A 69115-nucleotide genomic window follows, 5' to 3' on the forward strand; every position below is an offset into this window, starting at 1 on the left:
TTTCTCATTTGATTATCTCTTGACTTTCTTTCTTCCTCTAGGTTTTGATTTATATTTTTTTTCTTCTATAAAATTAGTTTTTTCCGCAATTGACATCCTTTTCTATTTATGTTTTCATTTATTATGTCATTTGTTATGGAGGTTAACTTTGTGATTTGTGTATATAAAATATTAAAAATATATTTTATGGGAAATATGTGTATATAAAAATATATTTAAATATTTATTTATATATCTACTAAACTATATTTATTAAAATTTAAACCAAATAATTAATAATATAAAAAAAATTACTTATATAAATTATAAAAAGTGAATGCAATACCTGTGCATGAGATATTTTACTTTCTTTTGGTGTCTTCTTCACTAGCATCCCTCGGTGGAAATTTGGATGGTAAAAATTGCTTGCTTCTAGGTTCCAAAAGTTCAGCCAATGGTTTCACAGAACAATCAGCAGTCAATACAACCGAATATTCAGCCTGCTCCATTATTGCCTGGCCTTAGGGGTGCACGAGATCAAGCAGGAGTATCTCAAACCCAGCTTCCTCCGAGGAAACACCAGAACCAACCTTCAGTGCCATGAATTCTGATGAGGGAGCAATTAGGCCCTATGGCACCTGCATTATTGGTTTCTACAAGGCCTTCTTCTTACCATTATGAATTTATGATTCCTTGTTTCATTGGCTAGTTATTCCTAACTTGTCTGCATTAAAGCTAAGCCTTTTGTTTTAAATATTGGCCTTTCCCCTAAGTTATTAGTCATTAAGCTATCTGCTAGTAGTAATGGCACTGTTGCCGGCGATGTTGGCTTACAAAGTAGCCTTTACAACAACAAAAATTATATTTGTTTTAGGGTATATTTAGGAGTTGGGTTATAGTTATATTTGAACTCTTTCATTTTTTATTTTTTTAAATTGTCATCCCTTTCTTTTCTCTTCAAAATTCAACTTCTAAACATACCCTTTAAAGAATATATTTGACACATTCGAATTATGGAAAGCTGATTAATAATACTAATGGTGGAACAGGGAAAAAGTTTGTTTTCTATCCTAGTTTTCTCAGATAATTAAAAAATAAACAACTATTTTTACATTTGGAGTTAGGAGTTTTCCCCACACTTGAAACCTGATCTTTTGGACATCATTTCTTTTTCATGCCTTATGTGAATCTTCTCTGTACATAACTGACAAATTTATCATTGCTCCATTTCAATTTCGCAATTGAGGTACTTAATCAGCTTGGTTAATTGTCAACCATGCCTAAATGCTAGTTGATTTTGGTGATTTAACTAAAAGAAAGTAAGTCTAAATAGCAGGACTTGAAGAGCAGTATCCATTGTGATAACTTGTGCCTAATATTTGTGCTTTGTAGTAATTGGTTATTCACGTGCTAAGTGTTGCTTGTTAGGTTGGGAATATGCCTTTAGGGCCTGAATTTGGCAATCAAGCTGGAAATGCTACACAAGTAGACAGAGGGTCTTCTTTGATGCCCAGTCCCTCAGATAACCTAGCTCATCTTTCTGGTCCTCCTGGATACGTAGTTTCTGCTCAGATGGGTGCTGCTAATCAGCCTCTTCGGCCTCCTGTGGTAATTATTTTGAATTATCATTTAGTTTGTATGAATAGTTCTGCAGTCTATTGATATTCTTTTCTTGGGTACATGCAGTTGACACCAGATATGGAGAAGGCACTGCTTCAACAGGTCACGAGCCTCACCCTGGGGCAGATAAATCTCCTATCACCAGAACAAAGAAATCAAGTGCTGCAGCTACAACAACTGTTGCATCAATGATGCAATACACACACACCATAAAGTTAGGCAATCTTTAATCCTTCCAGTTTGGCAGAGATTGTTGTGTCATATATATATATATATATATATATATATATATATATATTATGTCCAAACTATTGGCTGCCAAGTTTTGTAGAATTAATTCAAATTCATGTAACAAATTGTAGACAATAGCATTATTTTCTTCTGGAATTTGGCTCTTTAAATATCAGCCTTTAGTTGGTGGAGCTATTTGCAAAACTTCTCCCCATATTCCATATTTTATTATTAATCGGTTATCCATATCTATGTATCTGTATATACTATGACATGATGGAAGGATTCTTATTTTTCCTGGTGGTCCGTGCTTAAGTAAAAAATAGTAGGCAAGCATGAATCATTTTTCACCAACGAAACCTATTAAAATGGAACTAGCTTAATTTGATTACAAGACTTAGGAAAGTTAGTTTTTGACCATTTCTATTGTTCTTGAGAGAGTTTGATTTCTCTCAAAAGAGAGTAATTTGATCACGGAACTCCCTTTCTTTTTTATAAGCCAATAACTTCTGTTAATGCAGAACATGTCTAGCACAAGTTGTGCTAATGTGAACAACAAAAGCTCATTCACTACAGCCACTTGTGCTGCCCCACGCTAACAGCTTGCCTACCATTGTCTTGTAGAAACAAAACGTTCTACAATCACAATTGATCCCTCCCCACCTATTTTTACACAAGCCTTGTTAAACATTAGAAGGACAATAAATATAAAACAAAAGAACTCCTTTGACATGGGATTTCCATCAACAAATTGATAGTACTGTTCCCTGCAGACCGTGGACAATGCTTGGTTGCCTTCTTTTCATCCATTTTTCTCTGGTATTCTTCTTCATTCTTCTTTAAAGCAAGTTCAACACCTCTTGACTTATTTAAGCCTTTATCTTTCATCCTTTTGGGCTTCTTCAGCTACCACTTCCCCAGTGAAATGGATAAATGCGAAAGCAACAGATGTTTCTCTCCGCACTCCATAAATATCATTCACCACCTTTTTGTTCCGGAAAGGGAGTGACGCTTTTTCATTCTGGAATGTAGTTTTACGTCCCGGATTACCTTTCCGGAACCAAAGGAAGGTGAGACGTGAAATTCAAGAATTGGAGAAAGAAACACCCCCAAAACAACATGCAGAGTTATTGGGCAACCCATGTACCATAAGAATAAATTAGATCCACACCTACCTATTCTCACAGTACACACATTGAGTATCTGATAAAGTTTTGAGAAGTGAAATACGAATCTGGCATGGTCTTGTATTGTGAATCCTTAAAAAAAGTGTACATTCCCGTGCTGGCACAAAGCTGTTGACCTTGACAGCTCCCATAATATAAAACTCGTTATTAATTATTAATTGAGATTCCTTTGTAAAATTGTATTTTACCAGACTAAACGTATTTTACTTCTCACACGGCAAGGCAGTAAGCTGTTTATTAATGTTGGCCATTTTCTCGTCCAATTTAGTCATGCCTTTTTTATATTTACATGATATGCAAAGCCACATATGCAAGCACTTCCTAGACTAGATTAATCCGTGTACACTGCTGAAGATGGCCATTTAATAATCAATACAATAGTTAAATAGCCAAGAGAAACGCAACTGTTGTGTGCACGTACGTTAGGATTAAAAAAATAGAAACTTTACTAGCAGTGGATTTTGTTTTTTGTAGAATTGTGGCGAGTTCGAGTTAGCACACTAAACACTATTTGCACACCTTCGAGAGCTTGGCCTCCTAACTGTATGCTAAGCTGTGGTCCAGCATCCTCAAATAAGTCCTCCTGCATAACCATCCAGCAGAAGTCAATTAAAAATGAGTTTGTCTAATTTACCTTAAGTAAAAATGGGATCAACCAACCCCATTCAAAATGATTGGTGCAATTCTCTATTGTACTTTAAGATGGTTGGTTGCAGGTATTAATTGATTACGTGCACACTAAAAATATAAAACCATTATGGCAGTTATTTGTTCAGCAAGAAAGAAAATGGGAAAGAGCTTCTGTAACAAGACATAATCTGTTTGGATAAGTTTCTTAAAATGGGAAAGGGCTTCTGTAACAAGACATAATCTGTTTGGATAAGTTTCTTTAGAAGCACTGAAAAAATTAAGAAAAAAAAATAAAATAAATTTTTACATAAGCTAAACCTAATTCTCCATTAGTTAATTTGTGAAAACTTTCTCACATAGAAAAACTCATTTTATTTTTTTTTTCTCCTAAAAGTGCTTCTAGAGAAACTTACCTAAACAGTCATATTTGGTCAATCTCACTGTTACTTTACATTTGCAGCAGCAACATATGATCAACACTTTCTTCTGACAAAACCAGGGTTTACATAAATTGAGAGAAACACACTCAACAAATTAGATATATGTCCAGCGTGTGCTCATTACAAATATCTTTTGGACAAAGCTAGAACATACATATAAGGAGACAAATTATAGCTGGATTAAGAAAGAGAAGGATAGTCCGCTTCCAAAATTAAATAAAGATGTGCAAATATCTCTCATTGAAAGCAATATTGCACAAAATCAACTCTAAAAGGTTAAAAACATCCGACAGAAAATGCAACCATTCAAAATCGACAATGAACAATGAAAACCAAATATTTTGTTCCCAAACAAAGCACATTGCCATAAAACTCACCTCTTAACTCCATCCAAAACACCTTTGCTATTCAATATTATCCCGCTATCATTCTCATTTATGATTTTGATGATATGCAGTGCCACTGTTATGTATGTGACTCAAGTGAGGCACATCATTGTCATGCGATTGATAAAACTGAGTTGTGGAAAATTCAGAGAAAAAATTTCTGGGCAAGAGTTCCTCATTACCAGCTTCAACTAATTTTGGCACTTGACTCAGACCAGGACATCCCCAGCGTAACGAATTCCTAGTGTTATTAACTTGTCTCCAAATTTTGTATTACCGAATCAAGCATCTTCATCCACTGCAAGGTGTACCATCCCTTCACTCAACTCCGTACCTCAAACCCAGGTTCGCGCCATATGCCATTGTTACGTTCATTGGTGGCTGGGGACATCAAAGGGGTGTTAATGGGCCTAGAAATCTGACTCTGCACACTGGAAATTTGGTGAAGAGGCATAGATGAATTGCGTTATCATTGGTTGAGAGGCCTGAGTTTGAGGTATGGAGTTGAGTGAGGGGATGACACACATTGCAGTGGATCTAGACGCTTGATTCGGTAATACAGTATTTGGAAACAATTTAGTAACACCTTTCATGTTGCCTCGCAAATTTATCAATTTAGTGATATATGCATTGATGATACATGCATGCACAAGGTGTGTATATAGTGAGGAAGGATACCGACACACTATGATCAGAAAATGGAAATTTCAGTTTAATGGCAAAAAATCCCATCAGCATTAATTTATATATTGAACATGCATTTTCCTAAAGTGTGTGTAAGACGCTATACAAAATCACTTCATATCTCCCCACACAACTTACACCACTAAAAAGAGAACAATGTGTGCACCCACTTTTTTTTTTAGGGGAGGGGAGTCCCTAAAATCTCAGCAATTAACTTTTTTATTCCTAATTTCCTATTATAGCAGCATTCATCCTTCACTGATGTGACTGAGGAGGAACAAAAACTGTATGAAATATACAAGCTTCAACTCTAGGACAAACTGAAGGTGTTATAAATAGATGTCTACCGTTGGCCTTGAAAGATAGTGAAAAGATACATTTAGAAACTCAATACGCCCTGTTAACCTCTGCAATGTTACCCCTGCAACAAAGTTACACTCAAACTTCAATATAGTAAAATTAAAACAAAGGCAAAAAAGTCATGCGGGAATTCATCATGAGTTTTTTTTTTTTTTTAAATTATTAACACAGCCTCTTTGCATATGCAAGGGTAAGGCTGCGTACAACATCCCTCTCCCATACCTTCGCATAGCGAAGAGGCTCTGGACAATGGGGTACGAAGTTTTTATTAACAGAGGAGGTAGAGGAATGCCAATAGATGCAGATACTGGAGTTGCATACCATAGGGGCACCTAGCTCTAGCTAATAAGTATTACTATTATCACAAAAATAATAATAAAATTGAGAGCTTCACTTTAAAAAGAAAATTCTAATATTGCGTATCAAATATCATAGAAAGTATCTTAAAGTTTTAAAACAATTATAGTTACTATCAGTGTGAGCAATCCTACTGGGATAAGATTGTTGTTGTATCAGTGTGAGCAACCTTATTCCTTACAAGTAAAAAAGTAAATAATATAAACCTGGTAAGTTTCTCAGCTAGAAATAGAATAGACATTCCTCTAAATACGATGATAGATAAATGTTTTCTAAAATCACCCTGTTGTGCACGATGTGGGTAATATGATAAATAAATGTGTGTTTGTTTTTTTTTTTTTTTTAAAATAAACTAATTGTTAAATATGAATTTTAACCTTTAAAGAAGCTGAGAAAAAGAGTTCTAAGCTTTGTCTGTGACTGGTGAGAGCCAAAAGCCGAAGAAAGGGAAGATGGCGCTATGGATGGAAAAGGGTTCAGAGCCATTAACCGAAACCGAGAAGGCAGACCTTGAAGCCATTGCTGCACTCAAAGAGTCTGCAGCCTTTGAATTCAAGGTATGTTAATGCTCTGTGAATACTACAAAAAAAAAAAAACACCCTTTTTCTCTCTTTGGCTTTTGATGTCACTTCACCCTTCAAATTCAGGAAAAGGGTAATCAATATGTGAAGATGGGCAAGAAGCATTACTCTGATGCCATTGATTACTACACGAGGGCAATTGATCAGAAAGCCTTGAGTGACTCTGAGACCTCTATTCTCTTTGCAAATAGAGCCCATGTGAATTTGCTTCTAGGGAATCTTAGACGTGCTCTAACAGATTCTAATGAGGCCCTCAAGTTGTGCCCTTCAAATATAAAGGTATTTGTGTTTGAGGTTTTTGGTTGTTTATTGTAATTATAATTGCTTGGTTTGATGTCTCAAAGTGATGCAAACTGTGATTAGGCAATTTATAGAGCTGCGAAAGCTTCTCTTTCACTAAACATGTTGGCTGAAGCAAGAGAGTATTGCTTGAAGGGTCTTCAGTTTGACCCCAATAATGAGGACTTGAAGAAGCTTGACCGGCAGATCGGTCTCAAGATATCAGAGAAGGAAAAGCATGAGGCTGAAGCCTCCAAGGCTGTCGCGGAGACAAAGGTATGGAGTTTGTTTGTACTGTTTTGTTATGTGTTTGACATCTGTTTTGGTTGTATGGTGGTTGATGACCTTGTTTATTAAACGAAAACTATGCAGAAACTTGTGTCTGCGATTGAAAATAGAGGCTTGAAGATTGGAAAGGCAATGTATCTAGAACTTACTGGACTACGGAAACCTGTGTTGGATAAAAGTAATATCCTTCATTGGCCTGTTCTTCTTCTGTATGCAGAGGTTATGTCCAGTGACTTCATTGAGGATTTCTGTGAGACTGACATGTTTTCGGTTCACCTTGATATGATATCCTTTTCTGTGAAGTGATTTATGGTATATGGGTTGTTAGTTTTTATGAATATGAATGTGTTATGTACAGCCTTAGCTATCAAACATATTTGCAGAAGATCAGCCGTTGTCATGGGATGTTGAAAACAACTACAAACGTGAATTTATTGAATTATACTATGAGGTAAGCTCTTGTTGAAATTTTGTTGTAGTTTGACTTTGTTCGCTTTCTTCAAATGTAATGTAGCCACATTTTGTCTTTGAAAGATGTGTAAGTTGTAATGTTTGAATTTCACATAGGGCAGGGCCATACCCAGTAGTATACTTCATTTGTAAACAGTTCATCTGTAGTTTCTCTTGAGGATGCCGTCGGCATGCCAAGATTTTTGGTGTCAGCATTTGGGAATTTTTGGCAGACAAAGAAACTATGAGTATTTACATAAATGCTCAAAGTTTGTTTGCTGGATCTAAATCAAATCAAATGTTGCTTCAGTTTGCTTATATTGATCTCAAAATTTATCAACTGGTTTGGTTGGTCATCAATATTGAAAGCAAAAATTGTAAATGAAAGTAAAAATTGGCTTTAGATACTGCTTAAGTAGATAATTGTAGTTACCATAACTCATAAGTTTAATCTTTCAATTCATTTTGGCTCTTTGCTGAGTAGTTATATCCACATTCCAGTTTTTCTTTTATAAACATTTTATGTACTAACTTGGACTGCTTAGATGATATTTACGACATCCATTTTTGTCCACATAGTTCTTGTTGACATATTTTGTTTCAAATGTTTAAATTTTTTTTTTCTCACCCTTGCTTGGTCTTTGTTATAGCAGACTGGTTCTGGACTTTGTCTATCAAAGGAAAAACTTCTTCATTGTCTATTAGAGGGAACTGCAGCTGCTCACAGGGAAGGTGTTGGTGATGAAGAGAAAGACACAGTTGAGGATTATAAGCAACACATGGGTATGATACTTCTGAAGTTCTTTTCCTCCTTTGCAATTGATGTCTGATTTATTTGTATGACTTCATTCCCTTTCTTTAGTGATTTAATATGTTATATTATATTATAACCTGAGAAATCAGGAGGGTATAAACAATGAGGAAAACATGTATTGTTCTAATTTATGGTGAACCATTTTTTATGACGTTTGATAAAACTTTTCTAACTTGTCTAATCCTTACAATTAAACCTCAGGTGTTTGGTTTGGATACTAAAGAAGTATTTCATAATTGTTGTTCAAACTGGTTTTGTAAATTATGTGAATATGATACTTGGCTTGTCTTAAATTTGATTTTGTTTAGTTTAATATCTTTGGTAAATCCCTTTTTAAAATTCAGATAAATTATAGAAAAGAAAAGGCAAAAATGAAGAAACTTTCATTTCAAATAAAAAGTAGTTAGTTTAAGACCAAGGTTTTAAATGGATTGTTTTTTTAAAATTAGTTTCTCTGCAGAAATTGATCAAATAGGAACTTGTTTCAAATCTCAACTGATTATAAAACACATAACTTTTAAAAAACAGCCCCATCATACTTGCAAGGCAAATGTCTCCATAATGTACTTCATAAACTTTTTTTGTTTTGCCAACTTTATGTCTTGTATTTGACTTATCTAGAGTAAGGATTTACTTTCCAGAGTAAAGTGAGGAGTTCTAACTATTGATTGAAAAATCAACTGTTGAAATTATGATTAAATATATGCACATGTATAATGAATTATGTACTTTTTAAAATCTTAACGATTGATTTTTCAATCAATGGCTATAATTCCTCATTTTACTCTCTAAAGTGAATCTCTCACTAGCTAAATCCTTGGGTCTTATAGCCAACCATATAACGTGGGTAGGAGTTGTATTATTGGATTGATTAAATAATTCTTGAATGATATTGTCATGAAACAATCATCCCAAAAGCGTGAAGACGTGTGAATGATTTTATATCACTTCTCTAACACTCCCTCACATAAGAGCCCTTTTGGATTGAAGTGTGGATAATGCACAGACCTGTCTATCTTGTGCTGAAATTCAGCTTTTTGTTAGAAGAAAGAGGATAACAAAGATCAATCAAACTTTAGATTGGTAGTGCTTGGTCATAAAGGCTTACAAACCAACTATTCCAAAATCTTAAGATGTTGGGTGAAGTCGATGGTTTATACGACTTCTCTAATAGATATCTCAAACCATGTTGATTTTAAGTAATTAGTTCTATTTTCCAGTCATAGCAGTTTGTCTGAAAAATGATGCAGTGCTTGTATGAAGTCATTTATGTTGAAATGATGAATCTTAGTGCTTACAGAAAATAATGTCTTACATGTATTCATAATACATATTCATGGTTTTTTGTTTACACACATGTACTCCTTTTACTTGCTATTGGTTTATATGAAAATATGTCAGTGCAGATACATTCCTGATGCATGCTTGTCTCCCTTAATAAGGTGTCATGTGAATTAAACCATGTAGTTTCTCCTTTCTTGTTACGGGATCAAGTAAAAGATAATCAATTCCTTGTCATTCTCATTTTTCTAACAAATAGAACAAGGGAATGATAATGCTTGGATTTGAGTTTGACAATTTAAGTTTAGAGAAAAGCTTTGAACATAATTCTGCTCCCTCCTCAGTATGGATCATATTCATAAAGTTTTATGTTGATCCAAAATTATTTATTATACTGATATACTCCATTGACACATAAGTTTAACAGAATATATAATCAAATTTAAGAAAATATTAACTATCTGATTTTATTGTTTTCGTTGTTTGGTTTTTTCAAAATTTAACATGCAAGATCAACATGATAGATAATTGCAAAGCTGTAATTTAATAGTTGGATTGATAAAATTATAATTTGTAAAAAGTTAATGGATGGTTAGTGGTTACTGTTAAGTATGTGAAGTCTTAAACCAGTTATGTCTGGCTTTTGTATGTACTTTGTCTATGGAATGGAGACTTCTAATATGAAGGTTTCTTCTCTTGTCTATAATCCTTTGATCATGTGTGGGTTGTTCTGTAGCTAGGATGTTCTTACACTGGTAATACACCTTTTGAACTTGCATTTGTTTCGAGGTATTTGACAAGTTCAAGAGATGCTGCTATGTCTTGGTCTCTCTGCCTTACACGAAAATTTATATGATGTGGTTGTCTATGTTCGCAGGTTCCCCTAAATGGATCAAAGTGAATGAAAGGAGAACACTCCACGATGTTCTCAAAGAGCCTAATTTCATCATTCCTGGGATCCCAGGTAAAATGTAGTCCATCAAAATGTAGTGGCCTTTTCATCATTGGTTTGTTTAGAATTTCCTCTGACTATGATGTCTTTGCAGTCTTCTATGTTGTTTCTAAGCGATCCAGCTTTTATGGCAAGTTCAAAGCTGGGAAGTGGGCACCTCCAAGTATATGAAGGAAGCAACATGTAGCTGATGTCCAAACAGACATGTTTTGCACAAACTAGATTCAAGAGTTAATGTCTCAACTCAACTTGGAAGTCTTGAAGATTGCTCATAGTTCTTCCAACTTTTTGGACTTCCTTTTAAACTAGAGTTACCTGCTAATTGCAATTGTGTGTGCCAGTGATAGTGTTAGAATACAAGGAACCTAGTCAACAAAGTATAATTTGATATAGCTTGTGATTTTTTGGTACATGTATAATTTGATAAGTTTTGTTCTAGACTTTTATCAAGTTCTAGGTGCATAATGTTTTTCAATACGTAGAATGTCCTATTTTCTTATTCACTTATACACACCCTGGCTGGCAAGGGATAATTGGTGCATTCTAGTTTCCAAACGTTTTCTTTATAAATATACCTTGTTATAATCATTTGCACGATGGTATTCAGTCTTCCTTATGATTTTTTGTACAGGGAATAAATTAAAAATGAAAAAAAAAAACAATAATAGGGGCTAAATTAGCAGAAGAGATGGATTTTATGTAGGAGTTATTCAGGTCAGAATAATTAATTAAAAATGATAACAAATATAAAGGATTAATTCTTATTCGAATAATTGGAAATAAAAAATATGTAAGGTCTTTTTAAGCAATCGTGTAATTATTAAGTTTTCATTGGTATATTTCGGAAGCAAACTTTTAGAAGTATATTTCTTACATATTGTAAAATTAAACTTCTGGAATTGTATTTGTATATTCTGGAATTAAACTTGCAAAATTTAAATTTTGAATATACAAATAAATTTAGTTCCAAAAATATGGGCAATGGATTGCTGTTGGAAGGACTTAGGTGACCACAATTCTTCCTGGTTGCTTTGCTGCGCTGACTCCACACTTTGGGAGATGTTTTGGTGCTAACACCGCAGGAAGGCGACCCTTAGCTAGGGGCGTGCAAAAAAATCACTTTGAACCCAAATGATTTTGAGCTGAACCTGAGTCGAGTCAGTTACATTAAAACAAACTTAATTTGTTTTCAAAAGAAGTTTGGTTCTAAGCAAATTGTTTTTCTAAATCAATTCGGTTAACAAAACTTTTTTTCTTTCTAAAAAAAGTAGTTTGAAAATCAATTCAGAACTGGTTTGGCTCTTAAACCACTTCGAAACCAGTTCAGAACAAGTTTAGTTCATAACCGGTTCTTTAAAACCATTTTTGTTTCGAATTGGTTTTTCAATACCCTTATCGCCTTGGGCTGCAATTGTATTGTGTGTGGGTTTGTGGTTCGTTGGGTGCTCATTGGATGTAATATGTTGATTGGGATTCAAGAAGTTCAACTATGATGACCTTTGGACTTTGCAGGCTGCACAACTTAACGTGCTCAACTGCTCATGTTATTCAGATTTTAGTGATCATCACAAATCATCGATTCGTTAGTATGGTTTTTGAGGTAATTTTTTAATTATTATAAAAGTAAACAAATTTATTATATATGATAGTTTGTGATTAGATAATGGTATAAAACTACTATAAACTGTCAAATGCATAACATTTTTTCTCTTATTATCTTATTAATCAAAACAGCTGGAGTGGTGTGCAATTAATGGAGAGCATACGGTTATTCAGTATTGAGATCAATCTTTGTCAAAAGGGGCTTTGGGATCAATCTTAGCTACACTAACGTCATGAACAACAGTGTATTGACCAAATGTGAAGGTTCCCATAAAATGATAGAGGGGTTTTCCATTGACAGAGAAGCGACTCTAGTGATTGCTCAGCATGACCCCTACCCCAGTGGCGGCTCGAACTTTGCCACACGGATTGGTTTTGCCTAATATGCAAAACTTGCACTCTTCACACTCAGCCTGGTAACAAGGGATGACATGATCACCGGGCTGAACTGCAGTAACACCTTCTCCAACACTTTCCACAATCCTGCACCAACATAAACTCACATCAACAATCAAGTGTGTCAAAGTAAAAATGCTTTTATCATGTACTTCAAAACTTACTCTATTGACCAATAAGGATTTGGTTTAGCAGAAAGAGTTAGTCTCTCCTAATGTGGCAAACCACTGTCCACATTTAATATTTGGAACAAGTTTAAGATATAAGGTTGGCAGTCTAATGGTTAAAGAAGAATGAAAGAAGAAGAGAAGAAAAAGAGGTTGTGGGTTCGAGTTTACTAAACTGATTTTTTTAACATAACTAACAAATGGCAGGTTCTAAAAAAAAATGACCTTGAAGAAGAATACACATGGAAAACAAAAAAAAAAATAAAAGTATTTTTTTAGTCCATATATCATACCCTGCAGCCTCATGATCAAGTATACATGGAAAAGACCTTCTGGATCCTGCAAAAGCAATTAAAGGTAAATTCAGAAAAACCTCCATGCATGAATCAAACACATCTTGCAGTGCATAAACCAACGTAGATACCCAAAAAAAAAAAGACCATATTTTTATTCTAAATTGCCGACCAAGTATTATACCCAGAAACAGAAAACACCAATCAAAGCAAAAGAAAAAAAAGGCTGAGATGAAATCAAAAGATGGGTACGAATGAATGTGTGTAATGTAAGTATGTAACTTGCCGCTCCAAGTGTAAGCGTCGGTGTGACAGAAAGCAGTGTAGAGAATTTGGATACGGACCTCGCCATTCTGCGGTGGCGCCACCTGAACGTCCTCGATGGACAATGGCTTGTTGGGTTCCCAGGCCACCGCGGCTTCACCATGAAAACGGTTTCAGTGATTCACGTGTAAATGATAATAACAAGATAGAGAGAGAAGAGAAGCTTTGATAGTGAATGGGGAGAAGAGAGAAAGAGAACCTTTAATTTGCATGTAATGACTTGTCCTTGAGTAGTAGCCATCGAGAAGGAATGAAATGGAATAATTGTACGGCAGTGAGACGAGAACACCAACAAATGGAATTCAGATTCAATAAAACAAACAAGATATCGTGACTGATACCAGCTATCAGAATTATAATCCTTTTGACTAATTTAGGCTCCTTAAAAAATTATTTAATTTAATTAATCAAATTAAATCTGTCAACTAAATTATTATGTCATTTTATTTTTCTATTTATTTAATTATTTTTTAATTAATGTTTGAAGGAAAAATAATTAAATAAAATCTTATAAAAACAGACAGATAAATTTTTAATTTTTTTTTATAATTAGATATGAAGAAAGAAATCGATGAACAATAATTTTTTTATAAGTAATTTTAATTAACGAGATATTAACTACTTGAATGTTTTAACTTCCTAAATTTTCTATTATAAAAAAAAAACAACTTAATTATATATCTAATCCTTAAATTTTGAATAATAAAGAGTAAGAGAAAGAGAGCGGATGAAGAATAGCCGCAGTGCAGGGGTGGCATTCTGAGCATCAGGCATGGGGTCGTAGGTTAAAGATAACCGGAGAAAAAGGGGCCCTTAATACGCACCGTTTTGTTCAGATTGTTCTCAGCACAATCGAGTGAGTAGTAGAAAGGAATCAAGGATTGGGGAATTCTAGTTTCAGATTCTTATATGCCAACAATGCGCTCCAGAAAACTCTTCAATTCCTTTTACCGAACCATTTCCTCTTCAAGTTTTCCTCCTCCTCCGGTTGTTTCTTCCCGAAGAGTAGTTGTCACTGGTAACTACTAACTAACTCTCTTTCTCTCACTTCACTTCACTGCACATTTCATTTTGATGATCTTTTAGGGCTAGGCATGGTGACGCCACTTGGTTGTGGAGTGGACACAACGTGGAAGCGCCTCGTTGGTGGGGAATGTGGGGTAAGGGCTTTGTCTTTGGAAGACCTCAAGATGAATGCTTTTGATAGGGAAACCCAGTTGAGTACGTTTGATCAGTTGACATCCAAGGTTGCTGCTGTTGTTCCTACCGGAACCGATCCGGGCGAATTCGACCACCAAATCTGGCTCAATTCTAAGGTTATTTTACTTCTATGATTATTATTGTTGTTGTTTCCTACATTGGCACATGGCATTCACATTTTCTTATCTCTTTTCTTATAGTGATTACTTAATTAAAGGGCTCTCTAGTTAGGTGTGAAAATTGTCTGTTTACGATTTGGATATTCTTGCAATGCAGCAATAGGTGTTATGCTAAACAAGTTAGTGAAATAGAATTATAAATTGTCAAGAGCTCATGAAGGCTGTCATGCATGACTGTCAAAAAATTTCAAGGGCTAATATCAACTATTATATATTCTTGATAACTTGAAGCTACTGTAATGTTTGTGCCTGAAGTTTTAATATAAATTTGTGTGTTGAAAATATGACTGTATACATACACTCAATATTTTGCAGATAATCATGCTTTATATCAGCTGCATCTTAAAACAAATCTACCAGATTATATTCTTCCTGGAACATGAAATTTTTTTTTTCTTAATTTCTAAATGTTCTACCAACAAGAAAAGTCAAATTATTTTTGGATGAAATCGTGGTTGCTTGCTCTCTTTAAATTAGAAGGACAAAACTTGCTAACATGAAAAGTAACCACTAACCTTTAGCTAAGTGTTTTGTAGTTTCTTCTCGTTTTTAATGTTGTCTTCTGGCATTGCTTTGTTTTTACTTGCACATGCTGGATCTGGATTTCTATTATGCTTATTGATGTCATTGTAGTACTGTGACATTTCCCTTAGGACCATCGATCAATAGCAAGGTTTATAGCATATGCATTATGTGCTGCTGATGAAGCTCTCAAGGATTCTAATTGGTTTCCCATTGAGCAACAAGATAAGGAAAGAACGGTATGCTTTTTTTTATTATGGGTAATAACAAATCATTTTTTGACAACTATTCCCTTGTAACTTCTATTTTAACTTCAAAAACTATCAGGGGGTGTCTATTGGTGGGGGAACTGGAAGCGTTAGTGACATCTTGGATTCTGCACAACTGATCTGCGAGAAGGTCAGTTTGTTGAAACTCACTGGTATTGAAGAACTTTGGTGATCTTTCCCTGTTTAAGATTTTTTCCAAGTACTTTTAGTTATGACAGCAAAATGATTTGGTAATTTAAATAAACTATACTGTATTTGATGTTCACTTTTTTCTTCCCTGAATACAGCGCCTTCGTCGGCTTAGTCCATTTTTTATCCCACGGATATTGATCAACATGGCATCAGGTCATGTGAGCATGAAATATGGGTTCCAGGTGAAGATACTATTTTCAACTGACTGATATTCTATACTACAAATATGAATGAGCACCTAGCCTCCTTCAGCTGCTGGAGTGCTGGGCAGGCAACTGCATTTTCATATTATATATATATATATATATATATATATATATATATATGGATTTCAAGATGAAAATTATTTTGTTGGTTGCAGAATGAATTGACCTCCCGTAGAACAGATGTAGGGAATACATCTTGTTGCTTCTATGTTTCTTCATCTTATAATAATTTCTAACGTCATAATCCAATGAGAAATAACAACCTTCTGAAAAAGAGCTTTCCTTCATGTTAATTTGGATGAGTAATTATATGTGAATCAGATTTAAGAGATTGGTTACTCAAAACATAATAATATGATATATCTCCTGGTAGAACAATTATAAGTTTATAACGTTTGTCCATAAAATTATCAGAAAAATAAGATAGTAAAGCTATTGTTGTTGCAGAGCTATTAGAATATTGCTTTATGCTATGATCTTTGTAATCATTAATAATCCTGAGCATGTCAAGAACTTGTTTCCTATTCTGGAATATAGGGACCAAATCATGCTGCAGTCACTGCCTGCGCCACTGGTTCACATTCTATTGGTGATGCAATGAGAATGATTCAATTTGGGGATGCAGATGTTATGGTAGCTGGAGGCACAGAGTCCAGCATTGATGCATTATCAATTGCAGGATTCTGCAGGTAAATTATGACCAATGCCTTGCATCCTTTTTCCCTCTGATATTTTATATCTGATATTGGAGACTTGCAGGTCTCGAGCTTTGACAACAAAATATAATTCAAGCCCACGAGAAGCATCCCGGCCATTTGATAGTGGTCGAGATGGATTTGTGTAAGTATAACAAGTTAACAACATTGTAGACTTGGTTCTCATTATAATAATGTATTTGTTGTCTGACCACAAATTATTGGTTTTCATGGTTTGTTTGTCTTGCTGCTTACATCAAAGTTATACTTTTACTCAGGATAGGTGAAGGTTCTGGAGTCTTGGTCTTGGAGGTTGGTTAAATAATTTATTGTGTATCTATCATCTATCCCTATATTCCTCTTGACCTACTTTATTTATAATATTTGATCTTTGTTATTTATATGTTTCTCCTATCTTTTAGGAATTTGAGCATGCAAAAAATCGAGGAGCCAAAATCTATGCAGAGGTTCGAGGCTATGGGATGTCAGGTAGTTTGTTTTGTTGCAGGATATGCAGGATTTTCTTCTAGCCTTAGTTTTATATTTGGTTGACTTATTTCGTGTGGATTTTGACTAGGTGATGCATATCATATTACTCAACCTCCTAGTGATGGGAGAGGAGCCATTTTGGCCATGACTCGTGCTTTAAGACAGGTGTCATTTATCTTCCTGTAATGATTTGTATATTCATGCATCATTTGAGGTTTTCTGTTGGCCGAGCTGCCAACTTTTGGTTTGTGCATGTCCTGATGGTGTGACCTGCCATTCTTTGTCTATTTTTTTCTCTCTCCAATGTTTTGTTACATATTATTGTCACATAAATGTACAGACATACTCCCTTTTTCACTTCATTGTTACTGTGATTAGGGATGACAATCAGACCAAGACCCAATAGGTACCCATAAAAATTACCTACAATGGGTAGGATATTTACCCATCAATCAAGTTTAGGTCTAGTATGAGTAATTACCCATAAAAAATTGCAGGTATGGGTCTTAAGAACGGTTAATTTTCTTAAATGAAGTTTGGGGATGGATACTATAGTAGTACCCTTACCCAAATCCAAATCCAAATCCAAACTCTACCACTTGCCCTCCCTAAGTGAGATCTATCAAGGTCAGGGAATGGAAGCTTCTGCTATGTCACAGTGATAAGATGGTCAAGCCATTATTGGTATCAGTATTGATTAGATGCTAGCTAAACTTGAAAGTGAAATGAGATTATCCTGTTAAAGAGTAGATACTTCAGTGCTTTTAGCAGAAATGAAGAGTTAATAACTATAAGTTAAACTCTTGTGCCATATTGTATTTTTTGTTTGCTCTGTGCATTAGGCTTTGCCATAGTCTAGACGATCATTTTAAATGATTGCTTTTTCATGATATGCAGTCAGGTTTTCATCCTTCTGAAGTGGATTACATAAATGCTCATGCTACATCTACACCTTTGGGCAAGTCAAGTGGACCTTTCCTGATTCCAGAAATTTAAGCTTGAATATTATTATTTTTGAATATTTCATCTCTGCGAGTTTGTGTTTTTGTCGTAAATTATCTCACCAGAATTCTTTATATAGGCGATGCAATAGAAGCTAATGCTATCAAAACCATGTTCTCTGACCGTGCAAGCTCATCTGCTTTAGCCCTCTCCTCCACAAAGGTAAAGCAAGCTTTATGACGAACAAATTATCTGATTGATCGTATAATCTAAGTGTTGGTTGCTTCTTAGATGTTAGCTCTCACCTATGTGAGATGCCATTTAGTTTTTGTATTATTTGGGTGGGGAGAACAATGAATAACCGAAGCAATTTTTTTAGGGCGCTATTGGTCATCTCCTAGGTGCTGCTGGAGCTGTTGAAGCAATTTTTGCAGTTTTGGCAATACGGCATGTAAGCAGTTTTTATTTATTTACTTTGCCCACTTGCATCAACTTGTGGGGAAGCATTTTTACGCATACTGTAGCTTTTGTGCTTAATCTAGAGCCTGACCCTGTATGCTTAATATAATAGAATGGTTTCTTTGATGCTTGTTTTTATAACAGGGAATTGCTCCACTAACTCTTAATTTAACTAAGCCTGATCCTGTGTTCGGTGATAGTTTCATGCCATTGTCTGCTTCAGAAGAAATGCCAATTAGAGTTGCTATATCAAACTCTTTTGGTTTTGGAGGCACAAATGCGTCCCTACTTTTTGCTCACACAGGTTCGGACTGATTTGACAGTTGCATCTCATTCCATTCGCATTATTTAACGAGCTGATTGTGTCATGGTGAGGAGAGTTTAATTGCCTAAAGCTCTTGGCAGCGTACATGTGCTAGAAGTTTATGCTTTGCCATGTACATTTTGATGCTGCTGTTACTTTTGCTCATTAGTTTTTGAATGCTATTAACTCTTAACTATTTGGAACACAGCGTTGTTAAAAACTTTGAATGCCATTCATAAAACGTTGAATCCAATTACAAATTTATGTTTAAAAACTTTTATCTTGAAAATAAAATTTATAGTAAAACTTCGAATGCAATTTTTAATCCAATATTAGTTGAGTCCCTAGTAATACAGTTGCTTAGATAGTCAAAGGGAGAATTTTGCTGGCTATAGTAATTCTATCCAATTCGAATGTGATTGTCTCTAGTGGAGAAGTGAAGGATGCCTGCAGTGTAGACTAACAAAAAGAAAATCCAAGTTATATTTTTTCACTTAAATGCATTGTTTAAAAAAACATTTAATGAATTTAATTAAAATATTTAAAAGAAGTAATTACTATTTTTTTTTTGTTTTTATTATGATAGACATTTTTATTTTGAGATTCTTGGTGGATCACTATATGTTGTTTTTTATTTTTAGGCTTAAATATATGTTTAGTTCTTATAATTTAATATTTTTTTTTATTTTTCATTCTTATAATTCTATTTATTTATTTTAGTTTAGTGTTGGTGACGATCTTCGCCTTCTTCGGTTTGTACTTCTTAACTATGTTGATATGGTTTTTGCATTGAATGTCTTGTACAGTTAGACGCCTTCGTGTAATCCTTTTTTGGCTAACGATCTACACCACCTTCTTTATTCCAATGTTTCTGCTTCAGATATACCCTGCACAGTTCTAAATACCTCTCTCCCCATCGTTGCACCTTAGCTCCAACAATCATCCATCCCTTCGTTGCAGAGAGAGAGAGAGAGAGAGAGAGAGAGAGAGAAATTAAAATTCACATGATTTAGAAAGTTTTGTTTGATTTCATGGAGGGGAAGGAAAAAAAATATTTAAAATAATAAAACACGCATAAAATAGTTATACCACTCACCTAATATGATATTATAAAATAGAAAAAAAAATGTATGTATTCTTTTTGTACTCTTCATCTCCTTCCAACGAGGAGAATAGAATAATGTGAACCCCCCCGGCCAAAAAAAAAAAGACTCCCTTTCCACTCACAAGTTCATGCCCATAAAAGGGAAGGATGGAGAAATTATCAGTCAAATAAAAGCTGGTGGGAGTTGTTATTCTCACCTTCACTTTTTCTATTTAAATCCCCACGTTTTAACAAAAAAAAAAAAATCCCAAAATACCATTCCTTATACATCAAAAGTAATCATATAGGTTATATTTTTTTTTAATTAAAATCAAATTTCCCGTAAGAGGGGTGAAAAAAAGTAATATATACATTTTTTATTTGTTGTGTAAGGGGTGAAAAAAAATACATTCGTGCACCTATGGATAAAAATTTCGCGTCTCAGTACGAGCTTGAATGAACGAACAGAAAGCCATATGTATACTTCTTTTTACCTTTTCTCACTAAGGTTGATTAGGAGTGACACATCGGTGACACTACACTATTACAGAGGTGCCACTATGGTTTTAATGGTGGGAACACCCTGGATGAATGGTTTTAATTTCGTAATGTTTTTATCCTCTGAATCTTTGTCTTTAATTCCGGAATTGTACGTGAATTTAAGGGAAACTAAGTAATTTCTAAAATGCAACAGAAACTTATTCTCAGTAGTTTGAAGTGTGTTCTGAAAATAAATTTCTAAAAAATAAAAAAATTATTTCCAGAAATTAAATTCTTGAATTTTTTTTTTGTAAAATTCTAATAGTCTGAAATTTAATTTTTAGAATGATAAAATTAAAAACGTATAAAAGATATTATTAGAATATAGAAGTTACCACCAACATGTAGTTGGTCTCACTAGAAAGCGCTCAACAAATTTTAAATGCCAGTTTGATTCTCCCAGGGTATAACTTTTTCAAGATTAAGAAAAATATTGTCATTATTTTATACAAGAACGGTATAATATGTCTCCTTATTTTTTATATAAACAAATAGAACAATTATCCTTTTTTGCTGACTTTTTCTCCATTTAAATAATTTAAATATTCTTTTTTATTTCATTTTCTTCTCTCTCATTCTTCCCCATCATATTTCTTCTTTTTTTCAAATACTACAGTAGAAAAGGGAAGATGTTGTCATAGAAAGGGAGAGTTGGCATTTGTGGTCTATTACTTAGACACATAAAACCAGTGTTGACATATGGTAGGAAAAAAGGGCAACAAATTAACGGTGGTTTATCACCGAACAACTAACGATAAATAAAGAACATTCCCACAAAACAAATTATTTTTACACTAAGCGTCAATTCATTTGAAGGAAGGATATAGATTCATTTGAAGGCTAGTACGTATTCGTAGTATTAATGTCAAATTAAGAGCTTATTTTATGAATAATATAAGAGTTTTATAGAAATATATTAGGTCTTCTCAACTATATATAGATTTCTTTAATGTTTTTTTTTCTTTTTGTGAACTGTGATTCCTTATTTTTGTACTTCTCTTTTAGTTATTTATATATCTGGTTTGTTTGTTTATGACGGTTAGGAATAAAGGTGTCTATATAAGTAAGTGTAATTTTGAAGGAAAATCTCCCTTTTTATCTAAAAAACCAACAATGTTGATAAATGAATGTATACAGGTGCCTATATAATTAAGTTAATTTTGAAGGAAAAATTGTGTTAAAGTCGTGGTTTGATAAAGGTCTTGATCCCAACGTGAACTAAAAGGATTTTTTTTTTTTAAAAAAAATCTTTTGAAAACAGTATTCCTTGACCATTTGGATCCTCATAATGATGGATTTCTATTGAATATGTGTCTACTAGTATGAACTCGTAAAATTTTCTAATTTTACAGGATTCATGTGGAATATAATGAAATTGAGTTGTGAGGATTTTTTTGAGCTATTTCTCTTGGGAATTTTTTTATCCATTCTTTCTCAGTTATCATTATTAGGATAAACTTATGGTTATATATATATATATATATATATATATGCTTGATTTGGGGGCGATGAAGAAGCTTGGGTTCTAGTGATATTAGAGGTGTTTTTTTTTGTTTTTTTGTTTTTATCAAAGTATGATGATATTGTAGAGGGATAAAGTGGTTGACCTTAGTGGAACACGTGTTGAAACTGATGGAGGTATTGGTGTTTAGAGTCTTTTTAGAGCTCATTAGTGTTGTTAGTACCCTACGACTTAGGGGGAGTCATATTAATCTTTCGACATGGTCGTAAACTCATTGAGACATGTAAAGATTTTATTGTAAGAAAATCAAGTAGCCTTTTATATCTCTTAATATTAACAATGTCAAAATCAAAACATAAAAGCAAAGCTTGTCATCTAGTAAAACTAATTCTAAAAACGGATTTTCTGACATCAAATAGTATCTAATTAATTGTTTCAAGGAAGAATTTTTTGAGACTTGCTTTAAGGATGCTAGAATTTTTTTTATTTTAACAAATTTTAAAATGTTTGTATTCAACAAATATTTTTATCATATTTATTATTTATTTACTTTTTAATTAATCAAAGCCTTCCCTAGTTGGCTAGTTCCATTCCCATTACACGTTTCCACCAAGCAAAGGTGCATTAAATGATTTCGTTGAAAAACAATAGTGATGCATAGCGGGCATGATGTGATAGGTAGGTTGTTAAATAAGGGTACCCAACATCCTCAAAATAGTTCAAGGTCTCTCTTATCCTAAAGATTCCTCTATATATTTTTCTCTTTAAAATCTCACATTCATCCAACCAAACAAAAACACAACACGAGCATAGTTTTTCTCACTGTGCTTTTGTTGTGGTCAACTTTGTTCACTATATAGTGATATTTATTCTCTTCTCAACCCCTCCTTCCATGGCTTCAGATTCCAATTCAAATCTTAGAATCACCATTGAAAGCAATCCTCCAGAGTCACGCCTAGCCGAATTGAACATCAAGTATTGGCCAAAGTATGCCCCTTTTCTTTATTTTCATCTCTTTATTGTGCTCTTTTTTTGTTCTATTTATTCATAACATGCACATATATAAAGTTTCATTTCATGCTTTTTATTTGTTTTCTTCTTCTTTTGATGGGGGGGTTGTATTGTTGTTAAAAAAATGGAAGATGGGGTTGTTCTCCAGGGAAGTACCAATTGAAGTTTGATGCTGAAGAGACATGCTATTTGCTGAAAGGGAAGGTAAAGGCATATCCAAAAGGGTCATCAGAGTTTGTGGAGTTTGGTGCTGGAGATCTTGTGACCATACCAAAGGGACTCAATTGCACTTGGGATGTGTCAGTTGCCGTGGACAAGTACTACAAATTCGAGTCACCAAATTCTTCTTAAGAATCAACATCATCCTAGTGTTTTGGATCACTCATCATTCATCATTCATCCTTGGATATTGTTAGTATTAAATTAGTTTTAGAACTTTCATTCATCAAATTATTATTCGTTCTAGTAATTCTTTCACAGTTTCATTGGATATTGTTAGTATTTTGTGGAAGACTGGTGGTGGGGTTGGTTTTTGCTGGGAATTGGTAGTTTTAGTCAAAAAGAGGAACCAATTAGTCAAAGGCTTGTCCCGTTCAAACCAAGCATCTTTATAGAGTTGGATATTTAGATACAAATTTTAATGTTTCTTTGACTCATCAATTTATCCATGAGATTTTTTTAATTATTTATGTTCATGAATCTGAAGGAATTCGGTTTGGAATTTGTTGGGTTTGGAAAATGATTACATTTATAAAATGCACTGGCTTTCTATATTAACTATGCTTACTTCTTCATAATTAATGATTCGTTCATAAAATATTAAATAATTGTTGAAAATTTCTAATAAAAATATAATATTATGAGAAAAAAGATAATGCTTAAGTACAATTTTTTTTACACAATTATTCAATTATAATTCGTTATGCATGAACGGTAAATTAAATTTATTAATTTTTAAAATAATTATCTATAATTTGTGATTAAATGATATTTTTGAGTAAGCATAATTTGAAATTATTATAGACATTAAACTTTAATATTATTTCTTGTTTATTTAGTGACGACAAAAAAACTCATTTATTTAGTGGTTTTTGTTTTTGAGGCATTATTTCATGTGCAGGAACTTAATTTCGTCAGCTTTACTAGTAAACTGTTTGACATGTTATTAGTATAATTTATTTATTGGTGGGTTATTATCTAACAGAAAAATTTTGGTTGAAAGTTCATCATAAAAATTAATAATAATATATTTGATTAATGTATTTTCTAAAACAAATAAATTCACGATTAAAATAAATATAAAATAAAAGTGGACTTAGTTTTTATAAATGGAGTTATTATTGTATAGACATGAACTTCATGTCATCCTTAATGCAAATCCTTTTTCCCCAATTCAAATCCGATGTCACCTAATCAATAAAACATTTGAAATAAAATATTGTATTAAGTTGTTTATGGAAAAAAAAATTCAATAGAAGCAAGCTAGGAAAAAAGGAGTCTTGAGACTTACCTTTGATTATAAATTTTAGGTATCATTAGATTTATTCTAAAAAATGCTTTATGTAAATATTTTCCTCTCAGATTCAAGTAGTGAAAAGGAATCAATAAATTTAGAAACGATTAATCACAGTCAATAAAAAAAACACTTGTACAAAAAAATAATATGTAAAATTAAAGAGAAACAAAATAATTTGTAATAGGAAAATAAGATAAATGATTTTTAATTATTCAAATAAAATCTTCTCTTACAACTTGAGTCTGAGTAGAATCATTATATAGAATCTTTTCTTACTACTAGAGTAGGGTAGAAACTTTGTGTGCGTTGCTTTAAATGATAAATTAAAAGAAATAAGAATAATTTAATAAAAATATATATGTAAAATAAGTTTTAATTACTTGATCGTATAAAAATCTTTACGCATAATAAAAAAACAGAATTTATCCTTACATAGTATAAAGTAAAATTCATTTAAACCATTTTATAAAAGTCACATTAAGACCAAAATATACACACCTATTAATCCATCTCTCCACTACCATGACCAATCAATCACCCTTTTTCATTTCTTCTTTGTCTCTTTGTTTTCAAAGGACTCGAGTCAAAGTTCAAGCATAAAGATTTCGTAGTGACAGTCCAAAACTGTTAATATTAACCCTTACTTTCTTTTTATGCATGTTTTCTTCATTTCAAGTTCGACATACCACATGCCAAAAGTGCACGACTTCTACAGATTTGGTTAGAGAAGTAAAGAACTTGAATATGATCCTTTTACCTTTATAGTGGTGGCTATACTTGTTATTTTCTCGTGATTTCTACCTATTGTTTCAACAAGTTACCATAGACAATAAGAGATTAAAACTCATGCTCGAGAAAATGAAAAGTGATATAACAACCTCCTACTTAAGTGTAAATCACTAAGGCAAACTCTGCACCTACTTAAGAGGTAATCATCAATGATAAGTGGAAGGAAATCCATTGAGATGAAATCAATAAAAAATATTATTTGGATTTTTTTTATAATGAAATTTAAAACAATATAGAAAAGACATGATATCTATCTCATTTCCCTCAAATAAAAAAATAATACAACACTAAATAAGAAGTGTATTGAGAGAATTTGTCCAATGATAAGTGGAATCTAAAGTAAATTTTAAGAGAAATTTTTATCACTTTAAATGAGAGATTTATATATAAGGACTTTTTTTATCAAAATATGTGACATTTTGTCTACATATGTGACATTTTCTTTTTACTTTATAAAAGTTATTTTTTTTTATGAACCTAAAGTTTAAACTTTAAATTTAGTTGCTTTGAATTAATTTTGTGTAATTGATTCTGTTAACTTTTCGTTTTATTAAGGAAAAAGATACACAATATTATGTTATATACATAAATTGATAAAAGTCAACACATTTTTTTATCTATAAAAATCAAACACACATATTAGAGAATTTACAATAAAACATGTAACTTATTGATTAATTTAGTTAAACTTCATAAAAGTTTATGTATAATAAAAAAAAGTCAACATAATATTATATTATTAAACTTAAGGACATGAGTGTAATTTGCTTTTAAGTTACAAATAAGAAATTGATTGTGCTCATGGAACTGTGATTTTGAATGATAATTGTGTTTCATATTTAGATTTTACTCTAGTTGTATAATCACTAAAGGTGACAACACTACCTGTGTATTACTATGGATGATTAATATGTTTTGTATGGTACAAATTCAATTTGAAATGAGATGTGAGTTATTTATGTAGTATAATATCTACGTTCTGGATTATGTTGTATGTTGGGAATTGCTACTCGAGGCATATGACATTCCCTAGTTCAACCATAATGCATATTTAAATGTAGTAATCGTTTATCATGTACATGTAAATGTGGTTGCAATATGTTTATCATGTACACCTAAAAAAAAATTACCAAAAAAATAGTAGATTATTCATAAAAACTTTACCACTAACTTTTAATATTCTCACAAGAAAATAATACACTAGCCAATTGCAATGAAGGTCAAGCAAAACATAAAAATATCACTTTTATGATAATTAACACCCAACAATTTTATTCTATTAAACTTGTACCAAATATATAAAAAAATGTCAAAATTTTAAGACTAATATTAGAAATATAAAAAGTAGAAAAGGGTGAGAAAATTTTGTCAAATAAAAAGTTTATATATCTATTTATTTTTGTACATGGGAATGAAAAAAACAAAGGAATTAACCAGAAAAGAAACAAACAAACGCCTATGCGTGAATCAAATCAAAACCAAGGGATGCCAAAATATTATCAGGTGGCTCATTCCACTCTCTAATTATTTATTTGTCAATGTATTAAAAAGATGTAAAATTCATGTAATTAAATAATATGTTATTTATATAATTTTTCCTTTCAATAAAGTTAGAACGACAATATTTATCTATAATTTACCTTTTTATCTTATTAATATAATAAATAAAACAATTTATTTTTGTCTGCACTGAATATATTTTCTAATTAAAAGCTTGAAACCAATTCTTTTAGAGACGTAAAAAATCTTTGAATTGAGCTTTCGTTCTCTAAGAAAAACATATTTTTTTTGGTGGATAGAAAAACATATTTTTACACACATTGTAAGAAATCAAAACATAAGGAACAGTAGAACACTCTTAAAGTTTTGGCTATCTGCCAACGTCACCAAATTTTATTAGTTTTCTTTTATTATTTTTTTACATATAAAATTCTAAATGAACACTAAAATGTCATAAATTTTTATTGTGTATATCATAAATTTTTATTGTGTAGAGATATATTATGTAAAGGAGTTTTTTCAATACTTCATCAATAGTACTTACAAGTTTTATATCCAAACTTAAACCCTTCTAAATCATCTTCATGGAAAACTCATCAACTCTTTCTTGATATGATCTCTCTCTCATCTTTAGGTTGAGTGATTTTTTCTCATATCAAAATTCTTATTTATAAATTTAATATCTTAATCTTAAAAGAAAAAACAAATCTTATAATATTTTAAGTAAATTTATAATATTTTAAAATTTAAATAATATCCCAAAGATTTTAAACAAATAACAATTTCTTGAAAGATAAATTAAATTATTATTTTCTAGATTAAAGATATCATATATATTCTTAACACTTTTGAATTTTGTGGATAAAAAAATATTATTGTAAAGAAAATTGATTAAATGTGATTAATCAGATTACTATTTGGATTATTAAACACTACACATCAACAAAATCAATCAATACTATTAGATAGTTTACACTACTAGGATAACAAACAAAAATCATAAATGATAAAAATCAAATATAATTAATAGACTTTAAAGTAAACATTTAAAATCTATTCTTTTCGAACCTAATTAATGAGTGTCATAAAGATAATACTAAAAAATTCTGCAATAAATAAAACTCTTTATTAAAAATACAATGAGTGCATTAAAAATAATGGTGGAAGTGCATTAATTAATTACAAATTTTTATAATTTTTATTTTTCATTCATTATCTAGTACATTCAAAACATTTATTAGTTTTTTCATAAAAATATTTAAATATACTGCTTGGTGATTTTTTTTGGTATAATAATGAAAATAAAAGCCATCGTGATATGCACATGTAACATTATACTAGCATTTGAATTCAATTAAAATATATATTTATTATGTAAGTTTTTTTTATATTTTATAAATTAATAATTTTCTATAATAAAAATTATTCATTTTTATAGTAATTAATTAAAAATGACATTTTATGATAGTAGTAATTTCTAATTAAATGCACTATAATTATAATAATACTCTTAATTTTAGCCATGTAATAAAAAATCCTAAAATCCTCCTCAATAATAAATAAATGGCTAATTTCGATCATAATTGATGAAGTTGAAAATCATCTGATTAAAAAAGCATCTTTCATTTGATGAATTTTTTCATAATATCTTTAATTCTTAAAGAATAAAAAAATAAAAAATAAAAATTAAGCCCCACCTTCTTCGGTGGAAGCCGCGTTCACATGGAATCACTTGCCTCCCTCTGGGGAATGATGCGTCAATGGAAGCAAAAACGGTTTCGAATGACGACATGAAACGGCTTCTGGTTTGTCGTTTCGCCAACCCGTTTTCTTTCACGCGCCCGAACATTGCGTTCACTGTCACTCCTCACTTCACTTCCTCCCCAAAACACTATATATTACTCCATCAAAGCTCATTCACTCACTGTTTCAACAATTTCTCTCATCATCCATCTTTTTCGTCTCTCTCTATCTTAGTTCTCTCACTTTCTCTATATTTGCTTTGTTTCTTCTTCTGCTACTGCATATATACATATCGGTGTGGTTTTCTTCTTCTTCTTTTTTCTTTCTCGCAGGTTTATTCTTCTCCGCATTTCCGGGATCTAGAACCTTCTGCGTCACCACCGTTCTCTCTCTCTCTCTCTCTCTCTCCCTAGGGTTTTCAATTCACATGCCGATTCTGATTCTTACTTCCGCGTCCTCACCGTGCTCACCGCAATGCCGCTGCGCAGACGATAACTCCGGGACGTTACCGAGTTTCCGCCAACTCAACGCTGCGTTTTACTACTGACGATGCTATTTTTGCATTTGCGCACATTTGTTCCGGCCTGAGAAATGTCAACTTCTCCTGTCTTCCTTTTCGCTCTCCTTTTCTCTTTCTCAGGTAGTATCATCATATCATATATTCGCTTTCTCTTAATTTCTTCCTTCGTTTTCGCACTGTTCATCTTAATTAGTATTTCGCATGCTGCTGCTATTTTCTCTCATAAATGATTATTATCATCAGCTTGACGAGCCTACATTGTTGTCTGCCACGTGTTTTGTTTAGAGTTTAATGCTTCTTAATTAATTGGTTAATTTGGAGAAAGTTTGGTTTTCAACGAATGATGCCGTGGTCTTTGTATAGTTACGCGAGAAATTGTACCATAGCGGAAGGAAATTTATGAGGATTGTGGAATTTGAAGTTTATACCATACTTAACAATTAGATTAGATATGGTGTAAACAGATAGCACCCATGCTAACATTTAGCAGAAAAAAGAAATAGGTAAATTGTAATTTGAAGTTAATAAGTTCAAGGTTCCTGAACGACTCTAAATGCCCTAGCCTTATTTGGTGCATTTCCACTAGGGCGCAGGCCATTGGGATTCTAGTTATGTGTGGGTTGATGTTGACAGCCGCATATCAATTATAGAAAGTTATGATTATTGATTATGCTCTGAGTTCATAATGTGTTTAATAATTAGTCGTTTTCTTCCAATTCGGGTCTAATTTTTTCTGCTTGATTGTTTGTTTGTTTTAATTACATATAAAAAACAGTTTTCTAATGTTTCTTACTTTGTAGTTATTGTTAGACTGAATGTGTGGCTATACCATTTAGTCATTTATTAATCCTCGATAACACTTGTACTTGCTCCTCACATATGAAACTCAATTCTTTGACACTGTATAATTGAGTCTTGCTTATATTGGTGAATCGTGTGCTTTGGTCTTTATAACGACAATTTTCCCAATGGATAATCGGCTTACATGTATACATTATTGAGTATTTCAATCTTACGACTGCATTCCACTACACTTGAATTTATCAACTTGATCCTACTGCTCATCTTCCATCTGTCATCACTGTGTTTTCTTCTTCATCTATTAATATGAGAATTTATCAAGAAGCGTTTTTATTATGCTTCTCATAAAATGAAACCACTGCTTATATCTGCCTCATCTGAATCTATCTGTTTGTGCGCTTGGGACTACATTGAGATAGCATATTCAGTATCTGTTGTAGGAATAACAGGGCAGAGACTTGGAATTCATTTTTTATTCTTTATTTTGAAATACACATTGTTTTATATAATTAAATATGTCCATTTCCAGAATAGTCTATTTTGGAAAACTTATGTTCTAACTTTTAAATATTAATCATATAATTTTTTTTTCCAAGTTGCTTCATTTCTAGTGGCCAAGTAATATATCAAAATATTTGTAATTGTCAAAATTTTGCTACTAAGTTTCTGTGTATTACGTCTAAATATATCACAGACTTACGTAGTCCTAGTTGGAGAGTCAAGAGAGGGCACAGACTTACGTAGTCCTAGTTGGAGAGTCAAGAGAGGGCTTAAGTAGCAGTAGGATGGATTATATGGAATGTAATTTTAGCAAGTGCATCAATCATAGCTTACGGGTGAAAAATAGAAACCATACCACCACAAGTCACATGGTTTAAGTATCTTGGGTCAATCATACAAAACACGACGAAGAAATAGAAGGGGATGTAAACCATGGGATTCAAGCAGAGTGGAGGAAATAGAGGGGTTTCTTGAATGTTATTTGTGACAAAATTACATTGCTCAAGCTTAAGGGAAAATTTTACCGCAGTTATAAGACCTACAATGTTATATGGAATTGATTGTTGGGCAGTACATATCCAACAAGAGAATAAATTCAATGTAGTAGACATGAGAATGTTACATTGGATGAATGGACATACTAGACGAGATTGGATTAAGAATGAATGAATTAGAGAGAAAATTGGCTTATAGCATCTATTGTTGAAAAAAGCTAGCATTTCACCTTAGGTGGTTTGGGTCATTGGGTGTATGTGGTTAATACTAGCGGAAGCCCAATTAGGAGAGTAGATTAGATGGAGGGTATCCGTAAGTACTTATTGCTAGAGGTAGAAGAAGACTGAGACAATTTATAATTGAAACCATTAAGAAGGTTTTATTGGACAATGTTTTGTCTATGGGCATGATTCACAATGGAACATTACGGTTTTGTTGGATCAATGTGGGCTGACCCCACCTAGTGGGAAAAGGCTTGGTTGTTGTTGTATTAGAAATCCAGTTAAATAAACTCATTTCCAAATTCAATGTTTGCATTTGCAATTCTGGCATTCTCTCTAGAGTATAGGCCTACAAGGTGATATGTATTTGCCATTACTTTCTTCGGTAGGGATTCCATTTGAATTCAAATGGCCTAAAACATCTTGCAATAGTCTTGTGGTTTTTGTTTTAATGGGGCATGGGTTCATTTTTTATTTATTTTTTGTCTCTTTGTTTGGAATTTTTGGGAAAATTGTATTGTATGCACGTGTCTTTTAAGTGTTTAATCTGTGCTAGTGTGTTAGAATCTGTTGTATAGTAGAACATGAGATAGTGTCAGCAACAGTTTTTAAAGAAGCCTAACACATTGTATTTTGGGTCATTTCTCTTTGTCAATATATACTTGCCTCCTTCACCAATGATGTGCATATACTGACCTTTGTCTGTCAAAGAAGTATTAGTTGAACATGGTATGATGACAGAATACACAATGCTTTGTGGAACATCTGCCCTGCAGTATTTTATGCAAAACTAATACATAGCATTGAAATTCTTGAAAATCTGAATGGGAAAGGAAATGTATTGTTTTATTCATGGTATTGAATAACACTATTCCTTGAAAATGTAGAGTCCATTATCAGTTAATCTTTTCAAAATATCTTCATGCTGTTTTAAATGCTTCATTTGTTGGAGTATTTAATGATTGGAGACCTCGCTGTAAACAGATATTTTTCTCAGTGCCATAAAACAGGATATATTAAATTTATTGCATTTGCCTATGAACAGACTTTCTCATATTCTTGTTCTATTTTTATTCTTAAGTTTCTTAAAATCAGTTGGCAATTAAGTTTCATGTTCTGTTAATCAATTTTCTTTGCGAAGGCCTGCTTGACCTTCCAGTTATTTATCCAATTTCCTTGCATAGGTGCATTTTGTGTTCATTTACCATCTTGCTGGGTTGTACCAGACATTTTATACTTGTTTACATTTCCACTAGAATATTGGGAAGGATATTAGAGGATGTGCTATAATGTAATAGGCTCTTGATCATCAAACAATATTGAAAGCTGGAGTAAATTAAATAAGATGGTAGTATAGTACCCTTCCAACGTTTGATAGTTTTTAATAGCAATCAAATTGTTGTCCTACTTAGTTGACTAGGCTACATGAAAAGGATTATGACTTATTCATTTATTTTTAAATAATTTTAGGAGATTTGTTTTTCTCTGCAAATTAGAACTATGCCATTATGTATCTTTTCCTGCAGTGAACTCGGTTTCTATGAATGTGCTATTTGCTTCAGCTGAACGAGCTAAAATGTGGTTGGTTAAACTTTCTTCTGGACCATCTTTTGCTCCTGTGCAATCTCCATCTTATCAAGGTATATTATTAAATTTTTCAATAACTCATTATTATTAAATTTTTCAATAACCAGGAGCACTGGAGCAGGACTATTTATAAAATCTCAATGGCTTTTTTGGTCATGCAATACTGTAGTTACAGTCCTTTTTTTACCAAGGGAATCAAGAATAGCTTCTTTGAAGCTAAATACACCAAACTTTATCATTTATTTATCTTCTTGGTTGGTTCTTTCAATGTACGGTACTATGTTAAACTTGGTAAGGTATTATAAATATGCATAATGTCAAAAATAGGATTATTTGGAAGAATCTTTTGAATCTAATTAGTCTGATGCTTCAGATTAAAAGAGTTTCTTGTGAAAATTAATATATTTACTATATTTGATGCCTGCTTTACTATGATAGGGTAAAAGTGTTTAATAAAAACTTCGTACCCCATTGCCCGGAGGCTCTACGCTATGCGAAGGTATGGGAGAGGGATGTTGTACGCAGCCTTACCCTTGCATATGCAAAGAGGCTGTTTCCGGATTCGAACCCATGACCAACAAGTCACCAAGGCACAACTTTACCGCTTATTTGGACTATATTTGTTTCTCGATGTTATTTCAAGATGCCCTTGAGCTCTTATTTCTTAAATATTTTCTGCATCCTTAAGGTATTTTAGGGCCTAATGGGTTTAGTTAATATTTAATACACTGAGTGGGACTAAATAAATATTCTTTATAATTGAAAATTCAAAGTTTCAGCTGGCATGAGTTCAATCCTTTTCCTGATTAAATTACACGGAATTATGCGAAATAGCATTTCCCCCCGCCTTGTTATCTAATGTAGTTATACTATATTATAATACCATACACTCATTACGTAAAAAATTTCTGGCAGCTTGTAGCCAAATCTGTACAGATCCATTAACTGCAACTCCTTTTGGTTCACCCTGTGGTTGTGTATTTCCCATGAAAATCAGACTAGTACTGGATGTGGCTCCTTTGGCTGTTTTTCCAGTAATTGATGAGTTGGAGATTGAACTTGCATCTGCGACATATTTGAAGCAGAGCCAGGTGAGGATAATGGGTGTCACTTCTGACAGTCAAAGTCAGGGAAGAACCATAGTTGATATTAACTTGGTTCCACTTGGGGAAAAATTTGACAATACCACAGCAGTTCTGTTGTGTAAGAGGTTTTGGCACAACGAAGTTCCTCTTATTAGGAGCCTTTTTGGTGATTATGCCATCTTGTATATTACTTATCCAGGTAGTTGTTTCATTGCTCCTAATGACATTTACTTTATTCTTATCATATGTTACTGCTCGAGACTAAAGCAGTTGGTATCAGGTATACCATCAGCGCTGCCACCTGAAACCATAATTGGGAGAGGTCACATGCCCAGGGAGAGTGTTAATGTTCTCCCAATCACTGCAGATATGAACAGCGAGAATGAGAAGATGAATCTTAGAACTATAATCATCATTGCTCTATCTTCTGTTATACTCTTGTTGGTTTTGGTTGGAGCATTTTACATCATTTTGAAATGGAGGGAAATTAGGAGACCATCAGGTGCTGTTGGCCCTGCATTCAAATCATATCTAAACAAGAGATCTGGTATAGCTTTGAACTTTACTGTGTTTTTTATTTTTTTCATTAAATAATTTTCAGATTCTTAGGTAGAATTGGTAGAATTTGTCATTTGATTGCTAAGCATTTTATTGTAAATTATACTCAACTGAATCGTTGGCTAAAATATTATTTCTTTGGTTGAGTACAGTTCCCTTTGCAACTCCATCTATGTTTCCGCATCATGAACTGAAGATTATATTGTTTAGTCATATCTTTTTCTTGGAAAAGTAATTGTAAAATATATTTTTGTTTTACACCATACAAATTCACAGTATGTTGATCTATGGGTCTTGAAGGTTTGCCTTCTCATTAAATTGTTTTGTGTCACAGTTAAATTAGGTTTCTGTGATTTACATGAGTGCTTTTTGTGCTTGACTTTTTTATGATAATTGCAAAACAGATTTTTTTCCCATAATACTTACTTCATCCTGTAAACTGTATCATAATTGAAGTGAAAGATAAATGAATGGATTCTTATTATGCAGGCATGGAATATATGTTGTCAAGCAGAATTATGAGCTCAAGATCTATGTCCCTTGTGTCCACTCTCGCTCATTCTATTCTCTCTGTTAAAACATTTTCCTTTTCTGAGCTTGAGAAAGCAACTGCTAAGTTCAGTTCTCAGAGAGTATTAGGAGAAGGAGGATTTGGGCGTGTTTATTGTGGGACATTGGATGATGGAAATGAAGTTGCAGTTAAACTGCTAACAAGGGATGGTCAGAATAGAGACCGTGAATTTGTCGCCGAAGTGGAGATACTAAGCCGCTTGCATCATCGTAATCTTGTGAAACTCATTGGTATATGCATAGAAGGGCCAAGGCGTTACTTGGTGTATGAGCTTGTTCACAATGGTAGTGTTGAGTCTCATTTGCATGGTAATTGGCTACATATTTTCTTTTTTTTTGGGTGTGTGCCAGTTGTTCAATTTATAATTCCTTGCCATATGTTAAATTGAATTATTATTAATGATCCTGCAGGTGATGACAAGAAAAAGAGCCCTCTAAATTGGGAAGCACGGACAAAAATTGCTCTTGGAGCTGCAAGAGGATTGGCTTATCTACACGAGGATTCTATTCCTCGTGTAATTCACCGAGATTTTAAAGCTAGCAATGTTCTGTTAGAAGATGACTTTACCCCCAAGGTTTCTGATTTTGGATTAGCAAGAGAAGCGACTGAAGGAAAGAGTCATATTTCTACAAGGGTCATGGGTACTTTTGGGTAAGTTTTAAGTTTGTCTGTGTGACATTTTGATCTAGTAATTTTTTGTGAGTTCCACTACATGGCCTGGGTTTGAACCTGACTGGCATAGCATGAGGGGTGAGTCCTGTGTGTAGCTGGGGTGCACTCACATGCTGTGTGGTTTTTCCATTTCTTTAACAATAGATAATGTCATCAATCATCACCATAAAATTCTTTAATATCTTGAGAGATTTTTTTTCTTGGATATTGTTCAACTCTACTTTTATATTTTACATCAATTAACTAATGAGATAATCTGATTGCTAAACACAAATTCTGAGCACAGTGCTTGTTAACCCATCCCGAGAATTATTCAGATTGTCTTTTCTTTCCTGCTGAAGTCCATGGCATCAACCTATTACATAATGTCCGTGGCTTATAAATTGTGTGATTAACATCATTTTTTGATGCCATTGTAAATTCCCAGCCTTCAACTTATGCCATTTCTATGCATTCAATTTTGCAGGTATGTTGCCCCAGAATATGCAATGACAGGTCATTTACTCGTTAAAAGTGATGTTTATAGTTTTGGTGTTGTGCTGCTTGAACTTCTAACCGGCAGGAAACCAGTGGACATGTCTCAACCTCAGGGACAGGAGAATCTTGTAATGTGGGCTCGACCAATGTTGAGAAGTAAAGAAGGTTTAGAACAGCTGGTGGATCCATCTTTGGCTGGAAGCTATGACTTTGATGACATGGCAAAGGTGGCTGCTATTGTTTCCATGTGTGTACACCCGGAGGTCAGTCAGAGACCTTTTATGGGTGAAGTTGTGCAGGCTCTTAAGTTGATCTACAACGACACCAATGAGAGTAACAATGAGTCTTCTGCCTGGGCCTCGGATTTTGGAGGGGAACTTGTCTTTTCTGATAGCAGTTGGTTGGATGCTGAAGAGGTAACTCAAAGATTAGCTTATGGACAAGCATCTACCTTAATCACAATGGATTACAGTTCTGGTCATCTTGAAATGATGGAAAACAGACCGTTTTCAGCTTCAAGCTTCAATGGAGATGAGATTTCTTTGCCGATGGGGCACCAGGTTAGATCAGACCCCTTGAGAACTGCTCAGAGTAAGCTAACATTTTATAAGCTTACTCGAAGTCAGAGTGAACATGTGGTACATCCTTCCAAACGTGTTTGGAATGATGATGGTTACTGGGTTTAAGGTTTGATGATTCTTCTCAATGGTTACTGGGTTTAATAAAGTTTGACAATTCTTGCGTTTTTATAATGTACAGTTTCAAAATGGCCCGAAGGGCTTATGTAGAGTTGCTGACTTGTGTACGATAGGTTCCTCAAATTCCTACATTTTTCGTGTTCGGATTGGGGAAAGAGGAATTTGACATACAAGGTGGAAATTTGTAGTGTTCAAACCGGAGCTACGTCCGGAGAAAACTTCAATTTCAAATGGTTAAACTTATTTCTGAAAAAAAAGGTTAGAATTATTTACAATTCCTTGTTGAAAATTAAACTTCTATTTCAAGTGGTTAAAATTTCAACTCAGAACAAGTAGAGAATGTATATATTATAATTATACTCGTTAAAAAGCTTTATTATAAATTATGCAAAGACATTGATATTTTATAAATATTCATGATTTTTTTTTTTATCTTTACATCTCTTTTTTTTTACATTTTATTTAAATTTTTCAAAATTCCCTTTATTATATTACTTTTGTATTTTTCACTCTTTTTATCTTTCTTTTTGTCACTCATTTTACATTTTTTTCATTCTTCACACCCCTTGAAGTGGTGTGAAAATATTGTTTTACAACTCCTATCAACCCTTCTCAATATTGCATCTATAGCCATTTTATAGCTGTCCTATAAACATATTCAAAGCATCTGCTGCAAACACTAGTTCTATAGCAACTAAAACTTCAAATTTTGATCTCAATTCTGTTATCACTAGTTTCCACCAGTGCTATGCACGATTGTATTTTAATTGTAATTTTAATTTTATCTCTAATATGTAATAATACAAAAAAATTAAATAAGTCAATAAACACAAAATATAAACATAGTGTATAAATTAAATTTTTTAGAATACTTTTTATATACAATATTTTTTTGTTCTGGACCAAATTTATTTTCTTCACAAATTATTTTTCAGCCAGATTTGTTTCACATTTGAAATAACAACATATAATTGACGTGAAAAAATGGCTTTGGTAATTAAAAAAATAAAACATAAATTAATGTCTTTGAAACTTCATTTGACTCATGCTTAGATGGTACTAAATTTATTGGTTTAATTACTATTTTGGTCATTTGATTTGTTTTTTAGATTTAATTTTGTTATCTTATTATTAAAAGGTTTAATTAGTTCATATAATTTTTAAAAATGACTCAATTAGATTTATTTTTCAAGATTTAATTAGATTTTTTATTTTTTTAAAATGAGTTCAATTAGTTGATCTCATTTTCCATCTAAAAAAAATAGAATCAAATTTAGTTTTAAATGAAACCAAATTAAACCCACGTTAAAAAATTAATAATCTAATCGAAACTTTTAAAAATAAAGAGTCAATTAAACCTAAGAAAATACTAATACTAAACCAAATTTATTAATGGTTATACATTCTATCAATAAATTTGGTTTAATTACTATTTTAAAGTTCCAATATGATTCATGTTGCCCAACTCTTCAACAATCAGTCTTGTTATACTAGAAAGACCAACGAAAATATTCAAGTTCCTAGTAATATTATTACAAAAACACATTTTTTTAAAACAAATCAATGATCCGGAAATCTAGAATATCTTATGTTATTTAGAAATTAACTTGTTAACCAATCAATCTAGTTGAATACTTACATCACTTACATCATCATATAACAAGAATTCAATCAGCAAATCTTTCACTTCCTAATCTCATGCTTAAAAAATGTTTTTATTCTCTTTATAAAATATGGAAAAATTTTATTTCCAAATCTTCTATTTAAAGTTATTTTTTTTTAATTTCTGCATCAATAGTTATCTTAATTGACAAAAAAAATGATAAAACAATACTCATACATAAAAAGTAATATTTGCAGCTTATTAAAAAAATATATAATTTTTATCATAGTTTTCGCATAAGTAAGAGAGAGAAAATGATAACATAAATAGAAAAGAAAAGAAAGAAGTGAACAACTAAATTATAATATCCGTGTGTTCAAATTCCTCCTATTAATAAAAGCTAGCAAATTAATAACTAACATCAGTAAAAAAATTAAATTATAATATAACTTTTGAAATTCTTCCAATAAAATAATACACTTATAAAAAAAACACAAAAATATTACTTTTACAAGAATTAATAACACCAACTTTTTTTTTTTAATCTTGTACCAAACATAAAAATGTCTCATTGTTAAGAATAACTTTAGGAAAAAATAGAAAAGAGATAATTTTTTGTCGAATAATAAATTTATATACCAATAATATATATGTCATTCCATGCTATTGAATGGGTCGATCAATTATGTAGAATTGTTCTATCTTAAACAATGATATCAAGTTTGAATCTTGAATATTATGTTAAATAATTACAGGACGAGACTTGTCTCTCATAGAAGACTTATTCGACACGAACAAGATGATCTATGATACAATACTTGTGATCTATACAAAAAATTAATGACATTCCAATAAAAGGATGCAAAATTTATGTAATACAATGATTTTTTTTTATCATTTTTCCTTTAAATCAAGTTAGAGATAAAAGTATTTTTTATGTAACAAATTTATGTTATAAATTTTCATTCGCTAAAAAAATATTTTTTATACATGGTAAGAAATCAAAACATGAAAAAAATACTAAAAATTTTTACTTCCTTCATCCCCAAATAATTGTCATCCTATGTTGTTTTATACAGAACAAGAAAAAATAATAAATAAATGAATTAGAGAGTAGTAATTTTACAATATTAATCTTACATTATCATTAATTCATTTATAAATTTAATTCATTTATAAATTTTATTGTCCATCATTAATATTATAAGAGATATAAGTGAAAATAATAATTAATGTTATATTAAAAAACTAAAATAATAATTTTTTTTGAATAATTTTTTTTCTTACACAATAATCATAATGACTTGTAAAGAGTGTAATCTACCAACTAAGTAAATATTTATTGATTTAAATGAAAATTTAATTTTTATCATTAAATATTACAACAAAAAATTGACTTTTAATAATGTTTGACTTTTCAAAAATAACTTATTATTCGTATCTCTCTTAACTTAGCATTGATTGTTGTCTTAAAAAACTTTAGGTTGATTAATATGATGATTAAATTATTATTTAAATAAAAAAAATTACAAAGAAAAAGGACAAATATACAATTAGTGAATAACATTAGTCAAATTCCTAAAAAAAAATTACATTAGTCAAATGTAATTATTCAAAAAAATGTAATTAATGTACTTTGAAATAAAGGTTACATTTCAAAAGTCTATATTTTTGTTAATAAAAAATAGTTTTATTTACGAGTGTCTTAAATATAATAACAAAATTATTAATTAGTATTTTTGTAACTGCATATTAATGAGTGTATTAAAATTATGGTTAAGACACTCTAAAAGAAAAACTAGTTGCCCAAAACCCCAACTTATTTCTCTACAAATGGTTAAACCATGGTTTAACCCCTTCTAAACCATTTTCCAAAACCATGATCTCACTCTTCTTCTTTCCTCTATATAACACTCTGAAAATCAAAACTTTTCTACACTCTTGAATTGCAAATTTTGTTGAGTTTGGAGAACTTCTCACCAAAGTTGAAGTTTTCATTCCTTTTTTCTTGAAGTTTACTTGCAAAAACACTTTGCCTAGTAAGAGAACTTAGTTTTTGCTTGTTTTCTTTTCATTTGCTGTTAATTAAGTATTGATATGAATTTGTTGTTATGTTTTGTTGATGAAAAATCACATTTATATGATTGTTATATGATGCATGATGTTTTGTTCGTGATAAAATGAAATATGGATGCTAAGAATGCTCACTATATGGGTGTTTTCTTTGAAGATGGGTCATTTTTTCTTTAATATGAGAAGATACACATAATATTTTTTAATGTCACTTTTTTCAAATGAAACTATACCTAAATGGATATAGAAAGGTCTAGAAAAACACTAAAAAAATTATGAAATGAAAAGATTAAGTTGTGATATTTATCAATTTAGAAAACATGAGCAATTGAAAAGTGAACTCCTTTAGGTTTCATTTTATATATCATTTGTTATTTCATGACTTCATTTACTATTTCAAATATTTTTTATGAAATAAATTCCATACACCATTTGTTATGCTTTTTAGTTCTCAAACTATTTTGGGAAAAAAATATTTAAAAATGTAAAAAAAAAGAATTAAGTTGTGATATTTATCAATTTAGAAAATAGACTTAAAATCTACAATGTGATATAAACTTTTACTACCTTTGGATTTAAAATGATTATAAAAAAATTCTTTTTTCCAACTATTTTGTTGGTAAACCATTTTGACCATTTGGTCCTTGAGTATTTCCTAAAAAATTGTAGATTTTTTCTACTTTCATGGCTTGATGTTTTAGAAATAAACTTAAAGATCTTTAATAAGATATATGGCTCGCATTTTATAGAAATCATTTTGTTGTTAAACTTAGCTAAGAGTTTGAGACTAAAAAGAAAGATAACAAAGAAACCTAGGAAGGTGTGAGGTATTCTCGTTAAGTGTCATATTTAAATTCAAACATTTAGATCTCTCGTTATGGCATGTATAACACACACAAAAATTGATAGAATACATTTCCTTGGTAATATCGTAGTAAGATAGTTAACCTAGAAATTTGATTATGAAACCTTTCAGACTTTATTAAGAATGCATAAAGGATTAAACTATGAAAATAAGATTGAAAATGGAACTCTAAATTCTCCTTTCACAAAACTTAAAATTGTTCTTATCAATTGATAGAATGGATGATGAGGAAACTAAAATGTGTAATGTGAAGATTGTTTAGATAGGACCTTCAAGAGACATTGTTGACATTATGTGTTGGGGCTATTGAAGATTTACTATATGGTTATGCATACATTGATGGTTCATAGTGGGTGACTGCATTTACGAGTAGGCATAGAAGTTTAGAGTCATTTAATATTTCTTTTAACCTAGTGCTACAAGGAAGAGTGAGATATGATTCTTGGGCCGTAAGGATAAGTAAATGAACAATCCCTATATAAGTTTTGTACTGTTGTGATAAACTACTATCCACATACATCTATTCTAACAAATCACTATCGATTTTTCTATATCAAATTTTGGTGTCTCCTAATGATCAGAATGTATGAGTTCATGTTAAGGGATAGATTTGGGCTGATTACTCGAACTAGTAGAAATCTTTTAGGAGTGTGTTTGAATATGCACTTCATTATGAGTTATGTATCATAAGTATTGTTTAATTTACAATAAGAATATCTTGACTCTTATATTTCAAATGTTTATATGACAATAATAAGTGAAATTTGTTGCCTTTAAGTTTAAATATGTATCATAATATGTATATCTCTTTTTTTTTTCTTTTGTAAGCTTTACACTTGCACTAATGCACATGTGATTATAATCATAATTATCTCTAATATTTTGTTCATGGGAATAGATGTCATGATTACCAAGAGCAAAGGACTTCCACAGATGCCCCAAGGTCACATGCACATAGGGCCTTTTTGCTTTGAATTTAGTGAAACTACCGTAGCAAACAATAGGTAATGGAGGATTGACCACGACCTCCAACGAGCTTGGTATACTAGAGAGGTTACAATCTCCTACGTCCCAAATGGAGTATGTTTTCTCTAATTTTGTTCATATCTTTGGAGTTTTGGTTGCCCATCCAGGAGATGTGGATATAGTTTGTTTCTGTCACCCCAATTCATATGTGCACTACTAAGTACCGTGGAAGGACTGCTCATGCTGAGGATCCACTTGTTGATGCTCCACTTGCCACTCCTCCTTCTTAAGATAATGTGCAACCAACTAGGGTGTGTGTGTTGTATCCTTATTCCTATTTTGATGTATTTCTCTCTTCACAGGTGCACCTTTGTATGCACACACCACTTCTTTTGAAACATTTGTATGCTATGTTGGTGTTGTAGTGCCAGAATACAATTATTTCAATGTGTGATATCTTCATTTGCATGTGAATGTTGTTTTGGGAGACAAAACTAATGTTGCATAACTCAAAATTTTTATACGCATTTTCATAAACAAATTAAATGAGTTTTGTATGAAATAAACTTAGGTCATGCTAACCAATGCCCTAGGCATTGGTTAAGAAACTAAAAGGGGAAAGTATTTATTGTGTAAATTATAGGAGAATGTAAAAAAGATCATAGACAACACAATTTTATGTCTCCCAATAAAAATATTTCTACTTTAAGTTTCTTAACTAATGCCCTTAGGGCACTAGTTAACATTTTCCAATAAACTTTAGTGGTGTGTTTGCATGCCAGTTATCAATGTAGTGCATCAGGTCATTAAATTGGGAGTGGATAAAATAGTGGCATAACAGGTTCACTTTGAATAATGCTATTATTAGCGAATGCATACAAGTTAGAACATTATGTAATTAAATGACCAATACTACTAAAGTAATCAATTCATCTTCAAAATTCTCAATGTATTTATTATAAAATTTTATGAAAAATCTATAAAATAATTAGTGGGGACAAGGATATAATTGGTAAAAAAAATATAAATATTTTTTTCTAAAATTGACACTAAAAAATAAACGGTGGGAGTATAATTTTGTGAGAGTTAAACAATCAATATGTCAATGTACAATTCAAAATCCTTTGGTAGATTATTTGTCATTATAACATTATTTTCTCATTTGAAGTTAGAGAACAAAGACAAGTTTGTGAGAACTTCAATGACAAGAACAAAATATTGACAATCGTCTCAAGACATAAAATGTTGCATTATGTCACATTAATAATATTGACCATAATGGATATGGAGATTGTGATGATTAGGAGACTATAATGTTGATAGAAAAACAAGAATAAAAATATGCATTTGTTGTGGAAAAAAAAAACTAGTCATATAATGATGTGCTATTAAAACATATATTTTTCTTAATTTCAAGTTCATTCATCCTAATTTCAAGTTTATTCATCCTAATTTCATACTATTAATTATAATAATTACTTTTTAACTTAAGGAATTTTAAGTTGTCTTTCAACATCTCATCTTATTATATTACAACAACTCATGCACAATCCATATTCTTATAAATTTAAAATTTCACAAATATTCAAAACAAATAGATATTATTTAGAAATGTTTAGAAATGTTTGTAAACTAAATTCTTAAAATTCCTTATCTCTTGGGTCTAATTTGGCCCAAGGACAAAGATGAATTAATCCTAAGCCCAGATAGTCTTTACTAGATAAAGTTATCACAAAATGATTGAAATATTGAATATAATTATGTTAGCCTTATAAAATCATGAAAAAAGTCTTGCCTTACTTTTAATATCTTGCATTTGTTATCAACAATGCTTGCAAATATGATGTACAAACTTTTAAAAAAACTCCCTAAATTGAAACTTTACTTCCTTAAACATGTCTTTTGTTTCATTCTCAAATTAATGTTGTGCTAAAGTGAGAGAGGTTTGTGACGACACTCATTTGTCTCCATTATGTTATAATCTTCTTCCTATTGAGATATATTAATCTTCATCCATAAAATGTATATTTGATATCTTCATTAAAAACAAACACAACTTATTGAGTCAAAATCGCTTACGCAAAGTTCATTGAAATAAGATAAAACAAACTTATAAAAATACCATACACCTCTTGTATTTCAAAAATACCCTTGCTATAAGCTGGTTCAATATGAGAGTTTTGTCAAAACAATCTTATTAAAATGTTATGTTTTATTTTATTGATAAACTTTAGTTGATAAATTATTTATTTGTATATATCTCATTATGTTTTGTTGAGATTTGCAGCATATTTCAAATTTCGAATAAGTTAATGTTTTTATTTAGAAAATATGTATTTTTATCATTTTCTCATATAATAAAAAATAACAGGTGATAAGATAAAAAAATAAGATTAAAAATTAAATTACAACAATTTTATTTTATTAAACTTGTATGATGATTAATAGCTCCCAACAATTTTATATATCACTTTTATGATGATTAATAGCTCCCAACAATTTTATTTTATTAAACTTGTACCAAATATGACTTTTCATATTTTCAAGACTATGTTTAGAAAAATAAATAAATAGAAAAGAGTGAGAAAAATTTTCCAAATGACAAATTTATGTATATAATAACTTATTTGTAATTCTACTAAAAAGATATAGAAATTATATGATATAATAATAGTTTATTTCTATCATTTTTCATTTCCATAAAGTTAGAGTGATGATATATTTAATGTTATCGACTAAATTAATTAATTTATTTAATTCTAATAAATTTGTTGATTGAATCTTAAAAAAAAATCAAAGAAAATAATATCATATGATTGCTAACTTTTCCCACAAAGAAGAAAGAAACTAACTTTGCAACTCTTAATATTGTCTTCCAATCCCCCCTTTTCTTTAGCATCATTACAAGTAGAATTGATCACTTGGGTCTAGATCCATGGGTAGCCTCCTAAGCCACATATGGATTACATATTTTGAGTCCACATATTTTGAGCCCATTTAAATTATGGGCTTTGTAGCCGTTCCATTTAAGTTGCAGGGTTTAACGGCCTTTGATTGCAGACTCCACGGACAACCAACAAGTTTTTTATGTGTTATTTTAAAAAAATATATATTTTGTGGTTCAGTAAAAGTAACATAAAAATAGAAACTAGACAAATAAAATAAAAGAATTACGATCATTTTACTTGAAATTAGACAATTGTTTTTATAAAAGTTAAAAATAGGTTAAATTTCAGATTTTAATTTTAAAAAAAAAATTGCAGATGCAGACCCATCTGTTTAACTGTGGTCCAGAAAAAAAAATGTATAATATTTACAACCCTCTATATGGGAGAAGTGGGGGAGGTGGATGTAGAGTTGCTATCAATCACTAAGTCATTGAAAAAAGAAGTCAATTTTCTAGCCTGGTAGTGGTGACTTACTCCTACGCCTTGAAAAGAATGAGCTATGTGTAACATGAAACTAGGGGTGGGTAAGTGGGTCGGCCCGCCCCACGTGAGGCCCGCCTGCATAAGCCCGCATTGGCAGCGGACCGGGCCAGTCCGCCCCGCTTTTTACACGGACCAAATAAATTGGTCCGCCCCCATCTCGGGGACCCCGCTGGTCAAACTGACAAGTCCACGAGCCTAATTTTAAAAGAATTTCAATTTTAATAAAAATACAATACAATCAAATTAAGTTCAATACAGATGTAAATAAAATATCAATAATTAGTCAATTACATCAATAAAATAAATAATGTCTTAACAAAAGAAAATTCAAGCAATAAATCTAAAATATGAAATTTAAACATCTCCAACAACAAATGATTCCATGTTTGAAGTAACTTGAGTCTTCTCCATCTCCACATTTAAGAGTACAACGACAATGAATCAGCCCCAACAAAACTAGGATAAAAACAAATTCTAGAGAGAGAAGAGACGTATTTTGCATGGTGGCGCGGTAGTGGGCCGAGGCTGTGCCGCTGTGGTGTGTCGGCGTGACTGTGTGAGTGTGAATCGCATTTTGTTTTTCTTGTAAGGGAAAGAGTCGTATGACTTACACGCGTGCGTGAATGCGTGCATGCTATAATGATAACCGCTAAATATGATGTGAGTTATTTTTTATAATAAAAATATATTGAAATATCTTTAAAAATATTTATTTAACAATTATTTTTAGCTTAAATAATATGAATTGATTTTTTTATTATTTATGGCTTGCAGACATGAAAATGATAGATTAAAAAAAAGATCAAGAAAATATAAAAAAGAAAGATTTTTAGCATGTTGTCACTTATCTTTTTTTATCTTAATATTTTATTTCTGTTATTTTTTATTTTTCTTATCTTATCCTTTTTTATCTTTATCATCTTTTAATTTACATTTTTTATTTTTATTTTTAAATCTTTATCTTATCTAATATATTTCTCTATCTGTTATTTTAAAAGAAAAGTTTAAAGTGAAAAAGAAAAAGATCAAACCTAATATAATTGCGTCAGGGTCACACAAATCAAACCTAATGTGGGATGCGGGCAACCCGCGGACTCCAGAGGTTAAACCCACATAGTCCGCGGGTTAAGCGGGACAGACCCAAAAATATGACATAACCATGAACCAAAAATTGGTCCATAACCTGTGCGGATCGTGACTCCGCGGACCGGTCTATGAACCTGGGCCCATTTACCCACCCCTACTTGAAATCAATAGGAAAGAGAAAAAAAAAATACAATATTTAAAGTAGAATAACTCTTAATTTTGAGAGAGATATTTTGGTACGCGTATATATAAAAATTAAGTAATAAATATTGTATGCCATATTAAATAAAAAATTAATTATTTAATAAATAAAATAATAAAACTGATGCAAATATTTTTACCGAAATTCAAAAGGAGCATTCAATTACGTTTGGGAAAATATTTTTTTGAAAAAAAAATGTAAATGAAGCTTCAAATGATATATAAATCTACAATAAGTTAATTTAAACACACAAAACATGATTTTTAATTCTTAAAACGTATCGATCTTATGCACCAAAAAAAATATTAAGCTTCATTTTAAATGATAAATTTATATTTTGGAATAATATTGTGAATTTGTGAACACGTAATAGTTAATTTTAACAAATTTCATTTTATCTTTTACATTGAAGCTTGTTGAAGCTTGCAGTTAAAAGCCTTACCCATTTTCATTACTCATAACTCGTTTCATGACATAAAAATGTAAAATTTAATGGATCAAAAATAAGATTAAACTTTTTTAAATTAACATTTATTTTTTAATTTTTAAAATAATATAAAAATAAATATTTTAGTTTTCTATTTTAATTTTTTTAAAATGTGTTCCTTTTTTAATATTTTTAGACATCGATGGACTATATCAAAATTTTCGTTCTTTTAAGAATTAAATTATAATCAATTTATAGATTTAGAGATTAAAATGATTATCTATCTCACATAAATTATTAAAATATAAACCAGTATATTTTAAAATATATTTTTTTTTAAAAATAAATAATTTAGATGAATTAGATTTTAAAAACTCACCTGAGCCAAAAACATGTCTTAAAGACTCATGACTATTAAAAGGTACTTTAAAAATCAATAAGATCCTCATTTTTTATTGTTAAAATTGAACTCAGGTCTTTGGAAAATATTAGGTAACCAAACTTTGTTGGTAAAATCAATTTTATAAAATAAATTTACACGTGCTTCCCACGCAAACATAAAAAAAAAAAAATACAAATGAATAGCAAGGGGTGACATTGATTTTTCAGAAGTCAAGTTTAGTTGGCATGGCATGAGCAATAGCAAACCAATAAAGAAGCTTTGCTAAGTGGCGACAATGATTACAACCCCTTCTTCTGTTCTCTTATTACTTTCTTCATCATCACGAGGTTCGTTTCGTAAATAAACACATAGTCATTTCACCTTCTTATAAATACCAGTATGATATGATTACTAACTTTTTCCTGCAGGCAGAAGAAAATAAACTAAAACTTTGGAACCCAAATGATGTCTTCCGAATCTGTTCTTCCTCTCCCCGAAAATCCCATCATTGTGAGCATAGTTACTTAATTACCTACCATTTTCATTCTCATAATAATTCCTCTCAATTGGATTTGTGATGTGCTATTTGGCAGGTGGGGTTTGGTGGGGTTGGAGTCGATTTTCTTGCAGTAGTGCCATCTTTTCCTAAACCCGACTCCAAGATCAGAACCACTGAATTCACGGTTTTTCCTTCTCTAGCTTCTACTCTCAGATTTTTTTTTTCATAACCTTTCAATTTATCATGAAAAGAGATCCATGCCATTTGAAATTTTGTGAAATACAATAAAAAAATAAATAAAATCTAAGAAAAAAATTATGTCCATTCACTTCTTTCTTCTTTATTCTACTACTATTGTTATTACTATTATTGATATTGTTCAACACCTCATGTCCACATGTCTGAGATAATTTTGAGCACTTTGGAAACATACATGAATCATCATTAATTAAAATCTACGACGTGGTTTTAGGTTCTGGGTCCATGTACCTTTTGACGTTGACTTCAACCTTAATTAAAAAACCATGTAACCAACTCTAACCACTCACTTTCGGTCCAGTTGGCCACCATTTTTTCTTTTCTTTTATCACTAAAATGAAATAGAGGAAGTAATTTGATCTTTGTTTATTTAAAATAATAATATAATCTTGTGTACAATTAATCATAGTAGGGCTAATTTTAATTTAATCATAGTGCTCCTGTTAACTTTGTATTATTATAATATTATTATGGATGGATAAGCATTATCATTCTTACGTGAGTAACGCCATTTCTATATAATTTTTTTCCTAATTTTCCCTTCTAACCCGGGCAAATTCCCAGTGGACATTTTTTTCCTCAAAACATGAAAAAATAATTATTTTTTTTTTAATTTTGAAAATTATTGTTCTAGAATAATCACTTCCTAACAATGGTGAAGTTATGTGCTAATTAGGGTGATTAATGTTTGTTTTTAATTTTTGGTTTGGCAGGTCCAAGGTGGTGGAAATAATGGAAATACTATGACATGTGCTGCCCGTTTGGGCTTAAAGCCAAGAATAATTTCTAAGGTTTCTTGTTAATTTGTTTAGCACCAGTTCTATGATAATGTACTTAACCTCATGGTTGTGGCTAATTTCTTACGATTATGCAATTTGAATTCACTAGGTTTCAAATGATGGTCCAGGTAAGACTATGCTGGAGGAACTAGAAGCTGAAGGGGTGGATACCTCTTTTTTTGTGGTATGTATATGAATATATGTGTCAATTTAATTTAATTTTTTTTTTAGTCTGAAGAGCTTAGAGTTACAAGCACGTGGAGATTCTTCCTCCTACAAATGCAAAAAAGGGAAGGAAAAAAACTATAAAAAAATAGTTTAGTAAAAGCAAATCACATTTGTCTTTTAAACCTTGTAATATATATATATATATATATTATAAATCTTATGAAATGCAATTTTACTAGTTTTGACCATAGATTTTGATTATGTGATTAAGATTAACTCTTCTAATGCTTTGTGCTTTATATGTGTAGTTGAATCATAACAAAATACTCCTATTTTTTGTTGCTTAACTTGCTACTAAGCGCTCACAAGTCCAATCTCTATTTTTTTGTGGTGATCTTCATTGATTATTTTTCCATTTGTTTCTAGGTCTCGAAGGAAGGGACTTCACCATTTAGCTACATCATCGTTGACAACCAATCGTATGTGTCATTGCTTAAGTGTTTTTACAATTATGTCTATCTTGGCTAAGTTCTTTCCGTTTACTTACTTAATGGGCTTTGTAAAATGAAAATATTGAGTATTGACAATGACATTTGTATAAGGGCAAAACTGCAATGCAATTCTTTAACTACAGTTGGTGTTATTTTCTAATCAGAACTTAGCCAGATTTAATCTGCATAATACAAATTTGCCATAAAAGTCATGTGGATTAGGTAAAACTCTAATTTTGATTAGAGAACAACACTAAAAACACCTAAAGAACCATTTAAGATTTGTCCTTTATCTAAATTTCTTTAGATGTAGTAATAAAACCAGATAAAAGTTGCCAGGTTGGCAGTAACACCCACCACAGTCTTGTTTGTTTATATATATGCAAGTTAATTTTGTACATTACGGAGAACATTTGCAAGAACATGATTGGAATACTGTAGAATGAATGTTATTTATGTGATCTATCTTCATATGCAAATTTCTTGCCTGATGAATTGCCATGCCTAACCTAAAACGATTTAAATGACTCCTTGTACCTGAATTGTTCAGATGTGCAAATGATTAATCCTAGAACTTTGAACATTCAGGAAAACAAGGACTTGTATATTCACTCCAGGATATCCTGAAATGGTCCCTCAAGATCTTTCACGAGCCAATTTGTTATCTGCACTGGATGGAGCAAGAGTGGTCTATTTTGATGCAAGGATGCCTGACAATGCTCTTGTCATCGCTCAAGAGGTGATTACATCTTAGTTGTTACCTAGTTTGAGTAATGCAAAGGTTCCATATAGAATTATTATCATTAGATTTGTGTTTACTCAAATTTCTGAGATTGCTATCAATACTTGTTCTTAAAGAGGTTGCTAATTCAAATGCTAGTAGTGGTTGAAGGTAACAGATCATAAGCCTCATAATTAGGACAGAAAACTCCATACCCCTTTTCTGTACAAAGTATTGCTGAAAAAGACTGAATTACCTATAAATGAATCATTACTTGATTTACAAATATTGTCCTTAATGTGATTGCTTTTGATATTTGAAGAGAAAGCCTTCTGATGAAACATAAGCTAGTTTAATTATATTTTTCCCTTTCAGGCATTTCACCAGAATATATCTATCTTAATTGATGCGGAAAGGCCTAGGGAAGGATTGAATGACCTCCTGAGTTTGGCTGATTATGTTGTATGTTCAGAAAAATTTCCACAGGCAAGTAACTCATACTATATCACAAAGTAAACTACTAGAGAATATCATAAGCACTTGGGACCTGTGAGTCCTCTATCAGGTTGCAGTTATATTGTATTATTCTTAGATTCCAAGTTTCCACCATTTCATCAGTGAAATATGAAATGTATTTTGCAAATTCAAAATTGTAGCTTTGTCTTGTAGCCAGAAGAATGATCTGGGAAAACTATTTGCATCTTATAATAAAAATGGAAATATGTAATAATGAATTTGTTCTATCTAACATGTGAAAGGACCTCCTTCTAGAGTGGAGGAGGGGACTTGCTTTAGGACACATCACACATGCATTGCATCATAAAGAATAAAAACAAGAGGATTCTGTCATATGCATGGTGTATGCATCTCACTTTTCCAGAGAGGACTGCCCCTCAAGACACCCATGCCTAGCTATTACTTCCCCAACCACCCCACACATAGCATCTATGTTATACACATACCTGCATCCCACATTTAGAGATATCACATTGGTGTTCTCTCTCTTTATCCTTCCTCATGGTGGATTGTGATTAGCATTTAGCAATGTGTCTTGACATATTTCAGAACCCATGTCAGAACAAGTGCATAAGATTAGGGAGAATTCCTAAATATCAAGTCAAACTAAGATGTATAACAAGGAGCAGATAAATGAAAACTGGTAAATCAGATCACATAACACATAATTAGCCATGTAACTGGACAATGGTTGACCAGATGTATGACTTGATTATAACATGTCACTAACCATTTCCTTCCAAGTCTAACACGTGGGCGATTTTAAGGGGCCGTTTACTTTGAGAAAATGTTTTGTATTTTATTTTCACTTTTATTTACAAATCAGACACTTTATTTTTTTATTTGTTTCCTGATTTCAAAGATTTGTAAAGGAAACAATGAAACTAGCTTTTTCATTGTTTTTAGGAATTCTTTCCTAATTTCATTTTTTTCAATTTTAAAGTTGAATGTTTGAACACTATTTTTTTCCTTGTATGGTTCTCTCTTCTGTTTGGTTGAACTGTTTCTTTTTGATATTTCTTCAACATAAATTCTATTTATGTTTGTGACTAACAATTTGACAGGCCTGGACAGAGGCATCATCCATTCCAAGAGCACTAGTTTCAATTATTTTAAGATTGCCAAGACTTAAATTTGCGATTGTAACTTTGGGAAAAGATGGCTGCATAATGCTTGAGAAATGTGTGGATGATGGTAAAAATACTTTTTCCCCTCTTGTTTTAGCCTTATCAAGTTGGATTCATATGCAAAAGTAGGCAGAAACTGCAGCATCTGGATAAATATTTTTTTTCTTTTTTACATTTAATATCCTAAGTAGCAATTTAATTTCTGGCAGAGGGTTCTCACATAGAAGAAATGGATGTAGACAGCTGTTTTGTATCATTAACAACGAGAAAGGAAGATAGCACAGCCATGCCAACTTGCATACCCTCAGTAATAACCTAACATTTATTGTTATAACTCTAGAGTAAGCTCTGATTGTGCAATATCTTCTCTTATTTCTTTTGTTTTATTTTTAGAGTGGGAGTGGGATGGATGTTCTACCATATTTATTACCTTCCATTGGACCCTTTCTGGGACATGGACTGAGCTGCTTCTAATAGTCTGCCATATGAAACATTACTAGTACTGGTACATAATCATCAGTTACACTAGACTTATTGCCATTGATAGTGGCATGTGAATCTGTTGTATCCAATGGTACTATAATTAGTCAAATTGTAATATAAACATGTTTTTAGGTATAAATTGTCTACAAACAAAAAAGAATCATATTTTAAAGTCCCTAACATGGAAGAATTTTAATTTAGGTTATTACTCTTGGGGCAAGATAACATTGGTTAACTACACACTATTCAAGGAAAACTGATACTTTTGCCATGGATATATAGTATATATTTAATGTGATTGTGTACAACTTATCTTGATTGTGGAAAGAGAGTTGATCCTTAGGCAATCAAGACAAGTCTAGACCAACACTGCTTTACATCCTGATCACAGTTTAAAAAAATCTTGACTCTCGACTGAGGAATACCCGGGTTCACCCAAAAAGAAACAATCTTGCATTGTATGAATTGAGTTTAAAAATTTCTAAACCCATAAGACAATTTTTCATATTCCAATTTAGGGTTTCTGGTTAAACAATGTCTGGTTGCATTATATTCATGTAAAATTCCACTTGGATTGATCTTTTTGCTTAACCTTCCCAGCCTGTTACAAAATTAAGAGCCGAAGGGATAGAAGAATCTGTGTGTGGGAGGTTATATTATGGGACATCTGAAAAGATTCCACCATCAGAGCTTGTTGATACAACTGGTGCTGGGGATGCATTTGTTGGAGCTGTTTTATATTGTACGTGCAACCTCTTCATAAAACCTTTGCACATGCAAGTTAGAATTTTCTGATTTTCCACTGGACATATTCTACCCTATCTCACAGATATGGACTTACATTGTTTACTACAATTCCATTGTGTCCATCATTTCTAGTCTTACTACTTTTTCTTTGATCATTTTACTGATGAACTGCCTTGTTAGTTTTGCTCATTTGATGCTACAATTTCAAAATTTACTTAGTAGTTATTTTATTTGCAGCAATCTGTGCCAACTTATCACTAGAGAAAATGTTGCCATTTGCTTCTTATGTGGTAAGCAAAAAACAAGATGGCGTAATTTGGATTTATAATCAATTTTAGACATACAAAAGGTTGTTACACAAATGCGCAGAATTAAAGAAACACTTTTAGTCTTATTGTTTTTTATACTTTTCTAGAGGCAATTTAATTGGAAACTTAGGTGCTACATATAAACGTATTTTTTGTTTGCTTTTGATGCTAATTACAGGCAGCTGCCAATTGTAGAGCTCTTGGAGCTCGCAGAGGTCTTCCATACCGCACTAACCCACGCCTGGCATCCTTTACTGAGTAGAGTCCTAAATTGTTCATCAAAATTTCCAGTGTAGTATGCAAGAAACAAGGCTTCAGCATACAAATTGTGCTGTTGAATCCCAGTTTATAATTAATCATTTAGCCCAAATGATTGTATTTTTATGTTTTTAGTAGCTAATTGTATAATTTGAGTGTGATAGATTTGTAGGACAACATGTTAGTTGTTGGGAAAAATTACCCAAATTTTCTTTGAATCAGATTTTGTAAAAGGCTAAATAAATGTTGAATAACAACAAACACAGTTGATAAGAGAGTTCAGCCAATTATACATATGTTTTATGGTTGCCAATGAAGAGATAGTGAAGATCAATGTGTTTTGTTCTAGAATGAAATGTCGAATTCTTTGCTGAATGTATCGCACTCTGATTATCACTATACAAAAACACTCTTCACCTAGATGAATCTTAGCTCCATTAACAATGCTTATGTTACTGCTACATACTCAACCTCCAAAGCGTATAAAGCAATGTTCTTTTGTATTGTTGACATCCAACTATCAGTTGTAGTTCTCCGACAATTAAATGTAATAAATGGTACTTTCACTTCTAAAGTCTGCACTTACATTGCCTTGTAGTTTTAATTCTCTTTTACCAAAGTACAAACAGTTCTTCTCTGTAATGCCTTGTAGATACTCAAAATTCATTTGCCTGCTTCATAATGAGCTTTACATAGATTTAACATAAATTTGCTAACAACTAGATTTGGCCTTGTATAGAACCGAAGCCATGAATTCTGTTCCTTCATCTGTCTGAGGGGGTTGATCCTTGGATAAACAAAAATGACTGGCCAAAGGTGTGCAGATTGGCTTGGCATCTCCCATGTTGAATCTTTGCAAAATATGGTTGTTATACTCTATTTTAGATAATTGCAAAATCCCTCTTTCCTTATCTCTAGTGATTTGCATTCCAAGAATCTTCTTTGTTGGACTCGTGTCCTTCGTTTCAAATTCTCTTGAAAATTGTCCCTTCAAACTTTTGATCTTGTCCATGTTTGAACAATCTACTAAAGTATCGTCGACATAAAGTAGCAACATACTGCCTCGATCCCTTTATATAAGATTTGTTAAACTAATTCACACTTTTAAGAAAGTTGATTAATTTAGTTAATAACATTAAATTTGTTAACAATTTGTATTATTTTGCCAAAATTACTCTTGAAATTACATCTTCTTCAATTCTTATAATAGAGAATGAACTTATCTTATTAATTTAAAGTAATATTTTTATTCTAAAATAATTAAGAATATTTGAATAAAAAATTAATTAATAAAAGAGATAACTTAAAATAATCGTATAAAAAGAAATAAATAAATTTAAAAAACTCATTATGAGCTTCATAATAATCCATACACATACATAAAAGTTGAGTTCTGATACAAGGTGCTAACATCATGGAACAATTTCTGACTATGTAACACTGCTACAAAAATCTTTATGGCGATGACAAATCTTTACAAAAAAAATTGATATCAAGTAATATTTACTCATATCTCTCTCAGCATGTTTATTTTTTAAGAAAATTGATATCTAGTAATATTTAACGATTCAAATCTGATACTGATACTCACGTGGCTGGACATGCCTTAGGTTGCTGATGACAGTCAAGGTAGGAGTATATTAGATGAGCTACAAGCCGATGGTGTAGATACATCCTTTATTGTGGTAATTTTTTTAAGACTGTTCTGTTTGTAATTTGTAATCTTCATCAAGGGCTTTGCATATGAGCAACATTTTGATTCCGTGATGAATGGTCATTAGCATCTTTTAACTCTTCACCTGATTGTGTTTGTATGTGTATGTATACATTTTTTTTTTTAATTTCAATGCTATTGGCTCTCTCAATGTTCTCTTTAAACTCCCCCACTAGCTACTAATTGTAATTTCCTCTAGTGTCCTCAGTTAAATGTTAACAAACAAGTTAATGATTTATTTTGTCGAGATTTGGATTTTGCAATTAAAAGCAGTTAGTGGGGGTTGTGAATAGACTATTGAGAGGGCATCTGCCCTAACTATAGTTATTTAATACATTTTTTTGTGGATGTGTTCCCTGTTATTTGCAGGTGTCTAAGGAGGGAATTTCACCATTTACATATATTATTGTGGACAACCAAACGTAATGGTCATTGGCTTACATATGGTTACACAAACTTGACTTTTCTACAGAGTATATTCATGATCTAAATGGCAAGAGGGGGGAAAGAGCATGAGTTGGGTAGATCTAGTGAACTGAAGCTGCAAACTTTGCAGTTTTATATGTCTATTGTCTATAACTTGCCTTGTCTCCATTTTCTTGTGTTTATCATATTTAGACACTTGACAATTACCTAGACTTGTTTCAACCAACCATCAATGCATGAATTAGCAGAAATATCGTTCATTAGTTGTAAGAATACAACCAAAACTATGTGCTATAATTGTTCATAAAATATTGAGATCTTCAAGCATTTCCTCCAGGGAGACTGTTGGTAATTTCAGTAGTAACTTGACTCATTTTAAGTGTAATTTTTCAGGAAGACCCGTACTTGTATACATACTGCAGGATATCCTCCAATGATACCAGACGACCTGTCAAAGTCAAGTTTATTATCTGCATTAGATGGAGTGAAAATTGCTTATTTTGATGGGAGTTTACCTGATACTGCTCTAGTTGTTGCCCAAGAGGTTATCATCTATACAATTTACTTGCAACTCTGATGCAAACTATAAGGCCTAGTTGTATTTCATAGTTGAAGCTACAATAAGCAAAATAGAAGTTGGAAGCTTGAAGCATGCAAAATTTCAAAGAAGCATACACTGATTGAATTTAAAAAGGGAGAATTTAGAAAAAATAAATAAATTTAGAGAGAGCTTTTATGTGCGTAATTTTTACTAGTTTTGTGAATGCTGCTAGTAGCTTTAATGTAATTTCCCTTGGTGTCTTTTTCACATTCTTTTTTTTTTCCTATCCATTTTCTCCTGCTTGTAAAGGGTTGGGGATGAGAAAAGAGAGTTTTCTCTTAAGGGAAGTAAAAACATCTTATACTTTTTCAGTGCAGGCAGTTAGAAAGAATACACCCATCTTAATTGATGCAGAAAGGCCAAGGGAAGGGTTAGACGATCTCCTGAAGTTAGCTGATTATGTTGTATGCTCAGCAAATTTTCCAGCAGTAAGTGCGTTGTTTTCTCTGAAAGTACTGTTGTAACAAGTGTATAATACAAGAGGTTCTCTCATCAACCTTCTTTTCATGTTCAGAAATATTGAATTGATTTTAACAGTCCACTTTTCTGTTCCGTAAATCAGTATGTATTATTTTAACAGTCCACTTTTTTGTAATATGTAATATGTTTACCTGCATGTCAGCACATGTAGTATTTCAGTTATCTTATTTATAAGCTATATTCTTTTTGTGATGGAAAGGGCCCATTCCTTTCCTGATACCAGTAGTGCATATCTTTTCTCATCAAATGTTGCTATAACTTTATTTGACATATTTTTCCCATGTATTTCACTGAAACCTTATTTTTACTCTATTCTGTGGGTTGAATTTATTTTAAGCATCATTAAATGCACACATACTTTTTGCTGCTGACATTCATGGACAAAGGCATCAACTATTCCACAAGCACTTGTTTCTATGCTTTTAATGTTGCCCAACATAAAATTCGTGATTGTAACTTTGGGGAAAGATGGTTGTATAATGCTGGAGAGAAGTGTTGATGATACGTATAGATGATAGTGAGCATATTAGTCACTATGTTTTATTTGTTTTTCATGTTAACAAAGTTTCATTTACCGTGCCTTTCTGGCAGCAGGTCCTTCCATGGAAGAAGTGGATGTAGACAGCTCATTGGAATCATTGGAGTTAAAAAGGAATATGAGTGTATCCATTCCAACCTGCATATCATCAGTAATGTCAAACCCTAAATCATTTTTCTTCTGTTTTGGTGTAGCGGAGATGAGGATGTTGCGGTGGATGTGTGGTAAGATTCAACAGGATAAAATTAGAAACGAAGCTATTAGAGAGAGGGTTGGAGTAGCGCCTATTGTAGAGAAGATGGTGGAAAATAGACTTAGGTGGTTTGGGCATGTAGAGAGAAGACCGGTAGACTCTGTAGTGAGGAGAGTAGACCAGATGAAGAGAAGACAAACAATTCGAGGCAGAGGAAGACCCAAAAAGACTATAAGAGAGGTTATATAAAAGGATCTCGAAATTAATGGTTTGGATAGAAGTATGGTACTTGATAGAACATTATGGCGGAAGTTGATCCATGTAGCCGACCCCACCTAGTGGGATAAGGCGTGGTTGTTGTTGTTGGTATTACTAAAGTCTAACACCAAGCTTTATGACAATGTGTGGGGTAGGCTACTTGGATCAATTGTTTTTTATCGGCAAATGTTAATTGTTAGTATGGTTAGTTTTTTAGATCAATTGATGTCGTTGGGCTATATCAAACACCCAGCTTATAGTTAGAGAAATGTTAGCAACACACTTTTTTAAACATACTTATCATTGGCTAAAATTTATTGGAAATGACAAATTTGTGTGGATGTTACTCCTTATTTAATGAGCCTTCAGTCATGATTTTGTAGTTTTCAATTAATTTTAACTAATAGTAGAGAGTTGCTCCTTTAAGTTCTAGAAAAGGGATTGTAACTTGAAAAAAATTACATGCTTATTTGGGATTTTGTTCTACTTTTCAGTCATATTCCCCCCCGTCCCTTTAATTCACCCAGTCAATTGCAAAATTGAAGGCAGAGGGGATAGGAACAGTAGCGGGAAGTTATATGTTGAAACAGCTGAGAGTATTCCACCATTAGAGCTTGTTGATACCACTGGTGCTGGCGATGCATTTATTGGAGCTGTTATCTATGGTAAATGCAACAGCTTTGCTCTATCTTTTCCTTATGGTCTTTTGAAAGTCTGTGATATCAAAATGTGCAACTTGCACAGAAACTTCTACATGTCTTATGTTTAAAATATGGATGAAATCTGTTCCGTGCTTTCTTTCAGCTATCTGTGCCAAGATTACACCAGAGACAATGATATCCTTTGCTGCTAATGTGGTATGTGGTTTTGTATTCAAGTATCATCACACACACATATATAATGTGGTATGTGACATGCCTTATTTTGTACTTCCATTAGGAAAATGTAAATGTATTGAATATTTTGAAGTGAAGTATATTGTGATAATTGTATTGAATAATTTTGTTTTGCCTAAAAATCAATCCAAATGAAACCCTTAGCATTGAGAGAAAGGGTTAGGTACAAGAGCTTATGCATTTGAATTCATTTCAGGCAGGTGCCAAGTGCAGGGATCTAGGAGCACGAAGTGGTCTTCCTTACCGTGCAGATCCACGCATAGCATCCTTTGTATTGGAGAAGTTGATTAGTTCAGCTTAACATAGTAATAATAGATAGCTGAATCCTGTTCTTCTCCAGTGGGATATTCAACTGAGTTGTTCAGTAGAGTTAATGATCTTTGACAGTTAAATTTTTTTGGCTTTTACATATTTGATTTTTTCAGTTGAAGTGAGGGAGGGAATGGATATTATCTGCTTTCAGTTTTTACTTTGCTTTAGGTTGTTGATTTCCTATCACGGATTACCATGAAATCAAGAGTGTTGTATTTCGGTGCTATGGGAGAAGATCAAAGTTTAAATACAAAAATAAATTTTAAAAGGCTGTTACCAGCAACTTTATTTGGTGAGTAAAAAATTTAGAAAGGTGGAAATTGAAGTCCAATCCACCTTTATACGATATGTAAATAATTATAATCAAACATATTTAACGTATGCCAAAAAGTGTGACAAAGATTAACAAATAATAATAAAAACACAAAACCTTAATATTTATAAGAATAATAAAATAATTTTTTACAAGTAAAAAGAATAAAAATAATATATAAATTAAATATTACAAATAAAGAATAATAAAATTAAAAAATCTAAAAAATAAATTATGTAAGTTTATAGCTTGGACTTAAGCCTTTTTTTATATGTAATAGAAATTAAAATCATATATATATATATATATATAAACAATACATTAGTTAATTTTAATTATTTAAAAGGAGTTTGGCTAAAAATAATATTAAATAAGCAACATGCTTATAAGTAGCATAAAATTAAGAGAACCGACAAATCAAATGAATAAATTAGCAAGAAGCTACAGCTTTCTAGCTTTTTATTTTTTTTTATCATTATGACATTTCTATCACTTTTTACATTCGGGATTTAAAAAAACAAAGTTTTATAACTAGTTTTGATATTAAACCATAACCGGTTTTAACTTGATTTATGCCAATGGAAATTTCTGATGTCATCATATACATCATAAAATGAATATTCAATATATAAAAAGTTCATACAATCCGATGGCAAATTTGCTTTCAGTGGCAATGATCCCATTGAGGTGCAAAAAAGTACCACATTCGAATATCACATTTGAAGTCCATCACCAAGAGCTATTCCTTAAATAACAACCATAGTTGGAACATGAACACAGCATGAACAGATAGACACAAAATATATCACAAATGTTGTTGTTGCCTGTAATGATCACAATTTACAGGCTTTCACAGTTATCCACTCTATAATATGTGATTTCCATTAAATAGCAACTATGATTAAATTGCATCACTGAATCAAATTTCGTACAATTTTACATTAAAGTGTCAATGAAGCATCATTTATAGTCATCTCTAAGTCTTCTCAATAGTTGACTTCTTCTTTAGGGATGGTTACTTTACATTCATAGAAATTATTAGGTATGTATGGTTAATTTCAAACGGTCAAAATGTGATTTCTCCCTCTCCAGAGGTAAGGTGAACTGAAACTATAAACACAAGGAAAGACCCTAAAAAAGTGCAGTAAGATTACTTAATCTCTCCATATATAAGAGATGAAAATACAATCACCAGTAGAGTTGCAAAGAGAAATCATAAAACTATTATGTCCCACCACTAATCTCTCCCTCTTCTTTAGGGATAAAGGAGTGATTTTGTAAAATTTGGGCATTCAACTTCAATACTAGTTTTAAATTTGTATTGATTGCACTTCAATAATGGTGAGTGGCATAAACAAGAGCAGTACGTATTTCTTCAATAAAGTTTCGTACTCATAATGGTGAGTGGCATAATGTTTCGTACTCAAGCTTGATCATAAGATAAGAGCACTCCAAGTCCTCACAATATTTCTTCTTACCTACACTCAGACAAACTACAAGTGGAAGCCAAAAAAATAATAATAAGAGGGAAACACCATAGTTTATGCACCTAAACCAGAACCTTAAATGCAATGCAAAAAATGCTGGAGTTCAAAACCGTTATGAAGTTTTGTACAAATACTGAATCTGCATGAGTGTATCTAGAGTAATGATAGAATGATAACAGTATTTGTACAAAACTTCATAACGGTTTTGAAGTTCATATGGATTTTTAATGTGACATAGTTTACATATCATTTATACACAATTGATGATGATTAGATAACATTCAGTAATGCCAACAAAGGTGTACAGCAGAATTATCCTATCAGATATTATGTTCAAAGAGATAGTTTCAGTTGTGAATGCTCAAAGAAGTTTATTTACATTAAAATGAGTCGTTTTACATTTGAGTTCTAATGCTGAAACGTTGCATAGCTCAGTTTTTTTTATTATCTAAGGAATTTTGCAATTGAAGAAAAATCGTTTTACTTCCTTCAAACAAGAATTTTACAAATGAATAAAATTCACATATGAGTAACTTCAATGAGAACTTACATTGGATTTGCAGATTGTCTATTATCATGAAGTGATGCTGTTATCAACGTATCATAAGCACAATATAAAAAGTCAACCAAAAAATATCCCTTTAATAAGCAAATCATGCACGCTTGTTCAGCCAAAAATGCTGTCAAATATCTACATTCTGCACAATTAGCAAAGAACAAGCTCAACTTCTATCATGTATAAAGATAACCTACTTTCTCAAAAAAAAAATCTGAGTGGCCACCAATCGTTAGCCAACAAATATGTCCCCCAAAAGATTTTATTTCTCACCAAATAATTAGCAATAATAATAGACCAAAATACAACAAGCAGCAATAAGTAGGCATCAAACTTTCATTACACTATAACTTTAATAAAAAACCTTTTCAAATAACTTCCAACTAGGACTTAGCAGGGACAAAAGAACAGGAGTAACATTCATTATAAGAAAACACTAATATAAACTACCCTCAAACTGCAAAACAGAATCCAGTTTCTGATGTGTTGGATGATCCCACAAAAACATCATAATCATAAACAAATACATTCCGAGTTCAAAAAGTCACTCCACCCTAAAGTATAATAAGCTCAACAAATCACAGGTTTTTCATCAAAGGCCTCTCTTACTTCCAATAAGTCAGGGCAAAATCTTTTTGCAAGAATTTCAACCTGCTCAGCAAATGACTTCCCCCCATGCTCTCCAATATATTGGACCATTTGGTTCCACCGTTTTCTACATACATCACCAGGCCTATGCTCAAGCAGATTGTCCCAATCTACCTCCTCCATGCAGCAAGCATCCAAAGTAAATAAAGCATTTACCAGGCGATAGTCATCAGTATCACTCCATACACCATTGGCAACCATAGGCGACGTTAATTTATCATACCACTTTTTGCAGCAGAGCACACTGGATCTAGTGGTCAATTTGTCACCAATTGCCTCCCAACCAATATTATCTCGCAGCATACCATGTTTTGATTTTCTATAATCCTGTGAAGCTCTCACACGTAGATCCAGGTTTACTAAATCAAATAAATTTTGATACTCCTCTTGGGTCCATCGTCCTTGGTTTGTGTTGGTTAATTTTATTCTACGCCATGCATCCTTTACATGAAATCGATGTTTGCCCAATGCTTCAGCTACTGATTTCCAATCAGATCCATGTTGCTCCTTGACCTTCCGTAAAAATTCATACTCTTCAGGTGTCCACTTACGATCCTCACCCCTTTCAAACAAAATATGAGCACGAGTATACACACTAACATAAGGCCTCTGAGGTAAGGCTGCTCCAATTTCCTTCCAACAATCTCTAATTTCAGGATGAGATTTGCAATGGAGAACCATATCTAGACCTTCATCTCCCAAACCATGAGACTCTATATAATCAAAAACAGCCAACTTAATTTTCTCATCTTCCTCTGGTGTAAACCTTTTCCCACGGATTAAGCCATCACAACAAACATCCACTTGATCCGAAAAAGTTACACGTTTGGGTTTGGATGATCCACTGTGTGCAGGATTAGGAGATTCACCAGTATCTGCCTTGGCGTTCTTCTTTGTCTCCATCTTCTTGCTTTGATCATCAACTTCATTTACATCACCTTCATTGCTATTGAACTCACTATTCTCCTTATTTTTGCTTTTATCACGCAGTTTCTTCTTCTTCATCTTCTTACCTTGACCATCATCTTCTCCTTCATTGTTTTCAAACTCATTATACTCCTTATCTTTGCTTTCTTCACTCAGTTTTTTCTTCTTCCTCTTCTTACCTAGGTCATCATCTCCCCCTTCATTGCTTTCAAACTCATTATAATCCTTACTTTTGCTTTCTTCACTCAGTTTTTTCTTCTTCCTCTTCTTTTCCTCCTTCTTGTATTGATTGTCATCTTTGTCTTCATTGCTTTTAAATTCATTGTAACCCTCATGTCGGTTTTCTGCATCTGATTTCTTCTGCTTCATCATCTGCTTGCTATTGAACTCACAATTCTCCTTACTTTTGCTTTTGTCACACAGTTTCTTCTTCTTCATCTTCTTACCTTTGCCATCATCTCCACCATCATTGCTTTCAAACTCATTATACTCTTTACTTTTACTTTCTTCACTCAGTTTCTTCTTCTTCTTCTTTTTCTTCTTCTTCTTCTTCTCCTCCTCCTCCTCCTCCTTCTTGTATTGGCCATCATCTTTATCTTCATTACTTTTAAATTCATTGTGATCCACATGTTGGTTTTCTGCACTCAATTTCTTCTTCATCATCAGCTTGCCTTGGTCATCATCTTTACCTTTGTTGCTTTTTAACCTATTATCCTTCATCATTTTCTTGCTTGGTTTTGAAAAAACCAATTCTTGGATTCCATTTAATGAAGAATCATCTTTTTTTCTTTTCTTCATCTTGCTTTCTTGGTTGTCATCCAAGAACTGCACTTCTTTATCATCAGCAACATTAATATTCATTACTTCATCTTTTCTCCCCTTTTTCTTGGCTTTCTCATCCATGTCTGAGAAAAGAATGAAAACAACAGATTAATCAACTTTATTAACATTGCTTAATGTGCTACTGTTTAGATAAAAGTATAAAAGAATTGCATCAAGAACTCACATTCGGAAAGTTCTTAATTTTGGTAAAGCTTTTCATCCACCTGCATATAGAATTATTCATATGCGGTAAAGGGATTTTCACTATACCACATCCCCTGGAATTTTCAAATCTGAAATAATTTAAAATTTATTGCAAAAAGATTGGCTGAATGATGTGGCAAGGAAAATAATGCCTTTGAGAAGATTAGGTTACTTCAGATCCAACATTAACATCCCTAACGCGTTATCTTATTCACATTTTTCAGAGTATGTCACGGGCAACAATTAAAAGGAAGCAGTAAATCATAAAATAAAAAATAAATAAGAGAAGAAACAACAGAGCATGAAATAAAAGCAAAAATAAATCTGCTATGTTCTTTCGTGAAACTAAAAAAACCATGAAAGCAGAAAAGTAAGCTATGGAGTCTGAACGCATAAACAGAAACGCACCTCGAACAGACCCCGGAAACTTTGATGAAGGACGTCGAGTAAACTCCAGAACTAGAAGAGGGAACGCCGGAATCGGAAGAGGGGGTGCCAGAAGATGGAACGTGTCTCCTCGCGAGTCGCGACGGTGATGGCTGAGCAGCGATTAGGAAGGAAACTGACACAAAAGGATTTAGGGTTTCATTGTGAGGCGTGAGCAAGAGACTCGTAGAGTATAGTGACAGCTGAGAAGCCGAGCATTCGAGGGTAGGCATGGAAAATAAATATATATTTTGATCTTATGAATACGAGTATTATTTAAATTATTTAAACTTTAAAATGATGATATAGTGATTAATTTCTTTCGATTTCAAACAAAATACATAAAATTCAAATGAGATGTGAATTTCTACTTCAAATAAAATATTAATAAAAAAACAAATTATAAAGAATATATTATTAACTCAAAATGAGTTTAAGATTTAAAAGTAAAGTAGCATTTTATTTTATATGTTACACAAAATAAATATTTACTTTTATATGAATATCAATTTTGATCTTATGAAAATGAGTATTATTCAAATTATTTAAAATATAAAAATTGACAAATTAAAATGATGATAAAACGGTGGGATTAATTTCTTTCAATTTCAAATAAAACACTTAAAATCTAAATGAGATATGCATTTCTACTTCAAATAAAATATTAGTAAAAATATATGTTAAAAAAATTATAAAGAATATATTATTAACTCAAAATGAGTTTAATATTTAAAAGTAAAGTAGTATTTTTTTATTTTGTACGTTGCACAAAATAAATATTTACTTTTATATAACTAAAATGTATAATAAATAAATAATTTTAAATAAATTATATTATAATAAAAATTTACAATAAATAAATATATTTGAATATAAAAATTATATTTTAAAATTAAGATTACCAATTTGTGATGCAAAGTTATTTTTAACTATTTATATTTTATTTTGAAAAAAATAATGAAATTCTAAAATGAAAATAAAATATTATAATTCACTCTTTAATCGTTTTCTTCTCGCCCACAATTCATATATATTACTTTTAATCTTTCATTTTGTTATTTAATCATTCAATCACTAAGATTTTCGTCCATATAAGTAGATGATGTTTTTCTCTTTTTCTACTATGATTCCAACGTTTTTGTTCTTCATCTCTTTGTTCTTATATAGCACTTTTTTTTTTCTTTTGGTAGGATTTTAGTTTTGTAATAGTATTATTATATAGAATATTTTGTTATGTAGATTGTGATTTTAGGTTTATTCTTTTGGATCAAATTTCTTCCGGTGATTTAATAATTGCTAAGTCATACAAATATGTTGGGCTAGTTCTAGGCTTTTTCAATTTTTTCTTCATAATGGTCGTGTCTACTTGGTCAGTATTATTAGTTTTACTTTCAATTCATTCTTCAAATGTTCAATCCTCCGGTCTGTTTTCTAATGAAAAAAATTATATGAAACATTTTGACATTATCCAAGCTTTTAAAATGACATTTTTTCAGTTACCATTTTATAAAACCAATGTAACAAAATTTGGTACCATGCTTCACTTATCTCATCCATGTAGTTCCACGCATAGACAAAAAAAAAAAAGGTGATTACTAATAATTGGAATGAAATGATCGAAAATGCATTCAATAAATTCACTATTTCAAAAATTAGAACAAATTGTGCAACAAATGGACAGTGTTAGCCGTTAGGCCTTCTTCTTTTTGGATTTGAGCATCACGAATCCAATAAATATGCACAAGAGGCAAAGAAGTGCCACACCAGCTGAAACTGGTATCATAATGGCATACTCTTGGGGTAAGAAGTACTTGTGCGCAAAGTGATCATCATCCACAAATGGCTGAAACACCACAAGATCAATAATAAAATGCAATTAGCAAGTTAACACTGGAAAACCACATTTCATTTAAAATACTGGGAAAGATACTGACCAGGATGATAACCCAGAAAGTATAATAGGTAAATATTGATAAGCTGATAAAGGATAACAGAAATCCAACAGCTCTGTCTGCTAATTCCATTTTGATGCTTAATGCTTATGTTCTCACTTCCTGTTGACAATGAAAGACACAAATGATTGCTCCCATTCACAATATTAGATAGTATAAACAAACATCAACACTAATCCGCAAACTCAATAGTAACCATCAACAACATAATGTTAATGTTCTGCACAAATATATGCTTCAATCTCTACAACAAGTTAGAAGGAATTCAAACCTTATAATTGAATTCTGTGGTGTTCTTCACTGTTTTACACACCAAATCGAGAAGCCTGTGGGTACAAGCTAAGTTTGAAAAGGAATAGAATTTCAGATTCACCAAATTTGATATAACATGCTAGTCAAGAGTCAAGACCTTACAATTAAATTGGATTTTATCTCACGAGTTGTTTGGATGGAAAAAAAAATGTAAAAGTGATGTTTTGGAGCAAAAAACCACTGAAGACTTCTGACAGCAAATGCTTGGATTAAAAAAAATAAAATTTTATCCATGATGAAAATTTAAAAAATAATTTGCAATCACAAGAGCCATGTTATGTATATCTGCATCACAAGGTTCTCACATATCTGCATCAGAACCAAATAGATTATGCAAACAGTTTGTGCTAACTCTCAATGTGAATCCAGCAAGGTCATGTCTTGCATGCTCAGTGAACCAACAGAGTCCCAACCATACCTTCCTTTTAGGCATTTTCATATCAACAAACACCCAATAAATAAAACAGCAGCTAGGAGCTTCTATTTATCCAACCTTTCCAACCACCAAATTACCCTCTTTCCTAGCTGTTTGTTGATGGGAAAACAAGCCTACAACTATTGCATGGTAGACAAAAATAGCCTTGTTATTTGTCAGGCTATAAAAAATTATTGCGTTTGATTCTCTCTTTGTCAAATAGAGCAAGTAAAAGAAAGAGGGGTGAACATGCTTCAATATTGTACAAGATAATGAAGATATAGAGACCCTTGTTTAATTGGAAGCAGAATCACCCACTATAGCCTGAGAATATCTTGGTTCCTTGTAATACTGTTTCTCAGCCTAACATTTTGGTACTCACGCTAAAGCTAGCCAATACAAGTAATATTAGTGACAACTACCCATTCAAAATCTGGCAATCTCACAGAAGCTAACTGATCCTATATAAAATCTAGCAATCAGATTTCATTCCTAGAACATAAGGTCAATTAAAATGCAATCAAGTGTAAACATGAATTAATTAACAAATTAAAATTTAACCCTGGAATCAGATCTTCAAAAAAAGAAAAACCCTAGAATCAGATAGTATATGTGATCCAATCTCACCTCTTCTGACCCTGCCTGCCCAACTCTGCAAACACCAAGATCCTTGAGGCCCAAATTTAGGGTTGCTGAACACTGGAGGTTCTCAAATTCACATCACAACCACCAAACACTGGACGCGGATCCTCTACTGCAGCCGCGCCTCCAGCCCTCTCCAACCAGTTTATTTTGGGCCCTTGGATCTTCATATACGGATAGGATTAGAGGTTTTCTTTTTGGAAGCCGGATTAGAGGTTATTATAAAATTAATTATATTAAAAGCCAACGTTACTTAAATGGCTAGACTAGTCTCGTTTCACTGTGGTTTGGAATTAATATTATATTCATGGGAATGTACACAATCTTTTTAGTATGAATGCCTAATATCATAAATATTTCGATAAAAAATCAATAATTTTTTTTGTGTTAATAAGTTTAATATAAGGTTATAATAATAATTTGTGATTCAACTTTTAAATATATTTTTTTCATCTCTTTTAACATTAATTTTTCAGATATTATTTTTTTTCTTTCTTGTAAACATTAAATTATTAAACCCTTTTTCTCTCATAAACATTAAATTAGAATATATATTTATTTTAAAAAATATTAAGTGCGTCTGATTCAGATTTATTAAAAAATAATAATAATAGTTGTTATCTTTAAATGAATTTGAAAATAACTATTTTCCAATAGTAAATTACATTGTTTCTATGTTTTTTCAACCAAATTGTTGCTCTCTTTGAGCCACATAACATGGAATTCTTGTCAATGGGAATATTCAAATACTATTATTTTAGAACAAGACATATGTGTAAGCACCTTGTTGCAGGAAGCAAAGCTTGAGCCCTGAGATCAAAGTAGTTTGGCCCATTTGATTTGGAGTCAGGTAAGGTGACGGGCGGAGGAAATTGCTTCCTGCACCTACAAAATTGCTTTATGTACCTTTTTAATCTTTTGGAAAGTCTAATCTAGAATGTAATTTTACACTATGGGCTAGTCTTTCCAGAATTCAGAATATAAATGTTTACATTCTAAAATGACTAATCTAGA

The 69115-nt window shown here is 31.9% G+C and overlaps 9 protein-coding genes and 1 pseudogene across 19 annotated transcripts; 7 read left to right on the forward strand and 3 right to left on the reverse strand.

Annotated features, from left to right (window-relative positions):
* The first annotated feature begins 331 nt into the window (after positions 1-331).
* LOC114381962 (cleavage stimulating factor 64-like) lies at positions 332-2132 on the forward strand. Its single transcript, XM_028341190.1, has 3 exons — positions 332-628; positions 1408-1587; positions 1666-2132. Exons 1-3 carry the CDS (start codon positions 590-592, stop codon positions 1789-1791), a joined length of 345 nt encoding a protein of 114 aa, XP_028196991.1. The 5' UTR covers positions 332-589; the 3' UTR covers positions 1792-2132.
* A 4117-nt stretch (positions 2133-6249) lies between these two features.
* LOC114380967 (tetratricopeptide repeat protein 4 homolog) lies at positions 6250-11116 on the forward strand. Of its 2 annotated transcripts, none has more exons than XM_028340125.1 (8): positions 6250-6431; positions 6522-6734; positions 6819-7010; positions 7107-7307; positions 7396-7473; positions 8123-8255; positions 10445-10531; positions 10614-11116. In XM_028340125.1, the coding sequence occupies exons 1-8, from the start codon at positions 6327-6329 to the stop codon at positions 10688-10690; spliced, it is 1086 nt and encodes a 361-aa protein (XP_028195926.1). In that variant the 5' UTR covers positions 6250-6326; the 3' UTR covers positions 10691-11116. The 2 variants fall into 2 exon arrangements, with proteins under 2 accessions (XP_028195926.1, XP_028195927.1); XM_028340126.1 differs by having other exon boundaries at positions 6251-6431; positions 8126-8255.
* A 1095-nt stretch (positions 11117-12211) lies between these two features.
* On the reverse strand, positions 12212-13610 carry LOC114381034 (alcohol dehydrogenase class-3-like). Its single transcript, XM_028340206.1, has 4 exons — positions 13501-13610; positions 13322-13395; positions 12978-13023; positions 12212-12604 (listed from the first exon to the last, which is right to left on the reverse strand). The coding sequence occupies exons 1-4, from the start codon at positions 13511-13513 to the stop codon at positions 12501-12503; spliced, it is 237 nt and encodes a 78-aa protein (XP_028196007.1). The 5' UTR covers positions 13514-13610; the 3' UTR covers positions 12212-12500.
* Positions 13611-14008: 398 nt separating this feature from the next.
* On the forward strand, positions 14009-19032 carry LOC114381239 (3-oxoacyl-[acyl-carrier-protein] synthase, mitochondrial-like). 2 transcript variants are annotated; one of them, XM_028340448.1, is made up of 14 exons: positions 14009-14319; positions 14388-14617; positions 15334-15441; positions 15530-15601; positions 15759-15845; positions 16407-16558; positions 16629-16709; positions 16843-16876; positions 16987-17053; positions 17142-17218; positions 17951-18011; positions 18135-18217; positions 18375-18446; positions 18599-19032. In XM_028340448.1, the coding sequence occupies exons 1-14, from the start codon at positions 14211-14213 to the stop codon at positions 18767-18769; spliced, it is 1404 nt and encodes a 467-aa protein (XP_028196249.1). In that variant the 5' UTR covers positions 14009-14210; the 3' UTR covers positions 18770-19032. The 2 variants fall into 2 exon arrangements, with proteins under 2 accessions (XP_028196249.1, XP_028196250.1); XM_028340449.1 differs by having other exon boundaries at positions 14394-14617.
* Positions 19033-22562: 3530 nt separating this feature from the next.
* LOC114381414 lies at positions 22563-23576 on the forward strand. Its single transcript, XM_028340664.1, has 2 exons — positions 22563-22831; positions 22987-23576. The coding sequence occupies exons 1-2, from the start codon at positions 22737-22739 to the stop codon at positions 23204-23206; spliced, it is 315 nt and encodes a 104-aa protein (XP_028196465.1). The 5' UTR covers positions 22563-22736; the 3' UTR covers positions 23207-23576.
* Positions 23577-28366: 4790 nt separating this feature from the next.
* Positions 28367-36864, forward strand: LOC114382722 (receptor-like serine/threonine-protein kinase ALE2). Of its 3 annotated transcripts, none has more exons than XM_028342306.1 (7): positions 28367-29043; positions 32468-32581; positions 33444-33815; positions 33894-34160; positions 34661-35050; positions 35153-35393; positions 35881-36864. In XM_028342306.1, the coding sequence occupies exons 1-7, from the start codon at positions 28995-28997 to the stop codon at positions 36575-36577; spliced, it is 2130 nt and encodes a 709-aa protein (XP_028198107.1). In that variant the 5' UTR covers positions 28367-28994; the 3' UTR covers positions 36578-36864. The 3 variants fall into 3 exon arrangements, with proteins under 3 accessions (XP_028198107.1, XP_028198109.1, XP_028198108.1); XM_028342308.1 differs by having other exon boundaries at positions 32504-32581; XM_028342307.1 differs by having other exon boundaries at positions 28368-29043; positions 33444-33812.
* Positions 36865-47834: 10970 nt separating this feature from the next.
* LOC114382825 (ribokinase-like) lies at positions 47835-54356 on the forward strand. Of its 3 annotated transcripts, none has more exons than XM_028342464.1 (13): positions 47835-47971; positions 48053-48134; positions 48218-48307; positions 49095-49172; positions 49270-49344; positions 49755-49807; positions 50408-50558; positions 50916-51026; positions 52121-52250; positions 52393-52490; positions 53267-53408; positions 53651-53762; positions 53900-54015. In XM_028342464.1, exons 2-12 carry the CDS (start codon positions 48087-48089, stop codon positions 53749-53751), a joined length of 1077 nt encoding a protein of 358 aa, XP_028198265.1. In that variant the 5' UTR covers positions 47835-47971; positions 48053-48086; the 3' UTR covers positions 53752-53762; positions 53900-54015. The 3 variants fall into 3 exon arrangements, with proteins under 3 accessions (XP_028198265.1, XP_028198266.1, XP_028198264.1); XM_028342463.1 differs by having other exon boundaries at positions 47836-47971; positions 53651-53703; positions 53900-54356; XM_028342465.1 differs by lacking the exon at positions 53651-53762 and having other exon boundaries at positions 53900-54356.
* Positions 54357-54781: 425 nt separating this feature from the next.
* On the forward strand, positions 54782-59621 carry LOC114381729 (annotated as a pseudogene).
* A 2380-nt stretch (positions 59622-62001) lies between these two features.
* Positions 62002-65012, reverse strand: LOC114382741 (RNA polymerase I termination factor). 4 transcript variants are annotated; one of them, XM_028342332.1, is made up of 3 exons: positions 64763-65012; positions 64335-64374; positions 62002-64233 (listed from the first exon to the last, which is right to left on the reverse strand). In XM_028342332.1, the coding sequence occupies exon 3, from the start codon at positions 64229-64231 to the stop codon at positions 62324-62326; it is 1908 nt and encodes a 635-aa protein (XP_028198133.1). In that variant the 5' UTR covers positions 64232-64233; positions 64335-64374; positions 64763-65012; the 3' UTR covers positions 62002-62323. The 4 variants fall into 4 exon arrangements, with proteins under 4 accessions (XP_028198133.1, XP_028198134.1, XP_028198135.1 ...); XM_028342333.1 differs by having other exon boundaries at positions 64335-64428; XM_028342334.1 differs by having other exon boundaries at positions 64335-64443.
* Positions 65013-66359: 1347 nt separating this feature from the next.
* On the reverse strand, positions 66360-68245 carry LOC114382742 (dolichol-phosphate mannose synthase subunit 2-like). 2 transcript variants are annotated; one of them, XM_028342336.1, is made up of 4 exons: positions 68087-68245; positions 67004-67071; positions 66715-66834; positions 66360-66623 (listed from the first exon to the last, which is right to left on the reverse strand). In XM_028342336.1, the coding sequence occupies exons 3-4, from the start codon at positions 66802-66804 to the stop codon at positions 66471-66473; spliced, it is 243 nt and encodes an 80-aa protein (XP_028198137.1). In that variant the 5' UTR covers positions 66805-66834; positions 67004-67071; positions 68087-68245; the 3' UTR covers positions 66360-66470. The 2 variants fall into 2 exon arrangements, with proteins under 2 accessions (XP_028198137.1, XP_028198136.1); XM_028342335.1 differs by lacking the exon at positions 67004-67071 and having other exon boundaries at positions 68087-68243.
* Between the last annotated feature and the right edge of the window lie 870 nt (positions 68246-69115).

This window comes from Glycine soja, chromosome 13 (assembly GCF_004193775.1).
Source record: "Glycine soja cultivar W05 chromosome 13, ASM419377v2, whole genome shotgun sequence".
In the NCBI taxonomy this organism is placed as follows: domain Eukaryota; kingdom Viridiplantae; phylum Streptophyta; class Magnoliopsida; order Fabales; family Fabaceae; genus Glycine; species Glycine soja.

Coding starts and splice junctions, on each gene's coding strand:
- LOC114381034 (XM_028340206.1), bottom strand. Junction 13,024..13,321: donor CGCCACCGCAGAATGGCGAG/GTCCGTATCCAA, acceptor TTGCTTTTGCAG/GATCCAGAAGGTCTTTTCCA. Junction 12,605..12,977: donor CTTGATCATGAGGCTGCAGG/GTATGATATATG, acceptor ATGTTGGTGCAG/GATTGTGGAAAGTGTTGGAG.
- LOC114382742 (XM_028342336.1), bottom strand. CDS start 66,804: ATGGAATTAGCAGACAGAGCTGTTGGATTTCTGTTATCCTTTATCAGC. Junction 66,624..66,714: donor CTTTCTGGGTTATCATCCTG/GTCAGTATCTTT, acceptor GTGGTGTTTCAG/CCATTTGTGGATGATGATCA.
- LOC114382741 (XM_028342331.1), bottom strand. CDS start 64,231: ATGGATGAGAAAGCCAAGAAAAAGGGGAGAAAAGATGAAGTAATGAAT.
- LOC114382722 (XM_028342306.1), top strand. CDS start 28,995: ATGTCAACTTCTCCTGTCTTCCTTTTCGCTCTCCTTTTCTCTTTCTCA. Junction 33,816..33,893: donor GTATATTACTTATCCAGGTA/GTTGTTTCATTG, acceptor AGTTGGTATCAG/GTATACCATCAGCGCTGCCA. Junction 34,161..34,660: donor ATATCTAAACAAGAGATCTG/GTATAGCTTTGA, acceptor CTTATTATGCAG/GCATGGAATATATGTTGTCA.
- LOC114381414 (XM_028340664.1), top strand. CDS start 22,737: ATGGCTTCAGATTCCAATTCAAATCTTAGAATCACCATTGAAAGCAAT. Junction 22,832..22,986: donor AACATCAAGTATTGGCCAAA/GTATGCCCCTTT, acceptor AAAAAATGGAAG/ATGGGGTTGTTCTCCAGGGA.
- LOC114382825 (XM_028342463.1), top strand. CDS start 48,087: ATGATGTCTTCCGAATCTGTTCTTCCTCTCCCCGAAAATCCCATCATT. Junction 48,308..49,094: donor TCAGAACCACTGAATTCACG/GTTTTTCCTTCT, acceptor TTGGTTTGGCAG/GTCCAAGGTGGTGGAAATAA. Junction 49,173..49,269: donor AGCCAAGAATAATTTCTAAG/GTTTCTTGTTAA, acceptor TGAATTCACTAG/GTTTCAAATGATGGTCCAGG.
- LOC114380967 (XM_028340125.1), top strand. CDS start 6,327: ATGGCGCTATGGATGGAAAAGGGTTCAGAGCCATTAACCGAAACCGAG. Junction 7,011..7,106: donor AGGCTGTCGCGGAGACAAAG/GTATGGAGTTTG, acceptor AAAACTATGCAG/AAACTTGTGTCTGCGATTGA. Junction 7,474..8,122: donor TTATTGAATTATACTATGAG/GTAAGCTCTTGT, acceptor TCTTTGTTATAG/CAGACTGGTTCTGGACTTTG.
- LOC114381962 (XM_028341190.1), top strand. CDS start 590: ATGAGGGAGCAATTAGGCCCTATGGCACCTGCATTATTG. Junction 629..1,407: donor CTATGGCACCTGCATTATTG/GTTTCTACAAGG, acceptor GTTGCTTGTTAG/GTTGGGAATATGCCTTTAGG. Junction 1,588..1,665: donor AGCCTCTTCGGCCTCCTGTG/GTAATTATTTTG, acceptor GGGTACATGCAG/TTGACACCAGATATGGAGAA.
- LOC114381239 (XM_028340448.1), top strand. CDS start 14,211: ATGCCAACAATGCGCTCCAGAAAACTCTTCAATTCCTTTTACCGAACC. Junction 18,012..18,134: donor TGCTACATCTACACCTTTGG/GCAAGTCAAGTG, acceptor TTCTTTATATAG/GCGATGCAATAGAAGCTAAT. Junction 18,218..18,374: donor TAGCCCTCTCCTCCACAAAG/GTAAAGCAAGCT, acceptor CAATTTTTTTAG/GGCGCTATTGGTCATCTCCT.